Source organism: Erinaceus europaeus, chromosome 10 (assembly GCF_950295315.1).
Source record: "Erinaceus europaeus chromosome 10, mEriEur2.1, whole genome shotgun sequence".
Classification (NCBI taxonomy): domain Eukaryota; kingdom Metazoa; phylum Chordata; class Mammalia; order Eulipotyphla; family Erinaceidae; genus Erinaceus; species Erinaceus europaeus.
In genome coordinates, this window is record NC_080171.1 from 18,672,064 (window position 1) to 18,742,375 (window position 70,312).

Below are 70,312 nucleotides of genomic sequence, written 5' to 3' on the forward strand. Positions count from 1 at the left end.
TTCTGGGAAAGGGCCCCGGTGCTCTGGGCAGCTTACAGGGAAGGGTGTGAAAAAACAGAGAGGTTTCCTCCTCTGCACCCCACCCCTCCCGGAGCAGCTCTCCCAGGAGCAAGGCGGGGGGATTATGGGTCAAAGGTCAGGTGGAAAAAAATCCTCGAGGTGGAGTTGGGCCCCCCGTTCTTCCCTTTGCTCTCCTCTCCCTCCTTTCGCTCTCTCGCGTAGTCCCAGAAGTTGGTTTCACCTCCATCCCCCCTCCCCCGAGACCAAGGGGCGAGGGCAGAGAGCACGCCGGCCCCTCGGGGGCCCAGGCTGCGGGAACTCTGCTGGAGGGTGACCCCCTGCGCCATGCTCGCGGGGACCCCGTGCGCGGGAGCTGACCGTCCGGGCACAGGGGGCGCACCCTCTCCCGGCATGTGGGGGGTAGGGAGGGTGCGCTCCTCGTGCCCGGACGGACAGTTCCCGAGCCGAAGGGACCCGGGGGGTGAGGAAGCAGAGGGCAGTGTGGTGGCGTCACCCGAGACGTGGTGGGAGGCGAAGGCCTGGGCGTCCAGCCTGAGCCAATCCTGGCCGGTCCTGGGAGCCCGCAGCCTCCTTCCCTCCTCCGAGGGGCTCGTATGCAAGTGACCCGAGTGGGGTGGGGGCTGGGGGCGGTAGGCGAAGGGGATGGTGGAGACCGCGGGCCTCCCCTGTCCGGAGTGGGGCCTGGGGGCTCTGGCTCGCGCTCCTCTGGAAGGTGTGGAGGGTGGACCCCGAGAGTTGGCTTGGGGTGTGCCAGGGCGAGGGTACCGGCAGTCAGGGCCTGACCGTACGGGAGTGTGCGCAGCAGGGACCTGGCCAAGGCTGAGTGCTTGAATAAGCGACCCCGGGGGTGGGTGCGCGCCCCGGCGGTCCTGGGGGGTCTGGCTGGGTGCGTGGGTCTGTGCGCGGGCGCGGCTTGGAGCCCCCGGCTGCGGGTAGCGTGTGCGGCGCGGGGGCCACCCGGCCGTCTGGAGGGCGTTCCCCGGGAAGGGCGAATGTGCAGGGGCCACGCGTGCCAGTGCGGGCGAGTGTGCCAGCGCGGGTAAGGCGCGTGCCAGCGCGCGTGGGGGCCCGCAGGCCCGCGCCGGGTGAGTGTGCCCGCGCGTGCCAGACGCGGGAGCGGGCCGGGGCGGGGGCGCGCGGGGGCCGTGGCCGGGAGGGGGTCGCGGCGCGCGGCCGCGGAGGCGCGGGGAGACAAGGCGGGAGGGGGAGGGGGAGCGAGGGCGCGCGCGGCCGAGCGGGCGCCCGCGGTCACATGGGCGAGGGAGGAGGGAGGGAGCGCGCGAGGGAGGGAGGAGGATGGGGGGGGTTAAAGCCTCCGAGCGCCGAGGAGCCGGTGCAGAGCGGGCGGCGGCGGCGGCAGCGGAGGCGGCGGCTCCAGTCGGCACGGCGCGGGGCTCGGCGGCGGGATTCGGCGGCGGTGCTCGCTCTGCGCACCCTGCCTCGCTCCCAGCCGGGGACGGTCGGAGGGCGCAGCGCGGAGCCCCGGCAGCCCGAGGGCGCGGTGAGTGCCCCGCGGCGGTCCGCGCGCCCTGGCCGCCTCCAGCCCCCCGCTGAGCGGCAGCCCCGCGGGCCTGGTGCGCGGAGAGCGGAGGGGGCGCGCGTGGGCCCGCGGCCGGGGGTGGGCAGGAAAGTTCAGCGGAAACTTTGCCCGCTAACTTGGGGGCGAGGGAGCTGGAGAAGGGGCCCCCCAGGTCCGGGCGAGCCGGGGGTTGGGTGTGGTGGGGGGGCGAACGATGGGCTTGCGGGAAGCGGCCCGGGAGGAAGGTCCCAGCGCCCGGTTGCTCCCCCACCTTGCTGCAGCCTGCGCGAGCTCTGGGAAAATCCTGGGGCCTGGGGGTGTCTGGGTGACCCCCAGTGCGCCCAGAGGCGACTTCCTTCTCCTGGAGAAATCTGGACTTAAAAGAGCCCAGGGATGGAACGGGCGGGCGCGCGTCTGCCACTGAATGTGTCTTGTGTGAATCCGGTGTGTGTGTGTGTGTGTGTGTGTGTGTGTGTGTGTGTGTGTGTGTGTGTGTGCGCGCGCCTGCCTCTGGTTTCCTCCTCCTGAGTGCGACCTGGTCTACCTCAGTGCATTGGGTCTCTCTCTCTCCTTCCAGCGTGTCTCTTTGTAAGTGTTGTGTGTCCGGCGAGTCCGCTGGTGGTGTGTCCCCGAGTGTCTCTTTGTGAATCTGGCCGTGTGTGTGTCCAGTGCGGCTGTGTGAGCTGGCCGGGGTACCCCTGTGCAGCTCGGAGTCGTGTATCGCCCCGTGCGTGGGGGCTGGGCCGCGGGGAGGTCACCAGACGGACAGCTCTCCTCCTCCTCGGCTCCTCCGCTCTCTCCTCTCCGGAGCCTCCAGCGTCTCGCTCTCTCGCTCTCGCTCACTCCCTTGGCTGGCTGGCCGACCCTCCCCCTTCAGTAGCTTCAGGCGGGCAGGACTGTTTCACGCCTTGTTGAAAATTCAGGATTTTCTTTCTTTTTCCGTCTAGTCTCTGAGACGCGTCTCTGTGGCTGGCAGCTTGTCTGCAGCACTGGGTGTGTGCATGCCGCTGTGGAAGTGTGTCTCTAACACTAGTTGTTTAGCCAGTAATATTTGGTGTATTTGTGCTTGTGTAGCTAGGGATGTTCCTGTGGCTCTAATCACCAAGACGGTGGGAGTATAAAATGCTTGGGTGTATCTGTGCATCTGTGATTGCTGTGTGTCCAGGCAAATGCTGAGTATTTTGCATATAACTCTGGATGTGATGGTGCACCATTGCACGGGCCGCAGATGGAGCTTGAATTGTTGAATATATATATATTTTAAATTTACTCCCTTTTGCTGCCCTTGTTTTATTGTTGTAGTTATTATTGTTGTTATTGATGTCATTGTTGGATAGGACAGAGAAATGGAGAGAGGAGGGGAAGACAGAGAGGGGGAGAGAAAGATAGACACCTGCAGACCTGCTTCACCGCCTGTGAAGTAACTACCCTGCAGGTGGGGAGCCGTGTGCTCGAACCGGGATACTTACATCTGTCCTTGCACTTTGCGCCACGTGTGCTTAACCCGCTGCACTACCTCCCTAATTGTTGAATATTCTTATCTGTGGCTCTAGGGACTTGGACTGAGGAGCCTATGTGTCTCAGTAAAGCTCTATCTGCCTGTCTCTGCCTGTCTCTGGTGCTTGGGACTCCTGGTCAAGATTGGTGACATAGAACTAACACTGTTGAAGCTAATACTTCATTTGGGACCTTGAGCCTCATACAAAAACATCTTCAACTAGTAGTTGAAGATTCACACTCAGGATTCCTTGGGACTTGGAATTCATGCTCAGACTTAATGCACTGGGACACTTAAACTTATTCTAGGGTGTTGGGATTCATACTTCTACTCATGTAGACTCACTGAGAATTATAAGTGGACAGTGGACAGTGGGACTCAGAGTTATACTACCTTCTGGGCTCATATCAGGATGAATCCCTTAGTCTCAGGGCTTTACACTTAGACTCACAGTGTGATTCTGTGCTCACACTTGGACTCACATTTGGACTCCAGGTTTATATTTAGATTTGCATTTCTATCCCAAGGTTCACAGACTCAGGCTAAGACCCCAGAGCATACTTAGGTTCACGCTTATATTCTGGGGACTCATATTCAGTCATTCAGACTCATGTAGGAGACCTAAGACTCACATTTGAATTCAAGGACTCACACAGGACACTGGGACTCTTGGGCTCATGCTTCCATTTTGGAACTCACACTCAAGACCTTCAGGTTCACACCAGGATTCATGGGAGACCCTGGGGTTAGACTCACAGGAGTAACCTAGGACTCACACTTTGGTGCTGCCCAGGATCTTGGTGACTCCCTCAGACTCACAAGAGTCCCGAGACTGGCACTCAGCTTTGTATTAAGATCTTGGGCTCACATGAGGACTATAATGCTTGCATTTAAGATCCTGACTTCCATTTGGAATCATTCAGAGAGCCAGTGTTCATGCTCAGACTTACACAGGGACCTTGATCCTTACACTCAGATTCATGTACACAGGAAACTAGCTCACACTCACAGTGCCCTTCACCTCAGGGCTCAAACTCAGATTTACACTGGGGCTCTAGTGTTTACATATACTGACTTGTATGGGGATCTTGATAGTCAACAATTAGACTTACACTTTATTTAGTCCTGGAGCTGACAGTTAGGTGACCTCTGGTGACCACTCTAGGACTGAGGTGCTCACACTCCCAGTGGTCAAATATACCATTTGCTTGCTTTTTTTTTTTTTTTTTAATATTTATTCCCTTTTGTTGCCATTGTTGTAGTTATTATTGATGCTGTTGTTGTTGGGTAGGACAGAGAGAAATGGAGAGAGGAGGGGAAGACAGAGAGGGGGAGAGAAAGATAGACACCTGCAGACCTGCTTCACTGCTTGTGAAACGACTCCCTTGCAGGTGGGGAGCTGGGGGCTCCAACCGGGATCCTTATGTCAGTCCTTGTGCTTTGTGCCACGTGCGCTTAACCCACTGGGCTACCGCCCGACTCCCTTGCTTGCTTTTTTTTTTTTTTCATGCCTTCTTTCTCTTATCTTCTTTAAAAAATTTTAATTCTTATACTTTATGATATTTTACCAGTGTATTTGGGGTGAGGAACAGCTACAACAATCTGTCCCTTCCAATATGGGAGAGGGTTGAGGACACATGTTTGGTCTTTCACTTAGGCTGTGGGCTGATGGGAGAGGTTGGTGGGATATGCTGGCCTAATGAAGCCTCTCTATTCCTTCCTCAAGGAGATCAGGCTCTTGACAGGAAGGGCCTTTTGTACTGGGCAGCATATGCATGCATACCCCCTTAAACACTTTTGTGCAACCCTTCTGTGGTAGAGAGGGTCAGGTTCAGGGGAATAAGATCCATGTCCTTCTGGTGGACTGGGAGCTAGCTCACCCTCGAGAGTGCATACTTTACCACGCGCAAAGTCTTGGGTTCAAGCCCATAACAACCACAGGGAGCACCATGCAAGGGGGAAGCGTCCTATCCGTGGAGTGGTGCTGTGGTGTCTTGCTTTTTCTCTCTCAGCTTTTATCTTTAGAAAAACAAACAGTGTGGTCTGGGAGGTGGTGCAGTGGCTAAGGTACTAGACTCTCAAGCATGAGGTCCTGAGTTCAATCCCCAGCAGTGCATGTAGCAGAGTGATATCTGGTTCTTTCTCTCTCTCTCCTATCTTTCTCATTAATAAATAAATATATAAAATCTTAAATAAAAAAAAAAAGAAGAAAATGAAACAGTGTGGTCCAGTAGGTGGCGCAGTGGATAATGCATTGGATTCTCAACCATGACGTCCTGAGTTCAATCCCTGGCAGCACAAGTACGAGAGTGATGTCTGATTCTTTTTCTCTCTCCTATCTTTCTCAGGAATAAATTCTTTTAAAAAAAAGAAAGAAAGAGAAACAAACACAAAACCTCTGCGGGGAGCAGAGGAATCCTGTAGTCACAAAGCCCCGGTGAAAACTCTAGTTTTCTAGGCCAAATAAATAAAATTGAAAAATTAGTGAGTCTTAAAAAAAAAATCACATCCTCCCAAGACATCTCCCCAGTCTCCCCACTACAATCATCCTTAGGCTGGGAGGGCTGTGAAGACTGCTCATGATGAGGAGGTTAGATTTCTGGCTCATTTGACCTTTCCAAGGTGTTGAGCCTGAGATACTAAGGGAGATGGTGATCCCATAGGGGCCAAGTTCTGTCATGTTTCACACTGTCTCCTGGAATGCCTGTTGGGCCCTTACATGGCATGCCCAGGGGTCTCCGTTCTACTCCCCACTAGAGCAGTGGTCTATGAGGGGTAGGAGGTTTGGGGGCTATAGCTCCATCAGCCCTAGCATCCTACCTGTTGTACAGACACAGCGAGGCTTCCCTTGCCCCTCCCACTCTGGGGTCTGGGGTGGAACTGCCTGGGGGGATATTATCTCCCTGTGGGAGTCAGACAGGGGGGACCTAGCCTTCAGCCTCAGATGGTTGGGCTGTAACTGCTCCCTGTCCCTGAAGGGGACACATGCTCTCCAGCCCCTTTATGGGGGTGGGGGTCGGGGCTCAGAGGCAAGGCGCCCTGTTTTGTGCATCCCCCCCCCCATGGTGAGTTGAAGTGTAAATGAATCGGAAACATATGGAGTGGGTTTTCTTTGAAATGCAGATGGATTGGGGGGAGGACCATGTGTGCCTCGTTTTGGTGGTGGTGGGGGCAGAGAGCAAGGAGCCTGAGAGAGCTGACCCCTCCGGTAGACCCACCATGACAGTGGGGAAGGGGTGTGTGTGTGGAGGGGAGGACCTCAGCTGTGTAAACTAAGTGGCCCTGGTGACCACACCCACAGGGCTCCTGGCTTCCTGTGGGGAGGGGCAAGGGAGGCAAGTGGCCTCTGTGGACTGAGGGTGTTGAGGGCAAAGAAAGCCCCAAACTGCGAGACCATGGTGGCTTGGAGCTCATCAGAGGAGGGGACTGTGGGGACCAAGGCATGGAAGTAGGAGCTGGGCAGATGTGGAAGAGTCAGACCCTGCTGCTGAGTGGGACAAGCTCCTCGAAGCCGGCGCTAGAACAGCAGTGGAAGGAGCTGAGATTAGACTGTGGCAGCAATTTCAAGCCCCCAGGAGGGTCCGGTTCTGAGGCTTGAGCCTGAATTGAAGAGCCCTCAATCCTTTGAGGAGACTTGGATCTGCAGACCTACGGTGCTCAATCTGCCCCACTTGTCCTACCCCTACAGAGACCTACCTCTCAGCATTCAGCAAAGTTACACAGCAAGTGCCTGTGGTTTCTCTCTGGGACTTGAGGTTGGTCTGCCTGGTGCATTATGGTAGCTGGCCTGTGGTCCTGACCTGGTACACAGTAGGAGGCCAGTGTTGGATAAACAATACATCTTTTCCCCTCCCATCAAATTGAGTGCTCTTCATGGGTAGGACCACAGTGCTGACACTGAAGAATGAATCACTGAAGAAAGGGCTCTCTATGGGATTTATGGCTTGAGATTCAACAGCTCCCACTGTGAATTCCTCTTCCGCCGGAAGGACTGGCATACTCTGCAGGCTAGACTAAAGGGAGGAATAGGCAGTTTCTTCCTTGCAAAGGTCTGGACTAGGGTTGTCTATTTCAGGGGCAGGAGTTGGTGGTCATTTTTGCCTTCTCCATTTTTGTCTGCCTGAAGATCCTTCAGGAGGTGGCAAAGTCCTATTCTCTCCTTGTGATTGTGAGGATGCACCTTGCTCTTTCCATTTCTGGGGTTCCTGGGCTCTAAATGAGGCAACAGGCCTCCTTCTCAGAACCTCTGAGGCAGGGTAGCTGCTGTGGGCATCCCTGACTGCTTCTATTGGTTATTAATATCTGTCTGAGAATGCAGAATTTGGATCCTAAAAATACTCTGCTCAGCCAGAGCCTGGGAATTGCCAGTGTAGCAATGGATGCATACTGGTCAGGCTGACACAGAAGCTGACACAACTCTCTTTCTCTCTCTGTCTCTCTTTCTCTCTCTCCACCAGAGCCAGGGGAGCATGTGAATGTAGGGAACTGAGTCAGTATTAGGCAATGCACAGCACCCAAAGCGTTTGTTTTATATGGAGCAGAGATTCATCAGATTAGTGGTGCCAGTTAGTCAAATTATGGCAACATTTAGGGTAATCTGTTACCCTCCTCTGCAGAGGGTCCCCCTCTTAGGGAAACTAGAGGCACATCAGCTATTACACAGGACAGCCAAGTGATCAGTAGTAACCACTCAAATCCAGTTTCAGCATAGTCCAAGATGTGTGTGTGGCAGATGAGACAAATCCTTCCCCAAGGAGCCCCTCTCACTGAGCCACCCACTACCTCCGCCCCTAGCCCTCTAGAGCCCATCCTGAGTCCCAGTGAGGTCCTTGCATACCCCCACTTTTAGGCCCCCACCTCACTTCGGACCTCAGGCCTCTGTTTAGCTCTTCTTCCTAGGAGAAGGGACCTACAGTGATCCCCAAAGGTAAGAAGAGCCCCCAACCTCTGAGGAAGATGCTATGTGACCTTGGCCCATGAGCTGACCTTTTGGGGCCCCTCTGTGAAATTGTGGGTTGGAGGGCTGGGCCCTGGTCCAGGCCTGGAGAGAAGGCGGTTTTGGCATCTATCCAGAGCCCTGACGTCAATGACTCTCCAAATAATGGAATCAATATTGGGGTGGGGGGGCAAGCGTGAACCAGGCCCCAGCGATTAGAAACAGATCAGCACAAACCCGCAGCTGATTCTGATAGAGCTGCCTTGGAGAGTGAGGGTGGGAGGCCTGGAAGGAGGTGGATCTGGGGGTGGGGGTGCACTCACGAATGGGAGGCAAGCCTGAGGGTACACAGTAGGCAGAGATTACAGCTGCCTGGGTTGGGGTGATAGGCTGGGGCCCCAGTCCTGATACCATCCCCCTTAGAGCTCCCAGACTAGGGCAAGTTTGTGAATGGAGGTTTCTTTCAGCCAGTGAGAGAACAAGAACGGAGAAAGGGAGTTCAGGGTTCACCTGGACCCATACGCCATTTTCAGGGTCGTCATAGAGTACTACTCAGGGTTGGGTGTTCTGAGGAGGACCTTTGCTTGGAGGCAGAGGGTGTCCATTCCACACAGAAATGAGCAGTCCCTCTCTGACTGGGGGAGAACAGGTTCCTCCATCAGTTCAGCTTCTCTCAGCCTGCTGGAGGCAGCAGGTGAGGGTGAAGGGGGCCACGGGGTCCATAAGGGGCTGGTCCGGCGGCAGTTGACAAAAAACAGGAAGAAGGTCTGGGGGAGCGGCTGTAATTACGGGGCATTTATTATTAATCAGATGAAATTGCTGGAAGCAGCTGGTGTAATGTGTGTAGTGATGCAGACTGCTTCCCCCCCCATGTTCAAGCGCACACATACACACATGCCACACACAGGCTTGCCTTCACAGTTGTTTTTTTTTTTGTGAAGTTTAGATGGCTCTATGTGTCTCTGTGTCTTGGTATATTGTTTATCTGCCTGTGCTTTCTTCATGTCAGCTTCTCCCCCCTTTTTTTTAATACTTAAAGATGTATTTAATTATGAGGAAGGGGAGAGAGAAAACTAGAGTATTACTCTGGCATGTGCAGTACTGGGGATCAAACTTAGGATGTCATGTCTTAGAGTCCACTACGTTACCTCCCAGGTCACTATTGTCTTCTTTTCTGACTGGCTCTGATATTCTTTGCTCCCATGTGTGACTGACTCTGTCTCCCTCTTTCCGAGCCTGTGTGTTGGTATATTTCTGCTACCACCAGCCAGCTAGCCAACCTGTTTTCAGCCGTCTCTTCCTAGTTGATGGAGTCTCTGCATCTCTGGGCAGAGTTGGGTGACAAAGAGTGCCTTTCTCCTGTGTATGTGTTTAGAAACATAATGATACCTTTGGCAGAGACATCTGAGGTCTGTTTTTTTTGGGGGTGTGTGTGTGGTGGTGGTGGCGGCAGGGCAGGACCTGACGATCTTCTGGGGGTATTGTGGAAAGCAAGGGCTCTGTTGAGTGGCTGGGAACTGTAGAAGCTGCAGTGGCTTTGAAGACTGAATCCACTAGCAGCCCCCTTATCAACTGACAATTGTATGACTTTAGGCAAAGTGCTTTCATTCTCTGAGCCTCAGCAGTCCTCATCTGTAAAATGGAAACAGGATTACCTCCAAAAGTTGTTCTGATGATTTAGTGCAAGTATGTATGTGGTCCTTATACAGCGTCTGGCTTGTCAAAGACCCCCAGACAAGTGTCAGTTGTTACTGTTAGTATTGGGAAGCCTTTGCATTCAAGAGAGAGGACTGCAAAGGCAAAGTGGTAAAGCAGAAAGACAAGGATTGGACTCAAGTCTGTGTTCTGGAGTTGATCAGCCTGTGGCAAGTTCATGAGCCTCTCTGAATCTCAGTCTCTTCAATAGACAAACAGGAATAATAATAGAACCTACCTCATGGAGAAGTCATGAGGATTAAGTGAGATAATGCAAATAGAGTGCTTAACACACACTCTGACACATAACAGATGCTTAATAAATCATAGTGGTGATGAGGCAGAGGAAGAGGATGGTGTGATGGGTGTTTCTGCCCTGCCGGTGGCCATATGTCTCTGTGTGGGTGTGCGTGTGAGAATGTGTGCGATATGGAGGTACTTGTGCCTGTCAACTGGCTGGGATTTGGGCCTGTCTGTGTATAAATGTGCATCTGTGTGTCGTGTCAGGTCACTGACTGCTGGCTTCCTTGGGTCACTGTGGTTCAGAACCTGGAGTCAGCCATGGGGGCTGGGAGCAGTCTGGACTCCTAACCTTTCCTCTTCTCTATGCTTGCCTGCCGACTGCCTCGTCTCCCCTTCTCACGGTGGGCTTGTGTGGAATGAACTCTGAGTTGGCTCCTCTGTGACCTCTGATTTGCGCCCTCTGCTCTTCCAGAGTTCAGCCTTGTCACATCATCCCGCCCCCCTGGTCTTGCAAGTCCTGGGAAGAGTTTGGTCTGCAGGAGGAGGACATTGATGCTCTCAGTGTGCTGCTGCTGGTGAACAAGAGGTATGTGCTGGGCCCCGGGAGGCAGGTCAGTTTCCAGGTATGTGCATGGGGCCTTGGGGAAAGCAGGGCTTGACAGCTCTGCCTTCTCCTCCCCTGGGGCTTTTATCCCCCCCCCCCCCCACTCATAGAGGGGCAGAGACTCAGGCACTGTCACATAGGCAAGGGCAAAGCCAGGTCAGAAAACTGGGTTCTGCACTGTGGTGGGGGTGGGCTAGGAGTGTGTGCGTGGGGGGTGGGGTGGGGTTGAACCCTGGATCTGGGGTTAGTTTCTCAATGTCAGCTTCCTCTTTGCCCCCAAAGCATCTCTCTGGATTGATGTGTGTGGGGGGGAACAGCTGGACTTGAAAGAGATAGAATGGGGGTCGGAAAGTCTGAAATCTTCTGGGGCCAGCCGTGGGGCTGGGCCTGACTCTCCTTGTCTTTTATTCAGCCCAGGCAAGGCCCCTGGATTGGCAGCCCCGGGGGGTGGGGGCGTCCAAGGAATTGAGGCGCTGGAGCGGAACGGAAGGGCCTATTGTCCAAAACCCGCCAGAGGCCCACAAAGGCCGGCAGGCTTTTCATCTCCACTCCCAAACAGACTGGCCATTTTCCTGGCCCAGGAGCTGGGGGGACTGACCTTTCAGAACTAGGACTGAGGTGTTGCTGAAGGTGTTGTGGGGTATCCCAGGCTGACACATGGCAGGAAAAGGGGGGCTTGAGATGGACTTGGGATTCTCAAGAGGAGGAAGTGGGGGAGATGGAGAGAGTTAATCTTCCATCTCATTCTTCCCAGAGAACCCAAGGACCTGGGTGTGGGGTATTTGGTAGAAGCTAGGATTTACACAATAATAGATAATTAATATTTATGGGGGGCACACCTGGGAGGAGTCTGTCTGATGGTTCTTTGGGAAAGTGAGGGGCTGAGCTGAGGGCACATAATTGTTCCCCCCACCCCACCCCTGCCACTGCCCCCTTGGGAACACTGAGACCAAGGCTAGAGGAGAGAGAAGGCAAGAGAAGGGGCTCCCTGCAGCAGGAGGACTGAGGCCAGACAGCAGCAAGGACTTCCTGCCAGTGGACAGTAGCTCAGATGCCCTGACCCTGTCCTCGGGGACCCTGCAGGATTGCAGAGAACACCCCAGGGGGCTGAGGAGGAGGCAGCTTCTGTGGAGGCCAAAGATGAGGCCGGGGAGGGAGGATTTGGCAGTTCTGTCCACCCTCCCCCAACAGCACCTCCACCATCACTTTAAAAAACAGCTTTTTAATTTAACAAAGTGGATGAAAACCTGGTTTTGGAAATAAAAGGTATCTGCTGTGTTCCAGGCTAGCACACAGCCGTTGCAGAGAGCCTCTCTCTGGGTTTCACTCCACTGCTGGTGATTTCCCCCCTTCTCTCTCTCTCTCTCTCTGTCTTTCTGTTTGTTTCTGTTCCTCAGCTCCCCCCCCCCCCAGCTTCCCCTTGCCCTCCCATCAACCCACAGCCCCTCCATTTCAGCCTTCCTGGGTGTCTCATCCTCAGTCTCTTATCTACGTGTCTCTGCATCTCCTTCTGTTTCTCCTCCTCTCCCCATCTCTCTTCCGGGCCCATCTCTCTTTCTCTCCCCCCATTCGTCTCTGTCTTCCAGCCCATCTCAATCTCTGTCTCCCTCCCTCTTCTCTCTCCCCCAACCCCTGCTCTAAATGGGTCTATTTAAAACACCCGACGCTGCCAAGTCAGAAAAGCGTCTCCTGATAAAGCGCATTAGGCGGAGGGAGGGAGGAGGGGGGAGGAGGGAGCAGCGGGCGGACGGATTGATCCAAGCTCGTAACCCCATTAATCAGGCTTCGTGGATCCCCCCCTCCACTGGCTTCAGCCCCTTCAGAGCTAAAAGCCCCTTAAATATTTATCACCCCTCCCTCATGGGGGTCGCAGGGAGGGGTGTGTGGTCCTTGGTGTGAGCATCCCCAGCTGCTAGGTGCACCCCCCCATGTGTGTACACACGTGTCCATACACTTATAACTAAATGCATGGGTGTGCATACCAGGTTGGCTCAGGGCCCAGCTATGCCCTGCTCCCCCACCCCTCCATCTGAGCAGCCTGGTCCTCTGGGCAGTCCCTGGGGACCTTGAGCTTCTGGTCCACTTCTTGTTCCACCCCAGCCACAAAGTGCAGGCACAGAGAGCTGGGTGGCATTGCACTGCCATTCCCAGAGGGCAGGAGGGTGGTCTAGGGTTCAATATTTAGATTCCCCCCCCCCCCCAAATATCCCTAGTGCAAGAAGTAACTTGGAGAACAGACTTGGGGCCTCCATTCTCCTGAACTGCCTGAAGGTAACTTGCAAAGGCTGCTGGGAGCTCCCCCTTTTCTCCCCAGAAGAGAATGGGATCTGAGAAGGTGACCAGGGCCTGCCTGAGGGTCCCCATTAGATCGCCCCTCCCAACAGGAAGGTGACCACTCTCTGGGGTGATGTGGGATGGCGGCCCTCATCTCCCTTGCCCTGTCTTGAGCACCCATGGCAGCAGAGGTCAGACCCGGGACAGGCAGGGGTCTGTCCTAGTCGTCAGCTTCGCCCTGGTGGGGGGTAGGGTGGGGGAAGCAAGGGGGGCGACTGCATCCTCCACCCCCACCCCCGCCGTTAGAGAGGGGCCCTGGGCTCCCGGCCTGGAGGGTCTTTCCCCCTTCCCCTCCCCCTGCATCAAGTGCCACATCTCCTGACTCAGACAATTAGATTCAAAGGATGACCTCACTGCCTGCCGTCCCTCACTCGGCTGGCTCGCCCGGTCCTCGCTCGCTCGCTCGCGGCGCGCTCCTTCCTCCCCTCCCCGCCGCTCGCCGCCCCGCGCGGCTCAGCCCGGCCCCTCGGCCGCCCGCCCGCCCCGCGGGACTCTCCGAGGCTCCTCCGGCTCCTGCCTCCCGAGCCGAGCCGGCCCCGGCCGCCAGGGCCCCAGCCCCGAACCCCGGGGGCCCGATGCCCGCGGGCGGCGGGACGGGACGGACCCACGGAGCGCCGGAGGCACCGACGGGGCGCCTGCGCTGGGACCCAGGTTAGTGGCTCCCGGGGCCCGGGAACTTGTCGCCCCCACCCGCCGCCCCCCCCCCCCCCCCCCGTCCCGCCAGCCGCCTAGGCGCTTCCCGCTCCTTCCCGGCCCCCCTCTGCGGCTCCCCCTGCCAAGCTGTCTCTCTTCTATCCCCTCTTCTCTTGCTCTCTCCCCCAACTCCCCTGCCTCTGCAGCCGGTGGGAGGGACCGAGACTTCCTGAGGTCCCAAGAATGGGGCGGGGGCTTTGGCTGGGGCTGAACCAGGCCTCTGAGAGAGGAGGGGGCTGTGGCAATGTCCACAGGCCTTGGCGTAGGACCCCCCACCCCCCCCTCAGAGAGAGGTCCTGGGCATAGGGGTGACATCTAGGCAGAGGGATGAGCTCTGACACCTTCCTTTTCACATCCTGTGGGCCTCTTGCCTGCCTTCACTGGAAGCCTCACCGCCTGGCTCTGTTTGCCCCCATCTCCTGCTAACTTCGGTTCCCACTGCCTGGTTCCAGTTGACGCTGCCCACCGTCACCTGGTATCCTTAGACTATCACTGTGTTTTGTTCCACTGCCTGCTCTCTAGAAGCCCTTCTCACCTGCCTCTGCCTGGCTTCCTTCCGTTGTGCTGGCTGGTGTTTGCTCCCCTGGCAGACTCCCTTTTAGGAAGGGGGCATCAGGCCCTGGGAACACCTGGAGTGGCCAGATGACAAGGATGCCGGCAGTGTTGCCAGTTGTTCTGGGATTGGGGCCTGGCCAGCACAACCTGGGCGCCATTCTGCCTGGACACAATGTCCTCTCCAGTGGTAGTGATGGGACATTTGGGAGGCAGGGTTGCGTGTTCCAAGGACACTTTGGGGCTCTTGTTCTCTTTGGTTAGTTAGGGGAGCACCCTGTGACCAGGTGCCTCCCAGCTTCCCCTCTGCTAGACATCCGTCCCCATCTCTCTTTGGCTTTGACATTAGTAACAGTGGAGCTCTGGCAGGGCAGAGTTGAGGTGGGAGGGTCCCCTTCTTCCCCTTCCCTGCCCCTGATGTAGCCAAGCCTGATATCTGAGTGCCATAGATGTAGTTGTGGACAAAGATAGATTTTAAAGAGGCCTGGGTCACACAGCAGGTAGCTAGGCTAAACAGTGCCACTGGCCCTCGTTCTGGGGCAGAGTGGGTGAGGAGGAAGGCAGTCAGGGCCTGGGGAGTGCGCTGTTTCTGGGGTTTTCTTGCTGTAACCACTGTGTCTTTACCAAGACTCTTCCCCACCTCCTGTCTGGCCTGGTCCTCCCCTTCTCCCATTCTCTAGTGGCGGTAAAAGAAGAGTTAGGGGAGGACGGAGCCACCTACAGGAAAGCCAGAGCAGTCATCTGTTTCCTCTGATCATCTATTTCCTCATGGTTTAGGGACCAACAAAGTCCCTCTTTCCCTTTCCCTTCTCTCCGTAGGCCACCCTGAGCTCTACTCCCCTCCCCCCACCAGCAACCCGAGGTCCCAGCTAAAGAGTGACTCCGTGAGTGAGTGTATCTGTTTTCCCACTGCTGGGTGTAGAGGGTGAGAGGTTGAGGGTGACGGAGGGGCTCTGAGTTTCTGGAGGTGCCATGGTATCTGTGTGGAAGATGGACTGTTCCGAGGGTGTGATGGTATCCATATGTGAGGCCATGGATGTTTTGAGTGAGCATGTTTGGGAGCGTCTATGTATAAGAGACCTTGACTGTAATGTGTGTGTGCATGCACACACTGTGTGTGAGGCTGTGGCAGTGGGTGTCCATGTGGGAAGCCATGACGTGTGACTGTGACGGTGAACTCTTGAGTGCCAGAGCGTGCCAGAGGCCACTGGGGTGCACCTCTCAAACTCTGGCTGCCAGGATGGATTTGGATTTGGAGGTGCGCTGACTTTGGGGAGTTCTGCCAGGTGGTAGTGAGAGCCCAAGAGTGTGCTCCACCTCCAGGTGACGTGAGTGCTGGGCACTGCATGACCCTGAATTACTGGTGTGTGTGTGTGTGTGTGTGTGTGTGTGTGTGTGTGAGAGAGAGAGAGAGAGAGAGAGAGAGCATGTGTGCGTACTCATGCCTGTGTTTACCCATCAGGAACAGATTGCTCTGACTTCCCCACTGTGAGGAGAGGGGAGAAGGAGGGGGGGGGAGGAAAGATGGTTTGCTCTTGCCGGGCAGACCAGCAGCTTCCTCAGAAATAGTGTGTGCAGTGTGTGTGCATGGTAGGGGGCAGGGAGAACAGGACGCTGCTACATGAAGACAGTTGAAGTTTCTGTTTCCTCCCACTCAATTCTGGCTCCCTCAGAAAGACCATCTCCAGTTCTTTTTGTTACAAAGCAAGGCTTCACATGCACTGTTGTCCCTGCCGTGTGTCTAAGAGAGAGAGAAAGAATTTGCAAGCACAGGCCTCTGTGCATATTTGAGGGTGTGTCTGCACCATAGCAGTGATGGGACCAGGAGTGGGGTGCAGGCATGGGGGGATTCTAAGTCCCTGAGTCTGGAAAGCTTTTCTGTCCCCCCTCCATCTGTCTCCACGGAGGGCCCTGCTCCTGCCTCATCTGCAGTGAACCCCCACTTTCCTCAAAGCCAAGGAAAGTCCCACACAGCCCTATGGCTCTGCCCATCCCCCCTTCCATGGAGTTCTTCCAGCTGTCTAACCTCCTGCTGTTGCATCCTGTCTCTCTAAGAGGAGCTCTGCTGCCCAGAGACTTAAGCTAATGGCTGTATGGGTCTTTGGTGGCTAGAGGGAGCCTTCTGGCTCTCCTAGAAGCTAAAGGGACTCTGGATGGGAGACTAGGGGGTGGTGGACCTGGCACTAGTTCCTCAGAATCTCTGTGCCCAGAGGGAGGCTCTGAAGTCATCTGCCCCTTTCTGTTTCCCATCGGAGAGGCAGGGACCTGGACCGGGCAGCCTCTGAGGGAGAGAGCTGTATCTTCTGCACAGGCTGCATATGTGTGCGTGCACATGTGTCTGCCCAGGTCACCAGGCAGCAGGCCAGGGTCCTGGGTGGACCTCCCCTTGTGGATCTGGGCTGATAGGATTCAGATTCCCACCTTCCTGGGGCACAGCCACACCCATGATAGCAAGACCCTGGGTTCCCCCAGCACAGCCACACACGTGCAGCAGGGCATGCACACACTGATCTCAGGGTCCCCACGGTGCAAGAGACTGGGGGTGGGGGGGGTGGGAGGCTGAGCACTCAGAGTCAAGGCTGCCAAAATCTGTCGGAATCTTGTCCCCCTTCCACCTCCCCCATCTCCGGTCACAACAGCAGGTGCAGATACCACCCCCCCCCCCTCAGTTCACTCATATTGGGCCGCCTTCCTTTCCACAACTTCAGCCAGTGGCTGGAGCTGGGGGACTACTCTCCCTGTCTCCCCCACCACACACCTCCCCATCCCCTCTGACTGGTGCTTAGCTTCTCCTGTCCCCTTTGATGGGGAAGACAGACCAGTGCTGGCTTTCCCCTGAGTACTAGGGCTAGCTCCTGGGTAGGGATGTGCTAGCCCCAGAAGAGATGAGACTTGGATCCTGAACTCAGGCATGGCTTTCTAGGTCCTAAGTTACTTGGAGTGGAGGCCCTGAGCTCTGAGAGGAGGATCAGGTCTGGATTCAGAGAGAAAGAGCCAGAGACAAGAGACTCAGAGACAGGAGAGAGAGATACCACGCGGAATGGGAGCCTGCTCTGTGGCCAGCCGGCCTCAGCCCAGGCGCTGGCCCCTGACCCATTCCACCCCCTCCCCAGTGGGGGGCCTGCTGGGCCAGCTGCCAGGGGCCAGGCCTCCCTCCTCAGCCTGCCCTCACTCCCCCCACCCCCCAACAGCTTCTGGACAGCTCAGGCCTCTGCCCCCGCCCCCACCGCCCACGCTGTCCAGGCTGCCTAGGCCTGGTGGGATCTGGGGGCCTCCCGCCCTCAGCCCCTCCTCCACCTCCTGGAGCTTCCAGCCCGCCCTGACTGTCTATCTCAGGCTCCCCCTTGGCGGGTGCTGTTCCTCCCTGCCTGCCTACCATATCCTTGTTCCCATCTTGGCCCCTGCTCTCTCATTTTCTTTCTTCATCTCAAGTGTAGGTATCTCTTCCCTGCTTCACCTAATTTATTCCTCCACAAGTCTGAGATGTTTGGAGTCCCCCCCCCCCCCCCCCAGTCAGCCGTGTTGTGTCCTGTGCCCTCAACTACTTCCACAGGACCTCCAGGGCTGCTGTAGGAAGAGTGGGGGAGAAGAGAGGGAGGCCCCAGGACAAAGAGTGCACCCTGAGATTCTGGAGTTGCTGAGGTGGACTGGGAACTGTGGAGCTGTGACCTTGGCCCTAATATGTGCTACCTGTCCCCCATCAGACGAGCGTATTCCAACTTACTTGGTCCCAGGCCAGTGACTTTCACTGGGTGTCCGCTTTTTTAGAAGCACACGATGGGACTGTCCTGCTGAGTAGTGATCACGGTTGGATTGAAGCCACTTGACCCTCAGCACACCCACGCCAACCAACACCCTGAAAACTGGGAACGCAGGATTGTGCTTCAGGGCACACATGGTTAGAGCTGGGCTCCAGTCAATGGTGTTCAGAAACACCTTCCCTGCCATGTGGTGGAGATTTCTTAGAACTGGCTCTGTATAACCAAAACTGTATTCTGCTGCTCTCTGCTTCCTAAAACTCACACCTTCCCTCCCACACTGGTTCTGCTTTCTGGGGTACAGCATGCCTGGGACTTTGCTGAGGCTAAAAGAGGGGGTTTGGAACTTTGGCTCATAAGCCAGGCTCAGAAACTGATCTGGGGCTGTTATTGTGTCTGTCAGTGTCACAGCTGGTGACTGTCTCCACAGAGCCAGTATTGCTGGTGGACTGGTGTTATTCTCTGTGGCTGTCTTTGTTATTGAATTTGTCAGCATCTCTGTGTCACCATAATTGTTACTCTGTGTCACCATCGGTCCACTGAGCTCTTTCTTGTGGGATGACCCTCTTCATCCTAGGGGTAGGGCCAGAGTCCAGGCGGGCCTGCTGGTGGATTCTGTAGAAAGCCTGGACCAGTCTGCATAGACCTCATCTGGAGCTCGATGGGATTTATTCTCTCAGAACTTGGGGTGTGGACTTGGAAAATTCCTTGGGAAAGTTCTTTTTGCCCTGGGATGGGTGGCCTAGGTGAGCTCGGGCTGGACAAAAATGTAGCCTGGAGGCCTCTGGCTTTAGTTCCCATACTTGGAAGTTGGCTGAGGAGTGAAATTTCCTTGTGGGGATTTCTGGATATGTAGTTAGAGACAGGGTATTCCCCCCCAACACACACACACACACACACACACACACACACACACACACACACACACACACACACACACTACTCAGCTCTGGATTGTGATGGTGCTGGGGATTGAACCTGGTGCCTAGCAGCCTCAGGGTTGAAATCCAGTCCTGGTGGGACTTTAGTCTACCCTTATCCCCTGGGGAGTAGGCTTCTGGACTCCCAGGAAAAAGCCCAATAGTCTCATAGCAAGGTTGCTCCTCTCAGCCGTGCTACACAGATACCACTCTCCTTTCACACTGGATAGGGTGGGGGTGGTGGACACAGAGACCCTGCCAGTATCTGCCCTTCTCTCCCTTTGCCTTTGAATTTCTGTCCATCTCCGCTTCCCATTACATCTGCATCTGTTCTTCTGTTTCTCCCTCTCAGTGTCTCTCTGGGTTTTTGCTCATGACTTTCCCTTTCTCTCTCTCTCTGTGTCTCCACTCCCATCTGTCTGGGTCTTTCTCTTTTCTGGGTGCCCCCAACCATGCAGTGCCTGTCTTTGTACCCCATCCCCCACTCTGCAGTGCTCACTCTCAGCAGCGCCCGTCTCCCATGGCTGCAGCCCCGTTGGCCCAGGGCCCGGCCCTTACAGTAACTCATCGGGCTGATGGAGGCGACTTTGATGAAGAAGTCACCCCTCCCCCTGCAGAGGCCAGAGGCAGGGTGGGGGGGGGGAGAAGAGAGAGAGAGAGAGAGAGAATGAGAATGCACACATACCCATGCCAGACCCTCTCCTTACCCCTGCTCTCCCTACTGGAATCAGGAAGGAGTTGAGAACAGGCCACCCTGTCCCTCCTCTCTCATCCAGTGATCTGACTACAGTTCCCTTCTCCTGGTCACCCACACCCCCACACCCCCACACCCCCACACCCTCACACCCCCACACCCTCACACCCCCACACCCCCACACCCTGGTTCCTGTCCTCATGTGGTAGACAATGGGTCTGGCACTGAGGTGAAGTATCTCTTGGCTATGAGGAGAAAGGCCTGGGCAAATAGCAGAGGTGGTGAGGGCCACTCTGAGGACTACTGCTGAGAGCTGAGGTGGGGAGCCAGGTAGACTTCCATCTCTCTCTCTCTCTCTCCCCAGCACAGCTCTGGCTTCCTTCTTGGCCTCACTACTTGCTGACTATGACTTTGGCCATCTCCTACCCTCCTAGACCTGAAAAGTAGCTGAAGATGGGGGTGTGGCCAAGGTCAGAAGGAGCCAGGCCAAGTGGTAGCGAAGGCCCCAGGAGTCACGTGGGTGGGGTGGCAGAGGCCATGTGGCCTCTAGAGAGGTAGCTGTGCCAGAATAGGTCAGTTAGACACTTGTGGCTGTGGCTGGAGGAAAAGTCCAGGAAGGGCAAATGTGGTGATGGGCAGGACAGTCAGTGGTCCTCTCCCAGTAAGGGGCCCCCAGCTGCGGTTCTGTCTGCAGTGTCTCTAGTTGTGTCTGGCAGTGTGTCCAGCTGTGTCTGAGTGACCCTGGCAGTGCTTCTCAGTGATGTGGATACTTCCTGACTGAGCATCTAACTGTGTCTCTGCTCTCCCCTCTCGCAGTTTTTCTGGGTGTATGCCTGTTCGTGTCTGTCAGTTTCTCTGCTTACATGTCAGGGAGCTTCTCTGGCACACTTTCTGACTCTGCCTTGTGTTCTCTGATGCTGTCACCCATGGTTTCTCTGCCTGCAGTTCTTGCTCTTTCTCTGGTGCTATGTCTGTTTGCATCGGGTCAAGTCTCTCACAGTGTTTCAAGCTGGTTCTTAATTTTTTTTTTAAAATTTTTTATTTAAGAAACGATCAATGAACAAAACCATAAGGTAGGAGGGGTACAACTCCACACAATTCCCACCACCCAATCTCCATAACCCACCCCCTCCCATGATAGCTTTCCCATTCTCTATCCCTCTGGGAGCATGGACCCAGGGTCGTTGAGGGTTGCAGAAGGTAGAAGGTTTGGCTTCTGTAATTGCTTCCCCGCTGAACATGGGCGTTGACTGGTCGGTCCATACTCCCAGTCTGCCTCTCTCTTTCCCTAGTAGGATGGGTCTCTGGGGAAGCTGAGCTCCAGGACACATTGGTGGGGTCTTCAATCCAGGGAAGCCTGGCCAGCATCCTGGTGGCATCTGGAACCTGGTGATTGAAAAGAGAGTTAACATACAAAGCCAAACAAATTGTTGAGCAATCATGGATCCAAAGCTTGGAATAGTGGAGAGGAAGTGTTAGGGAGGTACTCACTGCAAACTCTAGTGTACTTCTGCTTTCAGGTATATATTTTGCAGTAGTTTATGGATACGTGTGAACATAAGCTCTCTCTCACAGAAACTGGTGTATATCTAGGTTATGGGGACTTTGTTAGAAAGTGAACCACCTGAGATGAAATTAGAGTGTACTATAAAAGGAGAGGTCTCACCCAAGTAATGAAGCTGAAGGGTTGTCATTCCATGCGTGAAGTCTCTGGACACAGTCTGAGGTGAAGCATGTTGAGATGGCAATCGTTGCGTTGGTTAGGTTGTGATCGGCGGATGCAATATTATTTGGTATGGATTGGGAGACGCATATGGGAAAGTGGGCCCTATCCAAGAGTTCCAGGACTGGGGGAAGTAGGGGCTCTATAGTGGAGATGTGAGGTTCCTGCTGTCTTAGGGTTCAAAAAGACAATCGATGTTATCATCATATTATTTGGTAATTGGGTTAACTTTGAAAAGTCCTTTTGTTAGGGTTTGCTGTACAGTATCCAGTATCTTGTATATAGCTGTGCTATTGGATGCTTCTAATCTACTTGGTCTAGGCTTGAGAGAGTCCGCATATCAAATACACAGCCTATATATTAAAAAGATTCAGTTTGTGTTTTGAGAAACTTTGAGACATACACCTGATTTTCCCCCTCTCATATTAATTAACTACTGATTTATATGTCTACATTTTGCTAGGAGTGTACATAAACACCATTCCCACCACCAAAAGACTGTGACCCATCCCTCCCACCCACTCCCACCCCCCACTGGCCCAGGAAGCTGCATGTCTACCCCTCACCACAGGGTTTTTACTTTGGTGCCCTACTTACAATTTGATCAGGTCCTGCTTTTAGTTTCCCTTTCAGATCTTCTTACTCAACTTCTGTTGATGAGTGGGATCATCCCATACTCATCTTTATCTTTCTGACTTAGTTCACTTAACATAATTCCTTCTAGCTCTGTCCAAGATGGGTCAGAGAAGGTGGGTTCATTGTTCTTGATAGCTGCATAGTATTCCATTGTGTATATATACCACAGCTTTCTCAGCCACTCATCTGTTGTTGGGCACCTGGGTTGCTTCCAGGTTTTAGCTATTATGAATTGTGCTGCTATGAACATAGGAGTACACACCTCTTTTTGGTTGGGTGTTATGGAGTCCTTGGGGTATAACCCCAGGAGAGGAATTACTGGATCATATGGAAGGTCCATATCTAGCCTTCTGAGAGTTTTCCAGACTGCTATCCACAGAGGCTGTACCAATTTACATTCCCACCAGCAATGTAAAAGGGTTCCTCTGTCCCCACAGCCTCTCCAGCATTTGTTGCTGCTGTCCTTTTTGATGTATGCCATTCTCACAGGAGTGAGGTGGTATCTTAGTGTTGTCTTAATTTGCATTTCTCTGACAATCAGTGACCTAGAGCAGTTTTTCATATGTTTGTTAGCCTTTTGGATCTCCTCTGAGGTGAATGTTTTGTTCATATCCTCTGCCCATTTTTGGATGGGGTCATTTGCTTTTTTGGTGCTAAATTTGCTGAGCTCTTTATATATTTTCGTGATTAGTTTCTTGTCTGATGTAAGGCATGTGAAGATCTTCTCCCATTCTGTGAGGGGTCTGTCTGTTTGTTTAATAGTTTCTTTGGATGTGCAGAAGCTTTTCAATTTGATGTAGTCCCATTGGTTTGTTTCTGCTTTAGTCTTCCTTGCAATTGGGTTTGATTCATCAAAGATGTCCTTGAGGTGTAGGTGGGAAAGTGTTTTACCAGTGTTTTCCTCTAAGTATTTGATTGTTTCTGGTCTGACATCTAGGTCTTTGATCCATTTGGAGTTGATTTTTGTTTCTGGTGAGATAAAGTGGTTCAATTTCATTCTTCTGCATGTTACAACCCAGTTTTCCCAGCACCATTTATTGAAGAGAGCCTCCTTTTTCCCTCTAATCCTTTGGGCCCCCTTATCAAAGATTAGATGCCCATAGGTGTTGGGATTTATTTCTGGGCTTTCAATTCTGTTCCACTGGCCTGTGTGCCTATTTTTGTTCCAGTACCATGATGTTTTGATGATGATGGCTTTATAATATAGTTTAAGGTCTGGGAGTGTGATGCCTCCATTTCTGTTTCTTTTCCCCAAGATGGTTTTGGCAATTCTAGGTGTTTTCAGGTTCCAGATAAATGATTGTAGTGTTTGTTCTATTCTCTTAAAGAAGCTTGGTGGAACTTTGATGGGTATTGCATTAAATTTGTATATGGCTCTGGGGAGAATATTCATTTTGATGATATTTATTCTTCCAATCCATGAGCATGGGATATCTTTCCATTTCTTGGTATCAGTTTCTATTTCCTTGAGTAGCGACTCATAGTTTTCAGCATACAAGTCTTTTACTTCTTTGGTCAACTTTATTCCTAGGTATTTGATTGATTTTGCTGAAACAGTAAATGGGAGTGATTTCTGGATGTCTTCTTCTTCAGATTTAGTGTTTGCATAAAGAAATGCCACTGATTTTTGTACATTGATTTTGTAGCCTGATACCTTGCTATATTGCCTAATAACTTCCAGTAATTTTCTGCTGGATTCTTTAGGTCTTTCTATGTATACTATCATATCATCTGCAAATAGTGAGAGCTTGACTTCTTCCCTTCCAATCTGTATTCCTTTGATTTCTTTCTCTTGCCTGATTGCTATGGCAAGAACTTCCAATACTATGTTGAAGAGTAATGGAGACAGTGGACAGCCCTGTCTAGTCCCCGATCTGAGGGGGAATGCTTTCAGCTTCTGTCCATTGAGTATGATGTTGGCTGTAGGTTTGCTATATATAGACTCCACTGTCTTGAGGAATTTCCCATCTATTCCCATTTTTTGTAGAGTTTTGAGCATGAACGGGTGTTGGATTTTGTCAAAGGCTTTCTCTGCATCTATTGAGATAATCATGTGGTTTTTGGCTTTGCTTTTATTGGTGTGGTGAATGACATTGATTGACTTACGGATGTTGAACCAGCCTTGCATTCCTGGGATGAATCCCACTTGGTCGTGATGAACAATCTTTTTGATATGTTGCTGTATCCGGTTGGCCAAGATCTTGTTTAATATTTTGGCATCTATGTTCATCAGAGATATTGGTCTGTAGTTTTCCTTTTTTGTTCTGTCCCTATCAGCTTTTGGTATCAGGGTGATGTTGGCTTCATAGAAGGTGGAAGGGAGTGTTCCTGTTTCTTCAATCTTATGGAATAGCTTAAGAAGTATGGATATTAACTGTTTCCTGAAAGTTTTGTAGAATTCATTTGTGAAGCCGTCTGGTCCAGGACTTTTGTTGTTGGGGAGATTCTTAATAACGGTTTCGATTTCTTTGTCTGTGATTGGTGTATTTAGATTTTGTAGTTCTTCTTGGTTCAGTTTTGGAAGGGCATAGGTTTCTAGGAATTGTTCCATTTCTTCCAGATTCTCTAGCTTGGTGGCATATAGTTCTTTATAGAAGTTTCGCAGGATTCTCTGGATTTCTGTGGTGTCAGTTGTGATATCTCCTCCATCGTTTACAATTCTATTAATTTGAGTCTTCTCTCTTTTTTGTTTGGTGAGTCTGGCTAGGGGTTTGTCAATTTTGTTTAATCTTTCAAAGAACCAACATTTGGCTTCATTGATCTTTTGTATGGTTCTTTTATTTTCGATGTTGTTTATTTCTGCTCTAACTTTAGTGATTTCTGTCCTTCTGGTTGCTTTAGGGTTCCTTTGTTCCTCTTCCTCTAAGTCCTTGAGGTGTGCAGTAAGGTCGTTCATTTGAGCTTCTTCTTGGTGTTTAATATGTGATTGTATGGCTATAAGTTTCCCTCTCAGTACTGCTTTAGTACGCTGTCACCCATGGTTTCTCTGCCTGCAGTTCTTGCTCTTTCTCTGGTGCTATGTCTGTTTGCATCGGGTCAAGTCTCTCACAGTGTTTCAAGCTGGTTCTTAATTTTTTTTTTTAATATTTATTTTCCCTTTTGTTGCCCTTGTTGGCTTTTTATTGTTGTGTAGTTATTATTGATGTCGTCATTGTTGGATAGAACAGAGAGAAATGGAGAGAGGAGGGGAAGACAGAGAGGGGGAGAGAAAGATGGACACCTGCAGACTTGCTTCACAGCCTGTGAAACGACTCCCCTGCAGGTGGGGAGCCGGGGGCTCGAACCGGGATCCTTCCGCTGGTCCTTGCGCTTTGCGCCACCTGCGCTTAACCGGTTACGCTACCGCTGACTCCCAAGCTGGTTCTTTAGTCATATGTTGGCCATATCTTGGCATGACTGTCTGTTTACTTCTCTGTCATATCTCACAGTTCCTCTGGCTTTGTCTGATTGTGCCTTATACAGCCTCTTTAGTGATCTCTCTGTGCAGAGCTTTTTCTTTGGAGTTCTTTCTACTTGTTTTTGGCAGTGTCTCTGGCCACTGTCTTTGCTCAATGTCTCACTATGTCTCCGATAGAGGCCCTGGTTGAATGCCTGGCAGTGTCCCTTCCTGGATCTCTGCTTCTGTCTGGTTGATAGTTCCCCTCTCTCCTCACACTGGGAAGAGAAAGTCAGATTAAGGGGTCTTTTCTGCAAGAACAAGTTATTCCCATGTCCTTGGGTTTGAATATACGCTAGAGCAGAGCTGGGAGGGGGTAGATTCTGATCCACCCTGGGAAGTAGAACAGTAGGTAGAAGGATCCATTTTGGCTTCTAGGGACATGTGTTAAGTGTGTTCTGTGTAGCCGCGTGGGTGGATCTCTTCTGGCCCAAAGGTTCCTGGCTCCTGGGTCATGTGGCCAAGGTGAAAACAATATATAGAGAGAATTTCCTCATTCTTTCTTGGTCATTGGTGTACCGTAGACCTGAAGCCAAGGTTGACCCAGGTCCTGATACTCTGCTGTTCTGAACTTTCCAGAGTCCAGACTAGGCTCCCCAAGGATGGGTCTGAGGTGAGGGCTTTGAAAGAGAGCTTTGAACATCCAGGTTTCAGGTTCTGTCCTCTGGAGCATGCCAGAGGGGGGCTTCCATTTGAGGCAATGTGGAGGACAGATTTTCAATTATATTAAAACATTCCCCTTTCAGTATTCAGTGTTTACAGCCAATTAGCCAAGATCACCAGTAAAGTTAGCACTTTTTTTTTTTTATAGAAAAATGACCCAATGTCACCCACATCCTATAACTCATCCGCGGTTGGCTACATCCTGTAGCCAGCAGTTTTATTGAACAACAAACCACCGTAGGTTGCCTTCTGCCATCTTAGCAAACCTTGGCCTACAGATGCCAAGAATGCTGCTTTCTGTTGCCTGAACGAGGATCCTGAGTCCCATTAAGAAGGGTGTTTGGGGTCAAGGTGCCCTGACCTGGGGCTGGGACTTCCCAGTCTTGCCTGAGGACAGGGGGAAGCTCCCTAAGAGAGTTCCCACCTAGACTGACGCTGCCACTCTCTGTTTCTCTCAACAGATGGCTGCTCCCGTCCCGTGGGCCTGCTGTGCTGTGCTTGCTGCCGCCGCTGCCGTGGTTTATGCCCAGAGACACAGTCCACAGGGTGAGTGAGTGCTGGGCAGGACACTGTGATCCCTGTCAGCCCCTACCCGAGGCTGAGCTTGAACCGTCCTGCCACCAAACCTCCGTGGGGACACGTGCTGGCTTTGCCACACATGCGCACAGAGGGACGTGAGCCTTTGATGCTGAGAGTGGCCTGCCGATGTCTCGTAGGTGCTCTGGTGGTTGCATGCTGATGATAGCCTCTTCACACCAGCAGGGTTATAGATTGAAAACTACTTGGGATGTGAGTTGGACGCAGCTAGGGATGGGGCCCCTGTAGAGAACCTTATGAAATGGGGACTCTTGGGCATTTTTTTTTTTGTGGGGGGAGCTGGTTGCAGTGGAAGACACTAAGTGATACAAGCAGACAAGAATGTTGATTGCCTTCAGCTCTCAGCCTTATTCATTCCACAAAAGGTGGTGGAATGAAATAAGTTGGGGGAGATGGACAGGTGACAGACGAGGAAGCTGGCAGCTGCTACCTGTTCTCCTAGCAGTGGTCCAGTGCTGTCACTGTCTTTCTCACAGCCCACAGTGGCAAAGAGCTGAACCCCTGCTGGGAGGCCTGTCCCTCTTGACTTGCTCACCAGCACCTCTGCTGTGTTTGAGACAAGTGCCTCCGTCAGCCACCGGTGTAAACTTGACCCCTAAATTCCTTGAATGAGGCTCCAGGTATAGAGAAGGAGTTTGGAAGTGTCCTGTTCTGCCCATCTTGGCAAACTTGGATAGAGACCAAGAGAATGGGAGCCTCACTGGGACTCAGGCATGGGCTCTGGTAAATGGTTTTATAACCCTCAGGGTTTTGGATTCAAGAAGGCTAGTGAGCCAAGCCTGCCCCAAGACTGTGTCTCATAAGCACGAGTCAGAGTGACCACTAGTTCAGCCCATTTACTCCTGTCCTGGATGCCTGTACTGACCTGACCTGCCTAGGCCTGCCCATGGGCTCTGTGGGCCTAGCCCCACACTGTATGTGCGGCCAGAGTCACATGTGACCAGGACACAAGGTCACACCTCTGAGCGAATGAGAGACTGACCTTGTGCTATGGGCCGTGTCCTGGCGTGGGTGAGACTGAGGCTGTGGCTGTGTCCTGGGGAGTGTCTTTCTCTCTGTGGTTGTGTCCTTGTGGACTGTGCTCCAGATATGACATTATCTGTCTGTGTATGACTGACTGACTGACTGCCTTTTGTGGGGCTGTGACCTTGTGGCTGAGATTACAGCCCGTGTATGGTAGTCTGCTGCCTTCTCTGCTTGTTTCTTTACATCTTTTGTGTTCCTGTTAAACTCTCTCCAGTTGTGTGTGAGACTGGCCGTATGTTAACTGCCTCTGGGTGATGGTGCCCTCCCTGTGCCTGCATGTCCACTTGCTTCAGGTGTTTCTTTCCCCAAAGTGGATAGTGTCCCTGTGTCCTTGTGGACTGGGGTCTCGGATTTGCTTCTTCTCTGTTGTAACTATCTTTGCCCTATGTGTGTGGCGATGCACAGTCTCTTAGGATGTCCTGGGGAGTATTTCTGGCATGTGGTCCCCATGTGAGCCCGTGTGCACAGGTGTGAGGGAGTCGTCCTCTCTGTCCCTCTGTGTTCTCCATGTCCATGACCTCATCCTGTCTCTGTCTCTCGTCCTGGCTTCTAACAACCTTTTCACAGCTGATTCCTTTGGAGCATTTGTCACCACGTCAGAGCCAAGAGCCCCATCCTCCCCCTGCTGCTTGATTTAATTTCTGAAATGGACAGCACATCAGGAGGGGCACCCACGGGGGCAGGAGGAGAGCTGTCCAGAGACAAAGGATTAAATCACTGCCATCTTTGGAGCTGTTGCCTGGCTGTGTGTGTGTGTGTTGCCATCGTTGTGTTATTGTAGCAGTTGTGACGCTGTGATTGTCATGTCGTATCACCCCTTCTGCCTCTATGTTGTGGCCTGTGGTGTCTCCTGTCATTGTGTTGTCATTTTCTCCTCCCTGCCCTGCCCTTACATCGATGGTTTGTCATTTTTGTCAGATTGTGTTGCCATTTCCTTTGTGAGGCAAGCAAGGTACAGTGGGACAGTGTCACCGCATTGTGTTTGTTGTGCTGTTGGGTGGCTGTGTCCTCAACGTTTGGCTGTACCTGCCTCCCCCCAGTATTAAGGGCCACACTGCTTCCACTGTAGTTCCGAGCTGCTCTTGGTCAGCGTTGATGTGTTACCATTGGGACCATGATGGCCACACCCCCTCCCCAATGGTCAGTTTCCAGCCTCCTCCTCAGGCAGCTGGATGCAGAATCTCTGCTGGGGGGTGGTGCAGAGAGGGGCTTGGCATGCTTCCTGGAAGCTCCAGGTTTTTGGAAAGGAGGCTGGAGGGGGGCTCAGTGGCTAGGGCTGGTGGATGAGGGGGGGCTCTATGGCTTGAGCCTTGGACACTGGGCCTCTGGTCAGGGGGAGGCCTCGTTTAGACTCCGGTCCAGCCTCACAGCTGTGGCCTCCAAGGCCCCCAGCCACCGCCCTTCCGCCCGCCCATTCATCCTCTGCTCGGCCAGTCCCAGGCCCCACAGATGAGTGGTCAGGGCTGGCTGGGCTTCTTGCTTCTCTCTCCTCTTACAGAGATGCAGGGGCTCAAAGAGGGACAAAGCATAGATAAGCAGAGGGGTGGGGGAAAGACCTGGAGACATGGAGGGAGATCCCGATGGGCAGGGTGACAGAGGCAGCACACTGGGACAGATGTTCCTGTGTGAAGGAAGTGGGGGGGGGCAGGGGAGGGCTGCTTGCAATGGAGGGAAGGGGCTGAAGGGGCTGGCTAGCGACACAGAGGGATCTTACCCCCTGCAGTCCTGGTGGTGTTAACAAGTCTAATTAAGAGGCCACTGGCCCAACTTAATTGGCTCGTTAACAGGAATTGCCTCTGAAAATCCCCCAACTCAGCGGGGTGGCTCTCTGGAGGGGAGATGTGAGCGAGTGTTAACGAGGGATCCCGCGGCAGCCCCCACCCCAGGGCTGCCCCCTCCTCTCATGCTGCCTCTCTCCCTCCCGCCCTCACTCCACAGATCTGGCCTGGACCAGGAAAGCATCTGTCTTTCCAGGTTTCCAGGCTTGGGGAGGGAGGGGGCAGGAGAAGGAGAGTGGATTTGCATCTCTGGCTCCGTAGGCCTGTCACTTCTGCTGTGCTCTGTAGATGGTGTCTCTGTCCCGCTTCCCCCCCCCCCCCACTTGCCTAGCAAGGCCTCTCGACAGGTGCTCCCTCCCACCCTTCCCCTCCAGTCTCCTGGGCTCAGTCCATCACACCTGGGTTGCTCAGGCCAGGGCTGGGGCTCACTTTTGGCTCTGACAGGCCCCTCCTGGGGGCAGGAGAAGAATGGTCAGAGAGCACATTCAGTCCCAGCATCCCCTACCTCCTCCCAAGCAGTTCCTGCCTCATGAAGTTGGCAGCTGCCAGGAGTTGCCTAGGGCTCCTGTCCTGGACCCTGCCCATTTCTCCCTTCTCTTGCTCCTGCCTAAGTCCTGGAGAGCTGAGGAGGAGGCTTGTCAGGGGGACCAGAGTGGGGGGGGGGGAGGAGAAAGGCAGCATTTAGAGAGAGGATGGGCAAGAGAAAGAGAAAGGAGTTCAGGAGCAAGGCTCCTCAGCTCCAGTCTGCCTGGGGAGCAGATGTCAGTGACTGGAACCAGGCCTGTTGACGGCACGTGGTGAGGGTCAGGGGCATGAGGACAGCTTAAAGGAATGGAGGTAAACTGAGTTCTCACTGAGCTCCGGCCTCTCTCAGCACTCGACACAAATCCTCCCTCTTTCTCTCTCTCATACTTCAGAAGATTGTCCATTCACATACGCAGCTCTGGAAAAGCACACACTTGCCAATTTGGAAGCACTTAACATGCTTATACACTTGCAGAACCAGAGAGATTTTGCACGCTCTCCATCTTCTCCAGACACACACAGACACAAAGTCACTTTGATTTTTTGTCATTGGGGTGATTGCTGGGGCTCAGTGCCTACACACAAACCCACTACTCCCAGTGGCCATTAATTCCTTTTTGATAGAGACAGAGAAAAAAATGAGAGGTAAGAGGGGGAGAGAGAGAGAGAGAGAAAGAGAGAGAGAGAGAGTCAGGTAGACACCAAGACCTGCTGCACTGCTTCACCATTTGTGAAACTTCCCTCCTGCAGGTGGTGACTGGGGACTTGAACCTGGGTCCTTGCACATGGCAAAGTGTGCACTCTACTAGTTGTGCCATTGGCCAGCCCCAACACAAAACCTCTTGACCCGAAGTCCTCACTGTCCATCTTTCCTTCCTTATTCTCTTCCTTCCTCCCTTTCCCCCCCCCTCCCTCCCTCCCTTCCTTCCTTCCTTCTTCCTTCTTCCTTTCATCAGATCACTGCTCAGCTCTGGTTGGTGATGGTGTAGGGCTTGAACCTGGGAACCCCGAGCTCCAGGCATGAAAGTTTATTATATAAACTGCTGCGCTGTCTCCCTGGCCCTTTGCTGTGTTCCTTCACAGGCTCTTGCCCATATGCATTCACGCAGGGGTGCCAGGAAGAGATGTGATCTGTGACCTTTGCCCTTTCTCCTCCTACTCCCCTTTCCACCCCCCACCTCCCGCAGAGGCACCCCATGTGCAGTACGAGCGCCTAGGCTCGGACGTGACATTGCCATGTGGGACAGCAAACTGGGATGCAGCTGTGACTTGGCGGGTGAATGGGACAGACTTGGCCCCTGACCTGCTCAACGGCTCTCAGCTGGTGCTTCATGGACTGGAACTGGGCCACAGCGGCCTCTATGCCTGCTTCCACCGTGACTCCTGGCACCTGCGCCATCAAATCCTGCTCCATGTGGGCTGTAAGTATTGTTCCCAAGCCCTCACCCATCCTCCCACTGCACTCAAGGGGTTGTACTCCAGGACCCAGGATCAGAACCCTTGGGATTGTCGGGGGTGGGCGTTGGGGGAGAGCACCCTCACCCTTGCCTTCTGCCCCTGTCCTAGCCTGCACTTTTGGTCTCTGCTCCCAGTCTTGTCCACTGTGTCCCCTAGGCATTTTGCTCATACATCTTTCCATGGAGGTCTCTGAGAGTCTGAAATTCCATTTCCTGTGCCAAGATGGGCAGAAGAGAGCTGGCAGGGCATAGCCCAGCAGAGCTTGGTGGGTGGGAACCCCAGCGTCACACACTCCATTCACACTCTCAAGAGGCTAGTCATAGGGTTTTTAGGAAGGGAATGGGATATATCAGGGGATGGGGTGGGGGGTGCAGGTATGAGGGCAGCCATCTGGGAGGCCCCAAGGAAGGAAGGAGGAAGGGTTCGTGCAAGTACATGGAAACTTAAAGGCGTTGGAAGATATATTGAGAAAGTCATTTCTGATAGAGGTCAGCAGGTTGGGAGGGCATGAAAGCAGTGCTTGGGCTGGTGTATATTAGGGTAGGGAGAGTTGTAGGGGAGCTAAGAGAAGAGACAGGAGTAAATTATGAACCCAGAAGCTGGGATCATGTCTTCAAAGATCTCTCACCCAGCAGTGAAGAGAGGCCAGTTAGATGGGGTAAAGCCCGCACAGGAAGGAAGCTGTCTCTGGGATGCAGAGAAGATGAAGACCTGAGGCCAAGGTATGGAGTTGGGAAGGTTGGGAGCAGGGTGGTTGAATAGACAGGAGTTGGTGCTGGTTGGAGGCGGGGAGTAGATAGCAAGTAGGAGAGGTCAAGATAGCTGGCGATAGGCAGTAGAGGCCAGGAGGAACAAGCAGTTGGAAAATTTTGGGCCACTGTCTTATTTTGGGTTTCCCTAGAATCTGACCCCAAGGTGGGAATTCATATGTAAGTATTTAATTTGGCAGGTGACAGGAAAACCTCAAGGCAATGGGAAAGTGATAGAAAAAAAGGAAGTTAAGTTAGCCATTCAAGAGGGAGTTATTCAGCTCACATGTCTGGGCAACTGGGGCTTAACCTACTGAGGGAATTCTGGGAAACCATGCAAAACATGCTCCACAGAGTTTGGGGGCTGTGGAGGGAGGAAACTCGATGCTTGTACACCCACTTCTGCCCCTTCTAGGTTGAAGGAATTTCCTGGGGTGAGGGTGGGGATGCTTGCATTCCCAGAACTGAGAAAGAAAAAAAAAACACCGACTAAATATATATTTGACATCATTTCATCTTGGCAACATTTTAGAAGATTTATTTACTTTTCAACAAGAGAACAACAGAGCATCACTCTGGCACATGTGGCGCCAGGGATAGAACTCAGGACCTCATGCTTGCAAGATTTGCAGTCTACTGCACCACCTCCTGGGCTTCTTCCCAGCACTTTTGGCTTGATGCCCCAGTAGGCAACGCAGGCTTTGGTAGCCAAATAAAGCTCTTAGGCAAATAGCTGCAGAAGTGTGGGCAGCCAGTATGGGTGAGGGCTCTGCGGCACCAGCAACATCTGCAGATGGCACAGTGAGCTTGGGTCCTCCGGGGACAACTGGGTGTTGGTGGCTGGTAGCCAGTGAGTCTGAGGACTTGAGACTGCTCTGGGGGGGACAGGGAAGGGGAGGGGACGTGCTAGCAGTAGGTTATATGGGAAGAGGTGAGGCGGCTACTGGAGGAATACTGGTGTGAGGAGAGAACAGAACTCAGAACTGAGCTTTGAAGATTATCACTATGTGTAAGGGATTGGTGGAGAGGCACAGACCACACAAAAGATATAAGAAGGGGGGCAGCAGTAAAGCAGAGGGAAGAGTGAGTGAGTGTGATGTAGAAGAGAGATTTGGAGAAGTAGACATGATGATGTTTGTCATTGCTGCTAGGGCCAGCTGGGCGGGTACCCACTGATGGAGTAAACATACTGGAACTAGTTGTATTCCTCCCCTCCCCTCCCCTCCTCTCCCCTCCTCTTCCCTCCCCCCTCCTCTCCTCTCCCCTCTCCCCTCCCCTCCCCTCCCCTTCTCTCTCTCTCTTTCTTCAATGAGAGAGAGATACAGAGGAAAAGATCACACACACACACACACACACACACACACACACACACACACACACACACACACACACACCCCACTGCTGAGCTCTGGTTTATGTTGGTGCTGGGGATTGAACCTGGGACCTTAGAGCTTCAGACAAGCAAGTCTTTTGCACAACCATTATGCTGTCTCCCCACATATGTCTACTCTTCTGAGTCAGACTCAAACTTCTCTGATCACATCTCAACTAGGTAAAGCACCCTGCTATCTGAAGGCATTTTTGCTCGTTTGTTTACCAGAGCACTGCTCAGGTCTGGCTTATGGTGGTAAAGTTGGGACCTTTGGTGTCTCTGGCATGCTTTTTTCATTTGTATGTTTTGGTCAACATCCTCACAGAAATGCCAACCCACCTGTGGGCTAGCAGAAGGATGAAAATAAGTATTGGTGGGAATGTTCATTTCTCCCAGACAAAAAATTTCTATTTGAACTAGAGAGATGGGCTTTGTCACCAAATGTCTTAGCTGAAAACCAAGGATTGAGTGACCCCTGTGGACCAATTTAGAGCCTGGCCCACCAGAGGGTCCATCAGAAATGTGCCTTTAGCTGGGCCCTAGGCCCTCATATGAGGAGGAAGGCTCTGTGCTGAGTGGTCTGGAAGGAGGATGAGGCCAGCTTGACACCAGTCACTCACATCCATCCTTTCAGCTTAAGTTCCAAAACTCCTGGGTGGACAAGGAGTTGAAAGCTACACCTCAGTGACTTTGGGTCCACACTCCCAATGACTTCATCTTCTTTGAGAGGTCATTGGAGGGAAACTTAGTCTACAGGTAATATCTTTGGCCCACACCCATGGAGCATACCCACAGCCACCCTGTTGTGACCAGAGCCTTATATATATTATCCGGACCTCTCCCTAGACCCTGCCTGTCTTGGGAAATGCAGCCAAGAACTGGCCGTACTATTTGTAACAGGTACTCATTTCCTCCTAAAAATTTTGCTGGTTATAGGAACAGGGGATATTAATAATCATTGTTTCCAATCACTTTATATTAGTAACAAAAGACATGGTCTGAAAAAAAAAAAAGACATGGTCTGGCAGCACTCAGCAGCAAATTATCCTTCTTGCTAGCTCTCAGAGAATAGGGCAAAGTTTCCCCCTGATTTGTGTGTGGGTCATTTGAGCCAACCATTATTTAATATTTATTCTTAAATGTGTGAGTTTTTCATGTTTCTATTTCCAAAGGAAACTGATTACAAAAAATATCCAGTTGAGAAGCCCCTTATAGCCACTGAGCCCTGAACTGCTCTCTCCTGCTCCACCTTTCTGCTGCTCACAGGTGAAGACCCACATGCAGGCTAAGGAGGCCCCTGCCCAGGAAGAAGGAAGAATACACTGGGGAGCAGGAGCATAGACTCCCTTCCTTTGCTAGCCTCTGCTGACTCACTGTCACCCCAAGTTTAAGCTAAAACAAATCAGAGATTAATGGACTGGTTTTCCTTTATTCTTAAAGATTTTTATGAGAAAGTACAGATCGTCACTCAGCTCTAACACATATACCAAGGTACCTGCAAATCCTGTGCTCTACCACTGTGATGGCTTCCAGACACCTTAGTGGACTGATTTTAAATATTTACTTATTTATTTGAGAGTAAGAGAGAGAAAGTGCAAACCAGAGTATCTCTCTGACATATGTGGTGCCAGGGATTAAACTCAGGGCTTCCTGCTTGCAAATTAGGTTGCCTATCTACTCCACAACCTCCTGGGATTATATTATATTATATTATATTATATTATATTATATTATATTATATTATATTATATTATATTATATTTTTTTTTTGTCTTGGTGGGGCTTCCCCACTTCAGGCTGACTTTTTGAGATAGATAGGTAGATAGAGAAAGGGGAGAGAGGGCAGAGGGCAGATAGCATAATGGTTATGCAAACAGACTGTCATGCCTGAGGCTCCAACATCCCAGGTTCAATCCCCTGCACCACCATATGCCAGAGTTGAACAGTCCTCTGGTAAAAAATTTTTTAAGAAATTAAAAAAACAATTAAGAAAAGAAAAAAGAAAGGGGAAAGATGCTGTAACAAAGAACTTTCCTCCAGTGTGGTGAGGTCTAGACTCGAAGCTGAGGTATATACATGTATGGCAAAGCAGATACACTAACCAAACTGAGTGATTTTTCCAACCTGATGTTAAGTGGCCAGTTCCTTGTGCAGTTTTAAAGTATTTTGACTTGATTGGTCAGGACAGGCACTCCAGACCCCCTGGTTTAGCACTCCTTTTCCCTCAGGCCTGTTTGGCTGGGAAGGAAAGAACAGCCTGTGATTGGAGATGACGGGGGTGGGGTGGGGAGTAAAGATGGGTGAGAAGTAGATGGGGGCTGGGGAGGGGCTTTGGAAATCCAGAAGCTGGGGTCCCTCCAAAGCCACCACAAGAGATGCCCTGGACCTTGAGTGACAGGCACGGGGAGGAGTGTGGGTGGAGTCTGGGTAGGGCTGGAGCTGGAGGGGTCAACCTGCCCCACCCAGCCTGATCTGGTCTGACCAGGGTGTGGGCAGCCTGCCCCTCCTCCCTTCTGGGCCGGCAGGCAAGCCTCGTGCGTGCTGGGGGCTCCGGCCCAGGCGGGCTGGCGAGATGAGAGGAAAAACATGCGGTTTGGTGGGCTGGACATGGAAAAACAAGCCAATTAGGAGGAAAACAAACAAATCCTGGGCCAGCAGGGGCACACGCACACATGCACACACAGACGCAGACGCAGCCCTGCGTGGAACCCAGGGACACAGCCACAGGCGCATAGACACGTGTGGGTATCTCAGGAGTCCTCAAGGGGCACCTCAGGGACGCAAGGGGCACGCCTGGACTCCATGTCTGTGTAGCAGCTCTTGCTCACATACGCCCTTGAACATGTTCTCACAGAGTTTAGCTCATGCTTGTGAATGCATGTGAAATTCTGGGCACCTACACACACACACACACACACACACACACACACACACACACACACACACACACACACACCTTGCCAGCTCCATTTGAGCTCAGGTGCCACTTCCTTACACAGTGGCTCAGGTGTGGAGTCTGGCTACTGCTGTCTTGAATGGCATATTTTGCACGTGCTGTGTCATGCACATGGTCTCACTCAGACAGGCAATCTCGAACCCGAACAGCCTCTCCCTGAGTCACAGAGAACCGTTATCAGGCCTCTCACCACTTTCAGCCGCACCATGACACGGCTGCCCGGAATCAGTCACATGCATGAAACCTCTCAGAGCTACACACCCAGCCGCACAACTCCAGTGTCTGAAAAAACAGCTTCTCACTCACAACAGGCCTCCCGACTGCACACTGTCCCCACAACCTCACACTCTCGTCTCTCACGGCACTCCCACCTCCGCCCACCCGTCCGTTCAGCTGGACTCCAGCTGCAGCAAGTCACTCTTTTTCTTCCTTTCTTTGTTTTTCTTTCCTCCTTTTCCCTCTGAGAAACCTGGTCCCTGTCAGGAAACCCAAGCCCTTCCTTGCTCAGGGCCCAAGGCCAGGCAGGAGTAGTCAGATGACAGACAAAGCCCTGCCTGGCCCCCCAGTTCCCCCATGACCTACCCAGGGAGAGGAGGGAAGTGGACTAAGAGGGAGATTTGAGGTGGTGGTGGGGGGGGATAGCTTGAGTGGGTAAGACTGTTCAAGGAGAAAGGAGGTGGCTAGTCAGTGTGGCGGCTGGCTGGGGGAGGTGGCCTGTGAGTCCAGTGCCATGGCCTGCTCTGCCCTCTGAGAAGCCAGCCCCAGGTGGCCGGGAGCTGACTCTGCAGGCTTCAGTCCAGCCCCTCACCCAGCCTAGCACCCTTCTCCTTTGAAGCTGAGGGGGGGTGGTGGTGGTGGTGGCTTCTCTGCTGGCCGACCTTAGAATGTCCTTTCCTCCGGGGTAGCCGCCAACTGTGGCCTGGCCCACAGGCCCCCACAAGGCACTTCCTGTGTCCTTGGCCGCCCCCTATCCATCCCCATGCCTCTGCACCCCCTGGGCAGATAGTGACGGGAAACCAGAGGCACACAGGATGAACAAGGCATAGACACAAGATGAACACGAGGTCAGAAAGGCTTCTGGGGGCTGGGGGTGGTGGTGGACAGATAGCAGTAGACAGAATGCCACTGTCCCTTGTTGGAGGGTGTATGGGGGCTTCAGCTGGTCTCTAGTTCTCTCCTGCACATCTGGGGCATGGAACCACCTCTTTGCCCAGCATAACCCACTCCACCTGCTGCACCGAAGCTCTCCTGATGCTTTTCTTACCCTCCTCTCCTGCTGCAAAGCCAGATAGGGCTCAGGGGTTTCTTCCTCCCCTGGCATCTCCACAGCTTCACACACTTTGGATCTGTACACGAGGCCACACAGAACTCCTCGCAATCACATACGCTGCAGACAAAAAAAATCTACAGTTCCCCATGTGTCACCACGGCCACTCGGCAAGCACAGACAACACGTTCTCCTTCAAGTCCCTGGCTGACTGAGCAGCCTCCCCCCTCGCCCCCCCCCCCCGCGTTTCCTGTCCACCTGTCAGGCAGTGAGGTGGGAGGGGGTGCATAGGAGGGAGGTGTCAGTGTCCCTGGAGCTGTGGACGGACATTCCTTGCCTGGGTCAGATCACAGAAGCTGCCTCCTTCCAGGAACCTGAGCCGGCTGTCCTCACGCCTTACCCAATGCCTGAGGGTGGGACAGCTGGGCCGAGTTGTTCACAACAGCAAAAAGATAGTGGTTAGATAGCAGAAGGAACTTTCAGTGTGTGCGTGTGTGTGTGTGTGTGTATGTGTGTGTGTGTGTGTGTGAGAGAGAGAGAGAGAGAGAGAGAGCGAGCATGTAGGTGGGTATTCTTATCCAGGCTTTTAGTCCCACCCAGACTCCCTGTGTGACCCAAGCAGATCCTATCCCTGTTGGGAGCTCCACACAAAATGAAGACAGCTGCTGACCCTGTAGAGGACTTTTTTTTCAAAATTATTTTTTTCTTCCCTTTTTTGTTGCCCTTGTTTATTGTTGTTGTTGTTATTGTTGTTCTATAAGACAGAGAGAAATGGGGAGAGGAGGGGAAGATAGAAGGGGAGGGAAAGATAGACACCTGCAGACCTGCTTCACTTGTGAAGCGACTCCTCTGCAGTTGGGGAGCTGGTGGCTCGAACCAGGACCTCTGCACTGGTCCTTGCGCTTGGTGCTATGTGCGCTTAACCTGCTGTGCTACCACCTGGCCCCTGTAGAGGCCTTCTTAAAGAGCAGTGATGGAGAAGCTGGGGTGCAGCTGGGAAGAGCAAGGACCAAGGAAGGAGGCAGCAGCTGCTTCTTAACAGGGGTGGGCGACCCCCACACACATATAAACCCTCACTTTGAGAATCATGCACATAGATGTACCTCCCTAATGAACCCACATTCCATCAGGGGTTGCTCCTTTGTGTCACACAGGTACACGTGTGTACAAACATGGACACACAAGATACGCGTGCAAATAGTGTCCTTGTGGCTCAACTGGGACTGTCCTGTTAAGTCTGTCTGCTGAGGGAACTCTGAGTCGCTTCCTATTTGGGGTGTGTACCCTGACCCCTCCAGCACCCGGAGGGCCTAGTTAAGGCCCCACTCAGCCTCGTGTACAGCCTTCCTCTGGGAATGGACACAGTGTGGCTGAAGATGGGGGCTGGGGCCCATTCCCCGCAGACACCACCTTCATCCTGTGATTGATGAGCTGAGGCCTGCAGCCCTGTTCCCCACAGTTCCTGCCTTCACTGAGCAGGTGGGGGGTGTCCCTCTCCACACAACCCTTGTTTTTCTTTAATTAAACATCTGGCTCTCTCTAGCCTGGGAAGCCTCAGACCCTCGCTGACAGCATCCCTCCTCCCCACCTCTGGCATTGCTGATGGGTTGAGGAGGGAGAGCTGAGGTTCTGAGGCCCACCTGTCCCCACACTAGTGCTGGGGACTGGATGGGGGCAGGGGGCGGGGCTGCAGGCGTGCCCTGACCGTGGTGTTCTTACCTCCAGTGCCGCCACGAGAGCCTGTGCTCAGTTGCCGCTCCAACGCTTACCCCAAGGGTTTCTACTGCAGCTGGCATCTGCCCGCCCCCACCTACATCCCCAACACCTTCAATGTGACCGTGTTGTGAGTAGATGTGCCTGGGACCTTGTTCTGACCCTGACCTCCTCCCCAGCCTCCCACCACGCCTGCATTGCAGACCCAAGCCCCACCTTGGACTTGACCTCCTTCCCTCGTTGTTGGTCACGGTGCCTGGGTCTTATCCTTCCCCAGGCACGGCTCCAAAATCATGGTCTGTGAGAAGGACCCAGCCCTCAAGAACCGATGCCACATTCGCTATATGCACCTGTTCTCCACCATCAAGTACAAGGTCTCCATCAGTGTCAGCAATGCTCTGGGCCACAACGCCACGGCCATCACCTTCGATGAGTTCACCATCGGTGCGTGGGGAGTGGGGGTTCCCTGCTGCATGTTCCAGTGTGTGTGTGTGTGTGTGTGTGAATGCCAGTGGGGTGCTCATGTGTACACAGGTGTGTCTGGCCCATAAATACATGTGTGCCTGTCTACACAGCACGTGCCGACATGCAAGTGCATGTCTTTCACCTGCAGGGGCTGAGAGATCTCTCCAGCAGCTCTTCCCATCTTCTCTCTGGCTTCCAGAGCATGCAGGAAGGGGAGGGGGGACAGGCTAGGCCAGACCCTGTGCAGCTGTAGCCTCCACGCCCCGCCCCACGCTAATGGCTTCCTTACGGCCTGTGATGAATGAGGTGTCAGGACAGGAGACAGGACTGGGACAGATACTGCACTCCCCCTCTCCCCATCCCAGCCAAACCCCTTGCCTCTCTTACCCCATCCCAGCGAGGCCCTCTGTGTCCTTTTGCTCCATCCTAGTCAACCTCCTTGTCCACTCTTATCCTATCCCAGCCAGACCCCCGGCCTGCCCCATCACCCCCCACCTCTTGACTGGGTCCCAAGCCAGACCTTTTCTCCATAAGCTGAGCTCTGAGACACTCCTATCAGAACTGCGGCCTGCCTTCAGCTCAGATCTGCAACACCCATGTGAACCGTCTTTTAACCTTGACCTGCAGAGCAGTTGCAAACCTAGACTCTTCTCTCTCTTTTTTAATTTTTATTATCTTTGTTTATTTGATAGAGCCGGCCAGAAATTGAGAGGGAAGGGAGAAGGAGAGAGACAGAGAAACACCTGCAGCCCTGCTTCACCACTTGTGGAGCTTTCCCCCTGCAGGTGGGGACTAGGGGCTTGAACTCTGGTCTTTGCACACTGTAACATGTGCACTCAACCAGGTGCGCCACCACTGAACCTCCCCTAGTCTAGACTCTTCTAAAGGAGGAGCTGAAGAAACTGCAGTGACAATCCAGGCTGGGGCAGGTCGGGGGTCGTGCAAGGTGCTGGTGTGGGAAGAGGTAGTCCAGGTGGTGTGGGGGTGACAGTGGCTTAACGGTGGAGCTGTTATGTATCTACTTAGTAGGGAGTCGGGCAGTAGCGCAGCGGGTTAAGTGCATGTGGTGCAAAGCGCTAGGACCGGAGTAAGGGTCCTGGTTCAAGCCCCTGGCTCCTCACCTGCAGGGAGGTCCCTTCACAAGTGGTGAAGCAGGTCTGCAGGTGTCTGTCTTTCTCTCCCCCTCTCTGTCTTCCCCTCCTCTCTCCATTTCTCTCTGTCGTATCCAACAATGACAACAATAACAACAAAAATAATAACTACAAGAATAAAAAATAACAACAGCAACAAAAAAGGAAGATAAATATTGAAAAAAACACTTTAAAATGTATATACTTAGTAGGTGGGATGCTGGTCATCCTGAGGGCGGGGCTCAGGTGACGGGATGGAATTTGAGATGCTGACATCATGAGAAGGTGACAGTGACTGTTGTGACAGTCACTGGTGATGATGGGGCTGTCAGAGATGGCAGCAGTGAGATGGCCATTAATGGCACTGCCAGCACTGACATCAGAGAAGAGGCATGACAGCCATGATAATGACAGCAGTACTTGGCACTGGGAGATGGTGGACACGGCGCCTGGGCTTGACAGAGTGGGGGTGTTCCCAGAGATTAGTGTGGTAATGAAGCTCTGTCTCCCAACAGTGAAGCCCGACCCCCCAGAAAACGTGGTAGCTCGGCCGGTGCCCAGCAGCCCTCGACGACTAGAGGTGACGTGGCAGACTCCCTCGACCTGGCCTGACCCCGAGTCCTTTCCTCTCAAGTTCTTTCTGCGCTACCGACCTCTCATCCTCGACCAGTGGCAGCATGTGAGTGCCTTGCTATGCCCTGCCTTGCCCTGCCCTGGTCCCAAATGCCTGAATCAGGGGCTGAATGTGGGCTCTGATGGGTGGGTGACAGCTACTCCACTGTGCAGACTGAGGGCAGGCAGGGAGCCTTTCTAGGGGAAGGAGGGAGCAGGTGGCCTTAGGGGCGGGGCAGATGGATGGATCCATGGGGGTATCCTGATCTAAGACCCTTTGGGGTTCCCTTGGGCTACCATTAGTAGAATGGAAACACATCTGTCTCTGTGGCTCTCCAGGGTAGCAGAGAGTCATGCTGGGAGGGAGGTGCCAGGCAGGCTGGCAGGCAGGCAGCATGCCCCTTTCCTTACCTCTGGCTCTCAGCCTACATCAGTCTTCCACTCTAGCCCAGGCTCTGGTCTCTGCTGATCCCCAGGGGCAGGAAAGTTCATGTCCTCAGGGACTGACTCACAGACAGAATCCAGGGGTCAGGACAAGGCAGTGAAGTCCAGCAGACTTGGTCCCAGATGTGAGTTCAGACAGTGACTTGTGTCAGAGTCTCAATGTTGGACCTTACTGAGGGGCCAGTTCAAGGTGATAGGTCAAAAGCAGCCTAGGCAGTGGACATGGGGCAGTAATCAGATCAGTGGATGGTTTAGGATATTGATCCAACTACTAGAAGAGAAGAGATCTCTGGTGAGCAGCCAGGGGGTTGGGGGCAGATTTGGGCTTCTCTCTCCTTGAGTTCTCTGGGCTTATAGGGTTGTGGGTGCCATGAGGTATGTGGGCTAGGACTGGGGTTGGGAAGGTGCTCTGTGAGGCAGCCCAGACTGGCTCCCAGGGGTCAACCTTTACCCCACCTCATCTGCCAGGCTCTATTCCCATCTCCTCACGACCCCTTCATGCCTGGCCTTTAAAGTGCGTAATTTGATTCCAGGGCGCCTATCGGGGCTGCAGGCCTGGCCCTCACAAAGGCTGCTCACACACTCACATGTTCCCTGACAGAGTCCGGAGTCCCTCCCGCCTGGCCAGCTGCCCACGCCTAATGCATTGCTAATAACCAGGGTCTAGTTTCACAAGCCCCTCTCCCCTGCTAACGAGCTACAGGCAGCAGCCCTGCGCATCGCAGCGCACACGCCTTGCAGTGGGCCTGGCACACTGCCCACCACACACACAGGAACATGCATGCACACACGTGGTCCCCAGCAGGAACCGTGCTTCACACATGCAGGTGACCAACATGCCAAGACCGTGTGCACCGTAGGCAGCCCTGACCAGCAGACCGATGTGGGCAGGGCAGCTTGCGTGCCTGTGGCATTGCTGCCCCTCTTCCATGTCTCATTGGCATTACGGGCAGCAAGATTTATGGCTCTTTTGAACCTGGTTTTTGCTCTGAACAGGATTTCCTCTTCCCAGTCCTTGATCTTGAAGAGAGGCAGGTGTATGACTAGAAGGGGTGGGGGCGGAGGGTGGAGCAGCGAAAAACATCACTGGGGTTCAGAAGAAAATAAGAGATGCAAGCCAGGGATTGTACAATAATGAGCACTGGGAGGTCTGGCAGGGCCTGTATCAGCATGGACAAGGGGCAGAGGAGTGCTGGGTCCCCTGCATCTTCTGTTTTGACCCTAACTCAGCAGGGAGGCTGGACATCTGCTGCTGCAGACCCGATGGAGGCCTCTGAGGTGAGGCTCATGCCAGCCACTAGGGAGTTCCTGCCAGTTGAGGAGCTATTCTCTCAAGGAGGTGGATTAAGGGATCAGTGACTATCTAGCAAAAAGGGGCCAGGCCTAGATGTGGCTGCCAGGAGCACCAGGCTCCTGGACCACATTCCTAGAGGTCTGGCGCCCACCCGAAACACATCAGTGAGGTGGCACTTTGATTTGCTCCCCTTGACTCTCTTCCTTGGGGGGGAAGGCAGATGTGGGGCTCTTGGAAGGCAGAAAGGAGCGACCTGGAAGCAGAGTCTTGGCAAGAAAGAAAAGTTACTGAAGGAGCTGGGGTTACTAACCAGAATGGTTTTTTACAGGAAAAAAAAGGGGGGATGGGGGTGACTAGAAACCAGAGGTGGCACTAAGACCCACTCCAAGAAGGGAAGTGAGTGTCTTTGAAATCCATCGGTCTCCCAGGGCTGGGAGTAGGGCTTACTGGGCCTGCATCTGGACCCCAAAGGGTATTACCCTGACCTTTCCCAGAGTTCCTGGCCAGAGCGACATCTCAGGGCATTTGGGCAGGTTTTCCGCTCCACTGGGCCTCCATTACACATGTTGCAGCACACACACACACACACACACACACACACACACACACACACACACACACGCGGGCATGTGCACACAGTCTGGCCGGTCAGGTAGTCCAGATTTCACTTTTCAGGGGGTGGATATGTGTGTGTGGGGATATTGGAATAGGGACCAAAGAAAGCCCTAAAGCCAGACGTGGCCCAGAGCAGGGCCCCTCCTCCGCCCTTGCCGGCTGCCCCTGTTTACGAGGCGGCTTAATGAGGCAGCGGGTGCCGCTGAGATGAACCAGAGCCCAGCCTGGGCTTGGGAGGGGCGCTGGACAGGCAGACCAGCCTGGAGAGTGGGGGAGACCAGCAGGATGGGGCTGGTCCCTGCGGGGGTGGGGTGGCTATGCCTCCTATTTCTAGAGGAAATGGAACAGCTGTCCTTGTGTCCCCCAGAGCCCCCCCCACTCCAGCACCACCCCCCACCCCCAAACACACACTCCTTCTAGGCTCAGACTACTCAGTAACCTCAGGGAGGCTTTCCTAAGGGGGAGGCCCAGTGGGGTGGGACTGATGGTGTCCTGGGCAACTAGGAACCTTGGCTCTGAGGTGGGAGTCATGATGATGACGGAGCTGGCTGAAGTCTGTTTGGTGCTTACCATGTGCTGAGTCCTCATTACAGCCCAGTGAGACGGTCGTTAACACCATTTTAACATGAGGGCCGCAAGGCATGTGGAAGTTAAGTAACTTGGTCACCTAGCTAGTAGGGGGACGCAGCTAAGATTTGGACTAGGCATGTCTGTCTGTATTTGTAATCTGCTATCTCAGTTGCTTCTTGGTGGGTGGGTGCCATCTCTCTCTCTCTCCATCACCTGGTTACTGTTGTCTCCTGCAAGCTGGGTCTGAGGTCAGGGCTGAGGAAGAGAGTTGTGGGAGTGCTGGGAGGACAGCAGGCATCCAGACACTAAGCAAGTCATCCTTAATCTCCCCTGCGGTATTTCCAGTCTCCTTAAAAATTTCCTTCCTGGGGCTGGGTGGTAGGTAGTGCAGCAGGTTAAGCGCAGGTGGTACAAAGTGCAAGGACCGGCATAAGAGTCCCGGTTCGAGACCCTGGCTTCCCACCTGCAGGGGAGGTCACTTCACAAGTGGTGAAGCAGATCTGCAGGTCTGTCTTTCTCTTCCTCTCTCTGTCTTCCCCTCCTCTCTCTTTTTCTCTCTGTTCTATCCAATAATGACACCAATAACAACAACAACAATAATAATAACCACAACAAAGGCAACAAAAGGGGAAAAAATAGCCTCCAGGAGTAGTGGATTTGTGTTGCAGGCACTAAGCTCCAGCAATAACCGTGGTGGGCAAAAAAAAAAAAAAGATTTCCTTCCTCAGCCCCGGAGGTGGCATAGTAGATAAAGTATTGGACTTGAAAGCATGAGGTCTAGAGTTCAATCCCTGACATCACATGTGTCAGAGGGCTGCTCTGGTTCTCTTTCCTACTCTCTCTCTTTTTAAAAATTTTTTAAAAAATTATCTTTATTTATTGGATAGAGACAGCCAGAAATCAAGAAGGGAAGGGGTGATAGGGAAAGATAAAGACAGACACTTGCAGGACTGCTTCACCACTTGCAAAGCTTTCCCCCTACAAGTGGGGACCAGGGCTTGAACCTGGGTCCTTGTGCATTGTAACATGTGTGCTCAACCAGGTGCACCATCACCCTACCCCCCTCCCACTCTTTCTCATTAATAAAATAGATTTCATAAGAGACCAGAATAGCACTGGCCTGTAAGATGCTGAAGATCAAATATGGGGACCTTGTGCCTGTTAGTCCAGAGCTCTGTTGCTGTGCCACCTCCTTGGCCACTAAATAAATAAGTCTTAAAAAAAACAAAATCTTACCATGAGATGTTTGCAGTGAGTCAGGAAACAGAATTGCAAGCCGCAGGTCCCAAGTCTGATTCTTGGCACTTTATGTAGGGTTATGCTCTTGTTCTCTCTCTCTCTCTCTCTGTCTTTTGCTCTGTCATCTATCTGTCTTTATCTTTTTTAAAAAATATTTTTATGGTAGTCGGGCAGTAGTACAGCGGGTTAAGTGCAGGTGGTGCAAAGCGCAAGGACCGGCGTAAGGATCCCAGTTCGAGCCCCCTGGGTCCCCACCTGCAGGGGAGTCGCTTCACAGTCGGTGAAGCAGGTCTGCAGGTGTCTATCTTTCTCTCCCCCTCTTTGTCTTCCCCTCCTATCTCTAATTCTCTCTGTTCTATCCAACAACGATGCTGACAAAAAGAATAACTACAACAGGGAGTCGGGTGGTAGCTCAGGGGGTTAAGTGCAGGTGGTGCAAAACGCAAGGACCGGCCGGCATAAGGATCCCGGTTAGAGCCCCCAGCATCCCACCTGCAGGGGAGTCGCTTCACAGGAGGTCTTTCTCTCCCTCTCTCTATCTTCCCCATCTCTCTCCATTTCTCTCTGTCCTATCCAACAACAACGACAGAAATAACAACAACAATAACAACAACGACAATAAACAATAAGGGCAACAAAAGGGGAAAAATAAAAAAAATTACTTATGTTTATTATTGGATAGAAAAAGAGAGAGACTGAGAGGGGAGGGAGAGAGAGAGGGGAGAGACAGAGAGATACCTGCAGCCCTGCTTCACCATTTATGATGCTACCCCCCTCTGCAAGTGGGGGCCAGGGGCTTGAACCTGGGTCCTTGTGCACTGTCATGTGTGTCCTTAACCAAATGCGTCACTGCCTGCCCCCTTATCTTTCTTTATCTTTAATTAAAGATCTCCTTACTCTCCTTCAGGAATAGCTTCTCTCGGAGGGGTTGGGGTGGGGATGGCTTCACTCTCCAGCAGGAATATGTTCAGTGTCCCTCTCTCCTCCAGGGAAGTTCTCACTCCTTCCAGGGCAGCCTTCCCCCTCCCCTCCCCCCAAACAGTTCTCATTCCTCTGGGGACACCTCACTCTCATGACCCCTTGGGGTGTGTCACCCTCACCCCATCCTGCCGCAGGTGGAGCTTAATGATGGCACAGCACACACCATCACGGATGCGTATGCCGGGAAGGAGTACATCATCCAGGTTGCAGCCAAGGACAACGAGATTGGGACATGGAGTGATTGGAGCGTGGCCGCCCATGCCACACCCTGGACTGAGGAGCCCCGACACCTGACCACGGAAACTCAGGCCCCAGGTGAGTCCCCCCCAACTCCCCAACTCCCATGTCTGTGCTCTTAAATGACCCCCGTTGCCTGGCTCTGGCTGTTTCTGCTCCTCTTTCTGGGACCCTGGAGCCTCGGGGTCTCCATGCTATGTAGCTGCCACAGTCGGTCCAGGTATGAGGATTACTGTCTGGACATTCTTGGTTGGGGAGATTGGGTGGGCTCTTCTGTAAGACAGGGAATGTTGCTTCTGTCTAGTGGGTGAGGCAAACAAGAGAAGAGCAGGGACAGTGTGTTTCCTGAGTCCCCAAATCTGGGTGGGAGCCCAGCCCTGCCCCAGCCCTGCCTGAGTTTTGCCCATGTTCCCTAGAGACCACGACCAGCATCACCAGCTCACTGACGCCCCCACCTACCACGAAGATCTGTGACCCCGAGGAGCTGGGCAATGGCAATGGCGGAGGGCCGTTGGCACCCTTCCCAACCTGGGTCCCTGTCACTCTGGCCCTGGCCACCGCTGCTGCCACTGCCAACAGTCTCCTGATCTGGTGAGTGGAATGGGGCTGGGTGGAACTCAGGGGGACCTGTGGACTCAACCCTGACGGCCCTCTGTCCCATCTCCCCAGAGCCCGGCACCCCGTGAGGACGCGCCAGCGCACCTGCAGAGGAGCAGGAAGCCGGAGCTGAGCCCGCAGACCCCGGTTTCTATTTTGCACACGGGCAGGAGGACCTGCATTCTCTCTCTTCAGACACAATTTGTAGAGACCCCGGTGGGCCTGGGCCCGCCACCCCCAGCCCTCCCATACCACTTAGCTTCCTTCCTCCTTCGGGGAAGGAGGACCTTGCCACCATCCCACCCACCAAAGACCCATCCCACCTGCCCCTTCAGGCTGGACCCTCCCACACCGGTGACTCCCAGGAGCCCATGGGGGGCCTGAGGGGGCACCTCACACAGTTTCTCCTCCTGCCCCAGCCTCCTGTCTGTCCCAGGGTCTCTATTGCCACCATCAGATTATAAGCTCCTGATGCTGGGGGGGCCCAGCCACCCCCTCCCCCCAGCATCCACACTTTTCAGCCCCCCACCTCTGCCCGTTTTGTACACCCCTCTGCTTTCCCAGATCCTGCCCCACAGTATTTAATGCCCTGTCAGTCCCTTCTAGTCTGACTCAATGGTAACTTGCTGTATTTGAATTTTTTATAGATGTATATACAGGGGTGGGGGTGGGGGTGGGGGTGGGGGGGAAGGGTTCTCATTAAACGTTACCATTTCATGAGTCCTTGGAGTAGATCGGGTGAGAAGGTGTCCCTCTTTGAGGAGGGGAGAGTGGGTTCTGACCCCAGTCAAGCAGATGCCTTAGGGATGGGGCTATCTCTTTCTTGGGGGGTGGGGGTGCTAGAGGCCAGAGCCAGAGTTGTGGGGGAATGAGAGTCTCCTGCATTCGAGAGACTAAGTGCAGGGGTTCTCGGCCAGACCTTGAGCTCAGAGTATGCTGGACATGGGAAGGCTGAGAGGGCTCCTGATGGCAGAGACTGGTCACCAAACCTGTGTTTCAGGCCTGGAATATGCATGACAAGGGGCGCCTCCCCCAATTCCTCACAGTCAGGACTCCATGTGAGCCTGTCAAGAGCAGGACTGAAGTTTTGTGGGGTGCCCTGTACCCTGCCCACACTCCTTTGCTAGGAGAAGGTTCTACAAACTCCAGGGTCCCTTTGAGTTTTGCTCAAAGAAGCCCCCCCAAATTTGCTTGGATCCAGCCCCCACCCCTCCTGCCCCCCCATTAGCATTACCTCACAGTGTCTTCAGCTGAGAATGCCCTGGGTAGCCAAGCTGACAGGCACCTCTAGCCCAGGAGTGGGAGCAAGAAGGTAGAGCCTCGCCCCAGGGAATCAAGCTCAGACTTGCTGTGGGTGAGTGTAGCAACAAGACAGAGGTGCAGTTGAAGCCATGGACACTAACCCTCCTGAGACAGGCCCACCCTGAGGGGTGGTGCACCCAGTTGAGTGCACACAGCATCAAGTGCAAGGATCCAGGTTTAAGCCCCTGCTCCCCACCTGTAGGAGGGAAGCTTCACGAGTAGTGAAGCAGGTCTGCAGGTGTCTCTCCTTTTTTCTTCCTCTCCCCCTCCCTCAATTTCTCTTTGTTCTACCTAGTTAAAAAATAGAGGGCTGGGGAGATAGCATAATGATTTTGCAAAAATATTTTCATGCTCAGGTCCCAGCACCACCATAATCCAGAGCTGAGCAGTGCTTTGGTGTGAAAAAAAAAAGAAAGAAAAAGAAGAAAAGAAAAAGTATGAAATATAGAGCCATTGGGGTGATGGATTTGTAGTGCAGGCACCAAGCCCCAGCAATAACACTGGTGGCACAAAATGGGGGGCAGGCAGTGACACACCTGGTTAAGCACACACATTACAATGCACAAGGACCTGAGTTCAAGCCCCTGGTCCCCACCTGCAGGGGGAAAGCTTCATGAATGAAGCAGGGCTGCAGGTATATCTTTCTCTTCTTCTTTTCTCTCAATTTTCTCCATCTCTATTCAATAATAAATAAAATGATTTTAAAAAAAGACAGGCCCACCCTGAACCCTGATATGCACACCCCCATCAGCCACTAGTGTCATCATCACGCTGCCCCCATCCCCATTCAAATCTTCCTCAGACCAAGGCCAGAAAATGGACATTCACCAGTAATATGGTCAGGGCTGCCTGAAGAAAGGAAGGGGGATTCTGTCTCAAGCACTTGGGAAGGAAGTCAGCCTGGTGCCTGTGAGGTGCAGCTCAGGCCTGGTGCCACACTTTAGCTTCTGGGGTGAGGGGGTGGGGGGGGGGCAGGGGTCCTGACCCACTCTGGCCACAGACATTGTATTCCTGGGATTTCTCTCAGTCTTCCCATTCCTTGTCCCTGAGGTGGAGGTGGGGGGACAAAGGTAGGGGGTCTTTGTCCTGTGTTGCCTTCTTGTCTTGAGAGCCTTGGTCAGCTCCGACCCACCCACCGCCTACCCAGGGCTTGAGCATCAGCAATCTGGCCTCCATTAGCAACATGGGAAAGTCATTATGAAGGGCCTGGGGAAGAGAAGGGGAGGGGGCCTGCTGGAGCGTCAGAAGCTGATGGAGAAGAGGACTAGGGGATGGCTCCACCCTCAATTCTGAGAGAAGCCCGGCCTTGTCCCAGGCCTGGAGGTGACTTGACAGACAGTGTCTGCCACACACCGGCTGGTCATCCCTCCTCAGGGTTCCTGGGCCTTAACCTCATGGAGGCCGCTGGTCTCGGAAGGTCTTCAATGCTGTCTGCTGCTGCCTCTCTTGAGTGTTTTCCCTCCACATCTGTTATTTCCCATAGCAGTTCTGGGGATAAGTATAGACATCGGTTCTTGGAGCTAAATCAGAACCCAGGGAATTAAAGCCCTGCTGGGGGGTGGGGGCCCATTAGGGGAAGTGTGGATTCCAGGGCCAAAGTACACAGTGGCGCAGCCCAGCCTTCTAGTGCCCTAGCTCTCTGCCCCCCCCCCCCAACACTGGGATGGGGATCCCCTTGTACTCCCTTCCTGGTGTTGACTTGTCTTCAGCCCCCTCCTCCCAGAACCCACCCTCATCTCTGTCTGCCTCTCCCAGTCCCTTTCCTGTTTCTGAACATGCCTTCGTCCAGCTGCTATCTTTGTGTTTTTCTTTGTTGGCCTCCATCTCCTGTATCAGTTTCTTGCTTTGCTCTCTAACCACCCTCCCTGTGTCTCCTCCCTGTCTTTCTTTTTTCCTCTCTCTCCTTTTTCTGTGTCTTTCCTCACCTAGAATCTCTCTTTGCATGTATCTCCACACAGCTTCTGTATCTCTATTTCTCTTTCCAGGCAGCCAGGCCTTTCCTCTCTACCTCTCTCTGTGCAGTCATGCCCTGGGCCAGACAGACCCCATGGACATGGTGCCTTTCTGGCCTGAGCAAGGGGCTGTCCTGGCTTCTGCTGCCCCCTCTCGGCGGCTTTCCTGCCCTTCCTTCCTGCTCCCAAGTTGGTGGCTAACAGCACACACACCCTATGGCTGCTTCTGGCCCACTAGCCTGGAGAGAGAATGGTGGGGGACACCAGGCATTCTCCAGCTCTCAGAACTCCCCAGAGATGGTGAGCTCACTGCCCCCATTGGCAGGAATGCAGAGAGTGAATGCTCATGTGGAGAGAACTGCATGCTTGGCTCCAAACCTCAGCTCGGTGCCCTGTTGTCTGTCTTTCTGTCTTGAGGCCCATGTGTCCACTCTGCTGACAGCCCAGAGTTAGAGGACCTGGCCAGGTAGTGACACCTATCTGGTGACACAGGACTGGGGCAGGAAGGACTGGGACATAACCACCCCTACCCCAATCCGGAAAGGCTGGAGGATGGGCTGTCTGATGGAACTAGTTTGAGGAGAGAGGCCAATGGGGACTTTTTCTGACAATGCCATTTTTGATGGGAAGGCTGACCTGAGGTTGAGTGGGTTTGTGTGACAGGCTTCATTTGAGGGGAGGCTGCATAGGAGAGAATTTATTTGGAAGCGCCTGTCTGAGGGGGGATGCACCAGGCTGATCTAGTGTGTGTGTAAAGGGTCCAGACTGAGGAGAAACTATTCTGAAAGCACACAGGCTTAAGAATAGGCTCACCAATGTCCTTGTTTGCCTGGGACTATCCCTTTTTTCTTAATGAATAAATAGCTCCAGTCCTGGGAAACCCCTCAGTCACTGAGGAGGCCTTGCCTGACAGCGCCAGTCTGATGGGAGAAGCTGGTCTGTACGCCAGTGGCTCTGAGAGCATCTGGTTTGATGGCAACAATCTGAAGAGAGAAGTTTCTTCGGGCATGGACCACCCTGAGGAGGGGGTGGACAGGTAAGTAGGGTACTTACAGAAGGGCAGTGGCTTGAGGAGTGGCCACCAGGGGGCAGGGCAAGCTCTCAGGAAAACCAGAGGTAAGGGCCCCAGGGAGAGACAGCATGGGGTTGAGTGTACAGTGTGCCTCTGTGCCAGCCTGTGTAAGTTGTGGTGGTGGTGTGCAAGTGTGTTGTTAAGTTTTTGTGTGACAGAATGGCCAAGGGCCACATCTGTGGTATATTGGCTTGTAACCTGTGATGGAGAAAGCCTAGTGTGATCATGGCCTTACCTGGCACCATAGGAGAGATGACAGAAAAACCACGGGGGCCAGGGAGGCAGCATGTGTGAGGGAAATAAAGATGCCTCCCTGGGAGGCCCTTAAGGAGGAGAAGAGACAAGGAACCAGGCTCCCAAGGCTGCACCTGTCCACCATAGCATTCCCTGAACATCTATAGATGCAAAAGCTAAGAACTGTGGGTAACATGCCAGGGCCAGGCAAGTCTGCACAACTAGGCCCTTCCGACTTTCTCTCTAGCTCTTTTCAGCTGGTGCTCCTTTAGTTGGACACTCATGTGGGGACCCCCACCCCCAGAACCTAGTCCTGTTCCACCCCCCAATTACTGTTCCCACACTCTCTTGCTTCTAGGCCTTGGCCCATGAGGCACCCTGCCCAGAATGTTCTGTGGAGCATTTAAGGTCCCTCTCATTGCCTCCCTGAAATTCTCCTAGCTCATTCCCCTTTATATTCTCTCTCTCTGTTTCATCTCCCTCTCTCTCTTTTTTTCTGCCTCCAGGGTTATCACTGGGGCTCGGTGCCAGCACGACTGCTCCTGGTGGCCATTTTTTCCATTTTTTTTATAAGATAGGACAGAGAGAAATTGAGAGGGGAGGGGAAGATAGGGGAAGAGAAAGACATCTGCAGACCTGCTTCACCATTTGTGAAGTGACCCTCCCCGCTCCCCGCAGGTGGGGAGCCGAGGGCTTGAACTGGGCTCCTTTTGCAGTCCCTGAACTTCGTACTATATGCACTTAACCCAGTGCGCCACCACCTGGTCCCCCTCCATCTATCTCTCTGCCATGGACTGAATACCCACTATGTGCTGAGACTGAACTGTGTGTCCCTGTCTCACTTTAGGAACTGGAAAGACTGGGGCTTGGGCCTTCCAAGGCATTCCCAGAGCAGGGATTCTCAGGGCAGCAGTATGGACCAGGCAAGGTTGGGGCTGCCTGTGTTAGGGTGACAGATGGAAGCTGGCACAGAATCAGTCCAATCCACCCTACCCACACCCCCCCCCCAACAAAATGAACCAAAACCAAAGCAAACAAAACCTCAAAATGCCACTATAAGTAACGTAAGTTCAACCAAACAAGGAAATCCTTTTTATAAACCTTAAAATGTGAGTGGTTTGTCTCCTAATCTCTCCCCCAACCAAAAGTAGTCTTGGGAAAAGGTGAGTAGGGCTGGGAAGATGGTTCCCGTGGACATGCTTTACTATGCTCATGACCTAGGATCAAGCCCAGACCCCACGACGCTAGAGGAATCAGTGCGGTGCCGTCTCTCCCTCTGTTTCAATTATTTTTTAAATTATTTATTATCTTTATTTATTGGCTAGAGATAGTCAGAAATCTAAAGGGTAGGAGGAGATAGAGGAGAGAGACAGAGAGACACCTGCAGCACTGCTTCATGACTCGTGAAGCTTTTCCCCCTGCAAGTGGGGATCAGGGGCCTTGTGCACAGGTCCTTGTGCACTGTGACATGTGCGCTCAGCCGGATGCACCACCACCGGGTCCCTCTCTCTCTGTTTCTTTCTTTCTCCCTCTCTTTCTTTTTTATGTTTATTTATTCATTTATTTGATAGAGACAGAAATCCAGAGGGAAGGGGAAATAGGGAGAGAGGAAGACAGACACCTGCAGCACTGCTTCACCACTCATAAAGCTTCCTAGGGTGGGCCTGAGGGCTTGAACCCGGGTCCTTGCACATTATAATATGTGTGCTCTATAGGATGTGCCATTGCCTGGCCTCTGTCTCTCTTTTCTACAGTCCCTCCACTCAACCAGCTGAGCTATCAAAGGGACGCTGTCTCTCTATCTGAAAGAATCAGCCTGGAGTGGTAAATACCTGGTGATGACAAAAATAAGTAAATAAATAAATAATTGTTTTTAAAAAAGAGAAAACTGCCAAGAATTCTCACTAATATCCTGGAATCTGAGAGAAGTGGACTGTTAACAGCCTTTGTAGACAGGAACTCCTGTATTCCTAATGAGATGTCAGGGTTTGCACGGAGAGCTGGCATGACTTGGCATCTTGCAGGGTATGGTACTGAGGTGGTGGTGTGGGGGGTGTGGAGTGGGACACAAATCAAAGCCTGAAGGGTGGCCTCTGCCCCATCCCACAGCTGGACACAAGACAGCTAATAAGACCTCAGGGAGAGACAGCCCCCATCAAGGTTTACAACAGCCGCCCAGTCCAGTCACTCGAGCTAGAGTGGGTTTGGGGGTAGCAGCCAGCCTTCAACCCATAGCTCCCAGGAGAAGATAAACTTGTCCAAGCAAGATGGGTCGTACTCAAAGACGTCCGCTCCAGAGCAAGGAGAAGTCGCTACATCTGAGCTGAGGAATTGGCGTGGCCTTTAGACACACAGCCACAACCACCCCTGTAGATGGGTTTGGGAGGTGGCACACCCCAGGTTCAAGACCCCGCCCCCCACCTGCAGAGAGAATGCTTCATGAGCAGTGAAGCAGGTCTGCAGGTCTCTCTCTCTCTCCTTCCGTTTCAATTTCTCTCTGTCCTGTCAAATAAAAATAGGAAGAGAAAAATGGAAAAAGTGGTCATCAGGAGCGGTGGATTCATAGTGCAGGCACTGAGCTCTATTGAGATAATCTTGGAGGAAAAAAAAGAAGAAGAAGAAAAAGAAAAAGGAAATTCCTTTAGGGATCGTGGAATCATACAACCAAGAAGCCCCAGCAACAGGAAAAAAAAAAAAAGATGAAGATCCCAATTTAAAAGAACACACTAAGGAATAAAAGCATATTCCTGGAAATTTTGTCCTGTCATGGAAGGCCTTAATAATAGTATAAAATCAATAGAGCAAGAACTCAAAGACAAGATGATTAAACAACAGAATAAGATGAAGAGGGAGAATAATAAAGAACCAAAATAGCACCCATTACAAATGTAATAAACTAGAAACAGCAAAACAGAACAGGCATAGCTGAAAATCAAAGTAATGTTGTGTAGCAAAGTCTTGAGATACTGAGAGTAAATGGGATGGGGGCGGGTGGAGAAAGATATTAAAGCAATGAGAGTGAAATTAGTAGACAGGACAAAGACAAGTGACTATCTGAATGAATAGTTGTTGGGCCCTCAAATAAAAGTTCCAAAATGGGGCGGGGGAGACAGCATAATGGTTATACAAACAGACTCTCATGCCTGAGGCTCCAAAGTCCCAGGTTTAATCCCCCGCACCACCATAAGCCAGAGCTGAGCAGTGTTCTGGTCTCTCTCCTCTCTCTCTCTCTCTCTCTCTCTCTCTCTCTCTCTATGTCTGCATCTCTCTCAAAAATAAAATTAATAAAAAAATGTTTAAAAGTTCCAAAATGTAACAAAGATGTGATATGAAATACAGAAAAACTTCTTTACCTGAAATGAAGAAAGGATGGCATATTCAGTGTGAAAGTGTGTACCACATGTCAGGAAAAATGGACATAAATTAGTTGCTACTAAGATACACTGATTTAGGGCTAGGGTGATAGTATAATGGTTAAGCAAAAAAGACTATCATGCCTGAGGCACCAAAGGCCCTTAGGCTCAATCCCCAGCACCACCACAAGCCAGAGATGGGCAATGCTCTGGTAAACACACACACACACACACACACAATGCACATGCAACATGCGCGTGCACACATTTAGTTACTTAATTTTGAGGATAAAATAAGAATACTTTAAGAACCTAGACATTAAAGCAAGTTATATGCAAGGGGAAAAATTCAGTCTGGCCTCAGACTTCTCTACATTAACACTCACTCAATGAAAATATAAAGCATCTTCGAAGATCTGAGGGTGAAAAAAAGTCACCCCTAGAACATACCAACAAAGTGGCTGATTTCTGCCAGAAAGATAGTAATAACAGTTCTGCAAAAGACTTTCTGGCCTGAAGTCCTGAGGCCTCTGGTCCAGTCCCAGGCACCACCATTAGCCAGACCTGAGCTGGGCTCTTGGTTAAAAAAATATATATATCAACTAGCATTTCAAAGTGACTGATTTCCAATCATGAATTTTGGGGAACAGAGTACATGAGCCCTCCTGGTTAAGAATTTAATAATAAAATCCAACTAGCCAAGAAATGAGTCAAAAAAAAAAAAAAAAAAAAACGAAGGGACATTCATGATTAAAAACCAAAAAACAAAACAAAACACTGGCAGTAAACATGTATTTAATTTAGGTTAAGACTATACCGTGGGATTTTTCATTGTAGAACATAATGTAAATATTATAAATCCTGATAAAGTAAAAACAATATTGTTAACATAATCTGGAGTGGAGAGGAGTAGGAGGGGAAGAGGGCAAAAGTACTAGTCATCTTTAACAGTTTAGAACAACTAATAGCAAACAAAACAAATGCAATAGAAAAATTCTTGCTCCCACCTCTTAATTGAAACCTATTTTTCTTTATTGTGAGGGATGTTTTTATGAACAGAGATTTAAAAAAAATTTATTTATAAAAAGGAAACACTGACAAAAGCCATAGGATAAGAGGGGTACAACTCCACACAATTCCCACCAACAGAACTCTGTATCCCACTCCCTCCCCTGACAGTTTCCTTATGCTTTATCCCTCTGGGAGTATGGACCCAGAGTCATTATGGGGTGTAGAAGGTGGAAGGTCTGGCTTCTGTAATTGCTTCCCCACTGAACATGGGCGTTGGCAGGTGGATCCATACTCCCAGCCTGCGTCTCTCTTTTCCTAGTGGGGCGGGGTTCTGGGGGAGCGGGGCTCCAGGACACATTGGTGAAGTTGTCTACCCAGGGAATTTCAGTTGGCATCATGTTAGCATCTGGAACCTGGTGGCTGAAAAAAGAGTTAAGATATAGAGCCAAGGGAGTTGGGCGGTGGCACAGGGGTTTAGCGCAGGTGGCACAAAGCACAAAGACCAGTGTAAGGATCCCAGTTCCAGCTCCCAGCTCCCTACCTACAGGGGAGTTGCTTCACAGGTGGTGAAGCAGGTCTGTAGGTGCCTATCTTTCTCTCCCCCTCTCTGCCTTCCCCTCCTCTCTCCATTTCTCTCTGTCCTGTCCAACAATGACGACTACAACACTAAAACAACAAAATGGAATAAGTAAATAAATAAATATTTTTAAAAAAGATATAGAGCCAAACCAATTGTTGACTAATCATGAACCTAAAGACTGGAATAGTTCAGATGACTGGAGATTTTTTTCAAGTGAAGAAATATTCACTGAGCATCCAGCCACCCCTTTATTTTTGCTGTAGTTTCGTTTCCATCTTTAAGTTCAAGCAAAAGTGGCACTTTGTGCTTTCGTTTAATAACGTGGCTACTATAGGATGTCTCCATCTTACAGAATTTTCTACCTTCCTGGTTCTCTCTCAGTGTTTCTTCCTTCATATGTATGTATATATGTTTACTAAATGTTCATACCGATAGTTTCTGGGTGGTATGATTCTCAGTAATCTGTGGAATTTTCCCGTTTCTTTTGTACTGTTTATAAATAGTTTTTAAAGAGGGCCTGGGAGTTGACTCCCCTGGGAGAGCACACACTTTTAGCATTTGAGAGTCTCCAGGTTTGAATAATTAAATTAATGACTAAATAAAGCTGTCTTCCCCCTCGCCCCCCCTTCTCCCCACCAGAATTACTGCTGGGGCTGAGTGCTCCCATGAAGAACCCATCACTCTTGGTGGCCATTTCTCCCCTCCCCCCTTTTGCTAGAGACAAAAGAAATTGAAAGGGAAGGGGAAGAGAGAGAGAGAGAGAGAGAGAGAGAGAGAGAGACATCTGTAGCACTGTTCCACTCTTCATGAAATTTTCCCCCTGCAGGTGGGGACCAGGGGTTTGAACCCAGGTCCTTGATCATTGTAATGCATGTGTTCTACTGAGTGCACCACCACCTGGTCCCCACTAAATAAAACTTTAGAAAATATTTGGTTCACATTTGCCTCCTATTACCTACCTTCCACTACTGCCTGGAGGTGGGATGTGTGTCTCCAAGGCAGCACTCACTTGTCTGTATTGTAGCTGCTCACAGATGAGGTCTCTCTCCCTCACAGACTGTGCACATGTGAGAGAGAACAGACCTGGCACAGCTCTCTACCCGCTTAGTCCAGCAGAGGATTCATCTTGGTGACTATTACAAGATGAATAGACAGGGGCTAGGCCAGTCGTTGGTAGCTTACACATAGCCAGCACCCTGCTTCGCCAGGGTCAAGATCTCTCCCTTTCCTACTCTCTCTTTTTTTTTTTTTTTTGCCTCCAGGGTTATCGCTGGGGCTGGGTGCCTGCACTATGAATCCACTGCTCCTGGAGGCCATTTTCCCCATTTTGCTGCCCTTGTTGTTGTTATTGTTGTCATTGCTATTGTTGTTGTTGGGGAGGACAGAAAGAAATTGAGAGAGGAGGGGAAGACAGAGGAGGGGAGAGAAAGCAGACCGGCTTCACCACCCGTGAGGCAACACTCCCTGCAGGTGGGAAGCCACGGTGGAGCCTTCAGCTGGTCTTTACACTTTGCACCATGTGCATTTAACCCACTGCATTACCGCCTTGCGTGCCCCCCCCCTTCTACCTGGTGCTGTTCCACTAGCCTGTCCTCCGTACACACAGACATTTCCAATTACTAAGCAAACTGCTCTGCCTCTAGCTCTGACTTCCTTCTTCAGTCACTGGTCCAAAAGCACATTTGTTGACACCCGCTGTGTGAGTCTACCAGTAGGTTTGTCTTTATGTGTGCACATTTGGCTTTCAGAGATCTGTGAGCTTTTCATGTATATTTTCCTGAACCTGTAATGTGTGTGCAGTGAGGGTGAAACCCTTGTGTGGTAAGTATCGCTATACAGATGCGAAATTCTTCTGTACATGGCTCTGTAAACAGGTTGCTTGTGTGCCTATGCTTGTATGTGCATATCTCTGTTGGGTGTGTGTGTGTGTGTGTGTGTGTGTGTGTGTGTGTGTGTGACAAGAGGGGAAGGGTCACTTCGATTTCTGCCTGTAAGATATCTGACTGCCTGAGGCAGGAGTTGGCATGACATGATATTTTATTGACCTCCTGACTTTTGCTCCAATGCCAATCCCTCTTCTGTCTCAGGTATAAGGCCGAGCTGTTTTTCTTCATTTCTTGGGGTGAGGTTCTCAGACCCAAAGCTGAGTCAGCCACAGACCTCTTCACTCTAGCTTCAGGAAGACAAATAGTTTTTGAGGTGATTATGCCATGGAAAGGAGAGAGGTGACAAAGTAATCCAGCCAGTGCCTCAAATGAAAAAGGGGTCTGAGTTTGCAGGGGCAGGTGGGACCTATGATCACAGCCTAATGACCTACCCAGGCATGGGGGCAGGGTGACTTTCAGAAGGGAGGATCACAGACATTCAGCTCACAGTCTGGTCCCCTCAGCAGAGACCACGTAAATCACAGCAGGAAATACTCAGGGGTCCTGTACACTGGGTTGATGGGGTCATAGGGGGTCCCTAAACGACCTTTCTACCAGCTCTAGGGGCTGAGGCTTGGGAGAGGAGTTACATTTATTTTGTTTTGTTATCTTTTTCTTTTTTTAAATGTTATTTATTTATTTAAACAATTTTCTCTTTTGTTGCCCTTGTTTATTGTCATTGTTGTTGTTATTGATGTCGTTGTTGTTGGGTAGGACAGAGAGAAATGGAGAGAGAAGGGGAAGACAGAGAGGAGGAGAGAAAGAGAGACACCAGCAGACCTGATTGAATGAATGAATGAATGAATGAATGAATGAAGTAGAAACCTCAGTTAAGGTAGAAACAGGGCTAGGACTAATGCAATGAGAATAGTGATTCTAGGGTCAGGTGGTGGCACACCTGGTTAAGCACTCACATTACAGTGCCCAAGGACCCAGGTTCAAGCCCCTGGTCCGCACCTGCAGGGGGAAAGCTTTGCGAAAGGTGAAGCAGGGCTGCAGGTGCCTCTCTGTCCTTTTCCCTCCCTATCTCCCCTCCCAATCTCCCCTCCTCTCCCCTTCTCAATTTCTCTTTATCTCTATCGATAATAAGTAAACTTAAAAAAAAAGTCTGTTTAAGTCAAAAGAGAGAGAGAATGGTAATTTCTAGAGTATATAGTCCCTCAGTCTTGATCAATATGGGGCGAGAAGGAGAGGGAGCAGGAAGCATCTTGTAGAAACCCCATTTACAGGGAGATGGTGATAGGCTTACACACTGAATTAGAATGGAAGGAGTACAGGCTTGGCAATGTTGATAATAACTGTGGCTCAGTCACTCAACCACTTGCCTATGATCATACAGCAAGTAGGAGACAGACAAGCTCAACCAGGATATGTCAAGTCTGAAGTGCCAGTGGGACCTCCTGGTAGAAGCCTCCTGGTTAGCAGTTAAGAGAGGGCCTCTAGGGTCAGACAAACCCGGGTTCCCGTTGACCTTGGACAAGTTAATCTCTGTAAGCCTGAGTTCACTTAATGGGGAATCGCGATAACAGCACCTACCTCACAGGACTGGTGTGAGGCTTTAATGAGATGCATATACAAAGAAATTAGCTCTGTGCCTGCCATGTTGTAAACACTCCATAAATCTTAGCTCTGAGGAGCGAGAGCTGCTGCCGCAGCCGCCACCATAGCAGCAGCAGCAGCAACAAATGCCCGTCTGGGACTTGACTCTCTTAAAGTCTGGGCTGGTGTCAGAGTCATGTCAGCACAAAAATGGACACTGAAGCCACAGATGCATTGACAGCACTCACTTGAGATGAGAAGAGTCGGAAGCTGAGCAGGGGAGTGGGGTGGGGGGAGGTGAGAGGTGAGAGAAAGGGAAGCTGGGGTGGAGGGCAGTGCAGCATGCAGGGGCTTTAACTGATACTCCGCTGCTGTTGTTCTGGGTCTTAGAAAAGCCCCTTGGCTTCCTCGAGCCCCCATTACTTCATCTGCGCTGTCGACCTGTCTTGCATGCAGATTAGGAAGATCTGTAATGACTGGAAAGCTATGACAGCATCTAGGTGCTTTAATAAACAGTAGTGGCTGCTCCAGGAGGAGAAATAAATGTTCCCAGGGTGAATAGTTTCATGAAACACTGGGGAAGAAGACAGTGCACAGAAAAAAAAAAAAAAGGATCAACTGCCTCAGAGCTGCTAAGAAGTCAACAAAGATTGAAACACATTCATTGGATGTGACAAGGAGGTGAAAGTGACCTTGGTAAACCAGCTCCAGGGACAATGAGAGTTAAGAAAGGAGGTGACATGCTGCTCGGGAAATAGCTCAACCACCAGAGTGCTGGACTCGCACACCTGAAGTTTCATGTTTGACTCCTGCACCACATGTGCTTGCTGGGGTAGTGGTCTGGCTTTTCTCTCTCTCTCATAGGAAGTAAATATAACAAAAGAAAGAAAGAAAGAAAGAAAGAAAGAAAGAAAGAAAGAAAGAAAGAAAGAAAGAAAGAAAGAAAAGAGAGAAAGAAAAGTGGTACTAGCTTGGCAGGGATAGGGAGGGGTTCATAGGAGGATGGGGAGCAATGACAGCCATGGCTCAGAGGTGGGGTGTCAGTGCACAGGCAGGCCTGTCTGTCTCAGGGCTCTGTGTCCTCCCTGCCCCCACCTGCAGAGGGAGGGCTGCTGCAGCCTCTGCCTCCAGATCCTTTGTTCTCTGCACAAGGCTTCTCTGTCTGGGCACAGATCCCAGTGTGAGCCCAGGGCCCCAGCCTGGGTCACTTGCTGCTGAGGTCAGGCACCAACTCTCTCTGTCCTACTTTCCTGTGTGGCCTGGGGACAGTTGAAAGTGTTCACATCTTCCACCAAGAGCCCGGACCTTTCATCTCTGTCTGGCTGCCTGTACCACCACCACCACCAATAATAATAGCTATCATTTGCAGCTTGGGAGGTGGCTAGAGTGCTGGACTTGTAGGCAGGGGGGCCCCAGTTCTGTCTCTAGCATCACATGTGTCAAAATGATGCTCTGGTTTTCTCTCTCTCTCTCTCTCTGATTAATAACTACATTGTTTTGTTTTTTTTTTCCTCCAGGGTTATTGCTGAGGCTCGGTGCCTGCACAACAAATCCACTGCAATTGGATGCCATTTTTCCCATTTTGTTGCCCTTGTTGTTATTCTTGTTGTCATTGTTATTATTATTGTCATTGCTGTTGTTGTTGCTGGATAGGACAGAGAGAAATGGAGAGAGGAGGGGAAGACAGAGAGGGAGAGAGAAAGATAGACACCTGCAGATCTGTTCACCTGTGAAGTGACTCCCCTGCAGATAGGGAGCCAGGGGCTCTAACCAGGATCCTTCTGCTGGTCCTTGTGCTTTGTGCCATGTGCGCTTAACTCACTGTGCTACTGCCCAACTCCCCTTCACTATAAATTTATCTCTGTCCTATCAAATAAAATAAGGGTGGGGTGAGAGAAAGAAATGGCTGCTGGGAGCAGTGGATTTGTCATGCAGGCACCAAGCCCCAGAGAAAACTCTGGTTGCAATTAAAACAAAAAAAGAATGCATAAGGGATGGAGAGATAGCTCACCAGGAAGGACACACATTTTGTCATACATAAGGTTCAGGCTCAAGTCCTAGCACCAATAGGAAATGTGCACTGGAGGAAACTCCAGTTCTATGGTGTGTGTGTGTGTGAAGGAAAAAACACACCAAATCCTGGGCAATGACATAATGCATGTGCCAGGCCCAGGCTTTGGATCAGCAACAAAAAGAACCCATGATGCTCAGCTCCCAGCTCCATGATACCTGACCCACTGTTCCAGGAGAATGGGTCAACAGGGAGTGGCATCTGATCAAGTCTAGGCTTGTGAGAATAAATGCCTAGGAATTGTGGAAATGAGACTGAGAAAGATATGCTAGCACTGAACTGAAAGTTATGAGCCAACACCTTGTTGAGTACCTGGGGTTTAAACTCTAATGTTAAGAACTGTCAGAGTCGGGCAGTAGTGCAGCAGGTTAAGCGCAGGTGACGCAAAGTGCAAGGACCCCAATTCAAGCCCCGGCTCCCCACCTGCTGGGGAGTCGCTTCAGAAGCAGAGAAGCAGGTCTGCCGGTGTCTGTCTTTCTCTCCCCCTCTCTGTCTTCCCCTCCTCTCTCCATTTCTCTCTGTCCTATCCAACAACAATGACATCAACAACAACAATAAAAAACAAGGGCAACAAAAGGGAATAAATAAATATTAAAAAAAAAAAGAACTGGGAGTCGGGCTGTAGCGCAGTGAGTTAAGTGCAGGTGGCGCAAAGCACAAGAACCGGCATAAGGATCCTGGTTCGAACCCGGCTCCCCACCTGCAGGGGAGTTGCTTTACAGGCGGTGAAGCAGGTCTGCAGGTGTCTTTCTCTCCCCCTCTCTGTCTTCCCCTCCTCTCTCCATTTCTCTCTGTTCTATCCAACAACAATGACAGCAATGATAACTACACCAATAAAACAACAAGGGCAACAAAAGGGAATAAATAAATTAAATAAATATTAAAAAAAAAAAAGAACTGTCAGAAGTTGTGTTTAGGGGGTCGGGCCATGGTGCAGTGGGTTAAGCGCACGTGGCGCAAAGAACAAGGACCGGCGTAAGGATCCCGGTTCGAGCCCCCGGCTCCCCACCTACAGGGGAGTCGCTTCACAGGCAGTGAAGCAGGTCTGCAGGTGTCTTTCTCTCCCCCTCTCTGTCTTCCCCTCCTCTCTCCATTTCTCTCTGTCCTATCCAACAATGAACAACATCAACAATGGTAATAATAATAACCACAACGAGGCTACAACAACAAGGGCAACAAAAGGGGGAAAATATGGCCTCCAGGAGCGGTGAATTCATGGTGCAGGCACCGAGCCCAGCAATAACCCTGGAGGGAAAAAAAAAGTTGTGTTTATTATTATGACGACTGGAAGAGCATAGGAAACAGTCTGGTGAGAAAACGAAGAGAGATGAGACAGTGTAGGGACAATAAGATAGGTTCCCTAATTCCTCTGGCCCTTTTTATCTGTTTCCATCCTGACTGGTAGGGCCTCTCAGTTTCTCACACGGAGTATCAGCATTAGAGAACAGCCCTTAACTCAGTTTTGCAATTCAGCAAGGCATGTAATGATTTTGCTCCTAGCAGTCTAAGGTCAAGAAGGACATACATGTTCTTATCCAAGATAAATACTCACTCTGTTGTCCTCTAACTGCTTGAAGACCGCCCATTTTGGAAGTCCCTACTCTGCCAGGCACATGGGGTGGTGCCTCCCAACATAAAGTGAAGTGACTGGAATGTGGGTGAGGCAAGGGCATTTTTCCAAGGCAGGTTGAAGAAGAATGGCTTCTAGCTCTGTTACTTTGGCCTCAGATTTGCCCATGAGACCAGAAACCATAGTGAGAGGGGCTAGAAGAGCCTCCAGACATAGGGCTAAAAAAAGAGACTACTCACTCTAAGACTTTGTGTAGCCATCTTTCCGGGCAAACTTGAGGACTCAAGAGTGTGGTTCTGCAAAATTCTGGTATTGATTGTGGTAGTAGAAATCCATTTTTTAAAAATATATATAGGAAATTCCCATTTTTAAAATCTGGCTTCCTTTCACCAGTATAGAAGGTAGAACCAAAATTCCCAGCATGCCTTGCAGCTTGTTAATAGGCTCGCTACCTCTCTCAATGAGACTCCGATTAGCAAGTGAACAGTATGACCAAGGTTAAAGTGCAACAGTATTTCTGCTTCTCTTCTTGCTTTGAGCATGAAGAGGATTGCACATCCCTTGTTTGTTGACGTTGGGTGTGGTCATGAGGTTTGTTTCCTCAATGCAATGTGAGCAGAAGCCAGTGCCATGTATATATTTTTCTTTTCTTATTTATTTTTTAGCTAGAGGGTGAGATACAGAGGGGTAGAGAGTAGGAGAGAAACCACAATACTGCTCTACCTCTTGTGAAGCTCCTTCTGTGTCGGTGCTCCCATGAGGTGACCAGGGGCTCAAATGCAGGTCCTCATGCATGGTAAGCAGTGCACTCTGTAGGGTGGGCTATCTCTGTGACCCCTGGAACTCCTTCCTTCCTTCCCATTTTTCTTCCTACTAAAGCACTGCTCATCTTTGGTTTATGGTGGTGCTGGGGGACTAAACTTAGGACCTGAGAGCCTCAGGCATGAAAAGCTTTCGCACAGTCTTTATGTTCTTTCCCAACAGAGTTACATTGTTTCTTTACTCTCTGTCACAGCGAACTCTGAGGTTCTTGTCAAGAAGGTGGCATTGTCCTAAGATAATGGAGCCTCCAATACCCTAGTGAGTGACTACAGTGAGTAAGACTCTTCTTCCCTCCTATGCTGGAACTGTAGCATGAGCAAGAAATCCATCTTATTTTAAATCAGCATAATTTTAGAGCTGTTTGCTACTTCTTGTTACCCGATTTAGGAAGGAAGCAGGTTGGACTATAAGTGTCTGGCTTGTAGGTCGTGGTAGTGGCGATAGTGGTGGCTCCCCAGTGTTTGCAGTATTGAGTTCCTGCTGCAGCACGGACACAAGAGCTTGTAAAGTTGGAGGTCTGTTGGAATTACTGGTGCTTAGCATTTGGAATGGCAAGGTGTGTGGTTTCATCAGGTTGTGTGGTAGGATTTGGGTAGTGTTCCTAGAACAGCCTCAAGTTCATTTGAACAGCCTCAAGTTCATTTCCTCAGCCCTTCCAACAATTCTAAGCCAAAAACCTTTCAACAAATTCCCTTTATGCTTCAAGTATCCCAAGTGGATTCTATTATTTGTAAGAACTCTGACTGATAAATTACTATAGTTAATAAATCTCATGTTCCAATTATAAAAGGCCAGTTATTTTATGAACTACCAAAGGAAAAAAGGCTTAAAAAATATTACATGTCATTAATTGTAAGATATATTGTGATTTCAGAATTGTTTAACTAGAAAAAAATGTGACTTAAGGTCAATGAACCATGCTATTGGCAAAAAGAATTCTCCTCAAGATGAAAATGACAATTGAGTATGATATTATTATTATTATTATTGTTACTATTACCACCAGGATCATCACTGGGGCTCAGTGCCTGAACGAAGAATCCACCACTGGGTTCAGCAGCTATTTTCCTTTTTTTTTTTTTTTTTTACTTTTTTCTTTTCTTTTTTAAATTAGGGCAGAGAGAAATTGAGAGAGGAGGGAAAGACAGAGAGCAAGAGAGAGAAAGAGAAACACTTGCAGACCTGCTTCACTGATCATGAAATTTAACCCTGCTGGTAAAGACTGGGGGCTTGAACCCAGGTTCTTATGTATGGCAACATGTGTGCTCTACTGTGTGTGCCATCACTCAGTCCCCTGAATGTGCTTTTTAAAAGAATTTTACGGGACCCAGGAGACATCTCACTGTGTGAAGTACACATCTTGTACATGAGGCCATGGGTTTGAGTCCACTTAGGAGTACAATGGATGGCAATTGAGAAGCTTCATAGATGGTATAACAGTGCTATGATATTCCTCCCCCCTCCCCCTCTTTCTCTAAAGAATGAGCGCTGGAGAGACTTTCCAGTGTTAAAGCACCAGACTAGTGAGCGTGAGGATCCCCATATTTAATCCTCAGTACCATCCTAGGCCAGAGCTATCACTGTCTGATAAAAAGAAGTAGATCTCTAATTAAAGAAATAGAGAGATAGCTCACCTGAGAAAGTGCCTAGTTGTCATGAATTCAACCCAAGTTTGAATCCCACAGTACCAAGGGAAGCTTTGGTGTTGTGGTGTCTCTCCCTTTCTATTTGGAGTCAACTTGTCGGGCTGAAGCCCCAGCCACCAGATGATGATGATGATAAATATTGAGCACTGGAGAGGTGGCACAGTAATAGGACCCAAGACTTAAATGTATAAAGTCCTGCATTCAGTCTCTAGTGCTGTATATGCCAGAGTGATGCTCTGGTTCTCTCTCTCTCACAAATAAATATTCAAATAAATATTTTCTCTTTCTTTTCTTTTTCTTTTTTTTTGCCTCCAGGGTTATCACTGGGGTTTGGTGCTTGTGCTACAAGTCTACTGCTTCTGACAGCTTAAAAAAAATTTTTTTTTGATAGGACAGAGAGAAATTCAGAGGGAGAGAAAGATAGACACCTGCAGACCTGCTTCACCACTTGTGAAGCCACCTCCACCCCAGCCCGCAGGCAGGGAGCCGGGGACAGAGAGAAATGGAGAGAGGAGGGGAAGACAGAGAGGGGGAGAGAAAGAATGATACCTGCAGACCTGCTTCACCGCCTGTGAAGCGATTCCCTAGGAGATGGGGAGCTGGGGGCTCGAACTGGGATCCTTCCGCTGGTCCTTGTGCTTGGCGCCATATGTGTTTAACCTGCTGCACTACCGCCCCATTCTCGTTAAATATTATCTATTATTATTATTATCATTACTATTATTTCTTTACCAGAGCACTGCTCAGCTCTGGCTTATGGTGGTGCTGGGAAAAGAATGTAGGCCTTTTGTGGCCTCAGGCATGGAAGTCTTTTTGTGTAAACATTATGCTATCTCCCCAGCCCTCACAAATAAATTTTTAAGAAGTAAAAGGGGGCCAGGTGGTAGCACACCTGATTAAGTGCCCACATTACAGTGCACAAAGACCAGTGTTCAAGGCCTTGGTCCCAACCTGCAGAGGGAAGCTTCACAAGTGGTGAAGTGGGGCTGTAGGTGTCTCTGTTTCTTTCTCTATCTTCCCCTCCCCTCTCAGTTTCTCTGTCTCAATCCAATAATAAATAAATAAATAAATAAAGTTTTTTTTTAAAGTAGAAGGATGTGGGTTTGGGCAGTAGCTCAGCGGGTTAAGTGCACGTGGCGCCAAGTGCAAGGACCAGCTCTCCACCTGCAGGGGAGTCGCTTCACAGATGATAAAGCAGGTCTGCAGGTGTCTGTCTGTCTCTTCCCCTCTCTGCCTTCCCCTCCTCTCTCCATTTCTCTCTGTCCTATCCCACAACAATGACATCAATAACAACAAAAATAATAACTACAACAATAAAAACAACACGGGCAGTAAAAGGAAAAAATAAAACAACAACAACAAAAAGATAATTAGAAGAAATAAATGAAAACAAAAGTAGAAGGATGAAAAATTGGTATGGAGGGGCCACTCAGCAGAGGTATTGTACATAGGAAAGAACCTGGCTTTGTGGTCCGAGAGGTGTCACAGTGAATAAGGCATTGGACTCTCAAATATGAGTTCCTAAGTTCGATCCCTGAAGAGACATGTACCAGAGTGATGCCTGGTTCTTTCTCTAGCTGCTATCTTTCTCATTAATAAATGAATAAAATATTTTTATTTAAATGTTTTATTATCTTTATTTTTGGATAGAAACAGCCAGAAACCGAGAAAGAAGGGGGAGATAGAGAGGGAGAGAGACAGAGACACACCTGCAGCCCTGCTCCACCACCTGTGAAGCTTTCCCCCTGTAGGTGGGGACCGAGATGAATAAAATATTTTTAACAAAAAAGAACCTGGCTTCATTTCCCAGTGCCACATTAAAAAAAAAATTGTATTATCTAGGAGGCAAAATAAAACCACACTCAATCCTTTTAAATGCAGAGCTATGTGATTACTCTATCCCAGGATTATCCCTGAGACAGCACCAGAAAGTGTGGTGCTAATCAGCACAGTGCCCCACGGAGAAATCCTCCACACCGGCATTCTCACAGCAGTGGGGAAGAGATCTCATCCTTGTGGGTGAAACCTGGGACTGCCATATTGGCTGGCTGTGGCACTCTGCAGCCAAAGAAGTGAGTCAACCAACAGATGCCGTGGGATTTCCTAGTTCCATCATTTTCATTGTTGTTCATGGCCAAAAAATATGTAGATGTTTTCTTTTTTAATCAATTTTATTTTTCACCTCCTCCTTTTCTAAATATGACTAGTTTATTATTTGGGGGGGGGGATGGGATTATTAGAAGCCACATTCCATCTCATAGAGACCTGATTAGAGCACAAAGGGACATTGCCCAGAGAAGCCATGTTGCAGACCAGTTGTCCTATGATAAAAAAATTCAGAAGTTGCCCTCCTTGGAAGAGGAGGTGAATTTGTTGGTGTATGTATAGTGTGATAATTGGATTATGGAAGTGAGAACATTTTTTAATTTTCTTTTCTTTTTTATTAACAGAGTACTGCTCAGCTTTGGCTTATGTTGATACAGGGGACTGAACCTGGGACTTTGTAGCCTGAGGCCTGAGAGTCTGTTTGCATAACCATTTACCCCTGCCCTTTAATTTTATATGTAAATAGATGCATGTGTTGGATAATCAAAGGGAGGCTGCATTGAAAACCTGTCAGGATCTTCTTCCTACTGGGAACCTCCTCCTCCCCTGCAGTGTTCTTGGTGTTAGCATGTGGATCTTGTTAGGCAATTGAATCCTAGTCCATTCCTTGGTCACAGTTGATTGGTCTAGAGTCAATTATCTAACTAAGCCCAGCCAATCAGAGTGCTTCCTGAGGAATCTGCCAACTGCTACCAAGAAGAAGAAACCAGTATCTGCTTGGACGTAGAGACAACTAGGGTTTTAAACTTTGGCGTTGTCTGAAGCCAGCTGGGGAGAGGAGTCAGAGGGCTTGAGGAGTGGTTGGGCAGGACAGGGAAACAAAAAGATTGACAGGAACTATTTAGAGATGAGAGGTGAAGAGAGATTTTTAATGACTTAAAATTTTATTTACGGGAGTCAGGGTGTAGCTCAGCAGGTTAAGCGCACGTGGCGCAAAGCCCAAGGACCAGCATGGGATCCGGGTTCCAGCCCCTGGCTCCCCACCTGCAGGGGAGTTGCTTCACAGGCGGTGAAGCAGATCTGCAGGTGTCTATCTTTCTCTCCCCCCTCTCTGTCTTCCTCTCCTCTCTCCATTTCTCTCTGTTCTATCCAACAACAACGACATCAGTAACAACAACAATAAAACAACAAGGGCAACAAAAGGGAATAAATAAATAAAATATTTTTAAAAATTTATTAACGAGGAAGTCAGGCAGTAGCGCAGTGGGTTAAGCGCAAGTGGCACAAAGAGCAAGGACCCGCGTAAGGATCCCAGTTTGAGCCCCTGGCTCCCCACCTGCAGGGGGGGGTCACTTCACAAGCCATGAAGTAGGTCTGCAGGTGTCTGTCTTTCTCTTCCCCCTCTGTCTTCCCCTCCTCTCTCCATTTCTCTCTGACCTATCCAATAACAACAACAACAATAATAACTACAACAATAAAACAACAAGGGCAACAAATGAGAATGAATGAATGAATGAATGAATGAATGTTTACAGTGGTAGAGTGGTAGCACAGCGGGTTAAGCGCACATGGCTCCAAGCGTAAGGACCGGGTAAGGTCCCGGAGTTGGGGCTATCCACCTTTGGGGAGTTGCTTTACA

At 51.1% G+C, this 70,312-nt stretch overlaps 1 protein-coding gene across 6 annotated transcripts; it reads left to right on the forward strand.

Annotated features, from left to right (window-relative positions):
* Positions 1 to 1,076: 1,076 nt before the first annotated feature.
* Positions 1,077 to 48,271, forward strand: CNTFR (ciliary neurotrophic factor receptor). 6 transcript variants are annotated; one of them, XM_060199260.1, is made up of 11 exons: positions 1,088 to 1,106; positions 10,385 to 10,498; positions 14,915 to 14,979; positions 26,387 to 26,471; positions 31,039 to 31,272; positions 39,379 to 39,496; positions 39,644 to 39,810; positions 41,477 to 41,640; positions 46,851 to 47,031; positions 47,370 to 47,544; positions 47,623 to 48,264. In XM_060199260.1, coding segments are annotated over exons 4-11 (1,125 nt in total). In that variant the 5' UTR covers positions 1,088 to 1,106; positions 10,385 to 10,498; positions 14,915 to 14,979; the 3' UTR covers positions 47,624 to 48,264. The 6 variants fall into 6 exon arrangements, with proteins under 6 accessions (XP_060055242.1, XP_060055243.1, XP_060055241.1 ...); XM_060199258.1 differs by lacking the exon at positions 1,088 to 1,106 and adding an exon at positions 1,345 to 1,522; XM_060199259.1 differs by lacking the exon at positions 14,915 to 14,979 and having other exon boundaries at positions 1,077 to 1,106; positions 47,623 to 48,271.
* Positions 48,272 to 70,312: the final 22,041 nt, after the last annotated feature.

Bases quoted from the DNA above. Each gene is read 5' to 3' on its own strand.
- CNTFR (XM_060199256.1), top strand. From the start codon at position 13,426: ATGCCCGCGGGCGGCGGGACGGGACGGACCCACGGAGCGCCGGAGGCA. The intron at 39,811-41,476 runs GTGCGTGGGGAG...GTCTCCCAACAG, and splicing joins CTTCGATGAGTTCACCATCG to TGAAGCCCGACCCCCCAGAA. The intron at 47,032-47,369 runs GTGAGTCCCCCC...CATGTTCCCTAG, and splicing joins CACGGAAACTCAGGCCCCAG to AGACCACGACCAGCATCACC.